Source organism: Physeter macrocephalus, unplaced genomic scaffold (assembly GCF_002837175.3).
Source record: "Physeter macrocephalus isolate SW-GA unplaced genomic scaffold, ASM283717v5 random_191, whole genome shotgun sequence".
Taxonomy (NCBI): Eukaryota; Metazoa; Chordata; class Mammalia; order Artiodactyla; family Physeteridae; genus Physeter; species Physeter macrocephalus.
This window is the reverse complement of record NW_021145469.1, coordinates 15,818-71,048: the sequence shown is the minus strand read 5'-3', so window position 1 is coordinate 71,048 and position 55,231 is coordinate 15,818. Positions and strand designations below refer to the sequence as shown.

Genomic DNA, 55,231 nt, shown 5'->3' with positions numbered 1-55,231 from the left:
TAGTTTTTTACGGAACCTCCATACTGTTCTCCATAGTGACTGTATCAATTTACTTCCCACCAACAGTGCAAGAGGGTTCCCTCTTCCTTTTTCTTGATTGTCTCCCTCATTTTGACGGAGTGTATTTTCTAGCAGTTTTCTGAGAAGGGTACATGGAAGATAAAGTTTTTTGGACTTTGCATGTCTGAAAATACCTTTATTCTTTCCTCATACTTGATTGATGGTTTGGCTGGGTACCAAACTCTAGTTTTAAATAATTTTCTTTCCAATTTTTGGGGAAATTGCTCCATTGCCTTTTAGCTTCTGGTGTGATGTTTAGAAGTTCGATGTCATTTTGATTCCTGGTGTTTATATATAAATTTTCCCTCCCCTCTGAAGCATTAATCTCAATATTCTGAAATTTAATTCTGTTGTTGCTTGATGTGAATCTACCTTCTTTCACTATTCTGAGAATTCCATGGATCCATCAATATGGCAACTCGTGTTCTTTGGTTTTGAACTTTTTCTTTCATGATTTCACTGATGATTTCCTTTTTATTTTTATTTTATTTTATTTTTAAGAAGGAATTTACATCTTCAGGAAACAACTTTATTTATTTATTTATTTATAAATTTATTTATTTATTCATTTATTGTTGGCTGTGTTGGGTCTTTGTTGCTGCATGCCGGCTTTCTCTAGTTGTGGTGAGCGGGGGCTACTCTTCGTTGCGGTGCACGGGCTTCTCATTGTGGTGGCTTCTCTTGTTGTGAAGCACGGGCTCTAGGCGCGTGGGCTTCAGCAGCTGTGGCACGTGGGCTCAGTAGTTGTGGCTCGCGGGCTCTAGAGCGCAGGCTCAGTAGTTGTGGTGCACGGGCTTAGTTGCTCCAAGGCATGTGGGATCTTCCCAGACCAGGGCTTGAACCCGCGTCCCCTGCATTGGCAGGCGGATTCTTAACCACTGCGCCACCAGGGAAGTCCTCTTTTTTCTCTTTTTTTCCTCAGTTTTCTCTTTCTGGGACTCCCATTATTTTGATGTTGGGTTTCTTGGACTGGTACCATGATTGTCTCATTTTTGTCCCTAATATCTTCTTTCTGGGAGATTTTCTCAACTTTATCTTCCAACTCTTCCATGAATTTTTCATTTCCAATGTCACACTTTTAAATTTCATATACTCTGTTTAGTTCTGTCTGAATTCTTTTTTAAATTTTGGTAGTATATTATTTCATGCTTATGATATATTCCCTTATCTCTCTGAGGAAAATAACGAGTTTTTCTGAAGTTTTATTCTCCATGAATAGTCTTTGCTTTCTCTGTGTTTTCCCATTTTTCATATTCTACATATTTCATGTTAGAGGCTCTCCTCAAGTGCTCATAATTGGTCCTTCAATTAAACTCGTAATAAATACTTCCAATGAAAAGACAGAAAGATTTAACCTAATTGTAGGGGGAGGGTCATGGAAATGTCTTTAGGAAAAGAAATGTTGGAAATGAGCACTGAGAGGTGAGAATGTATAAGATAAAGGGGGTACAATAGGAGGAGGGGAGCCAGGAAGATGGAAACAGGGGAGAATGGATAGCCTACCAGGCATTGGGCATTGTTTGTGCAAGGTCCTGAGAAAGGAAGGAGCATGGCAGATTTCATTTTATTTATTTATTTATTTATTTTGGCTGCATTGGGTCTTCGTTGCTGTGCGCGGGGCTTTCTCTAGTTGCGGCGAGCGGGGGCTACGCTTCATTGCGGTGCGTGGGCTTCTCATTGCGGTGGCTTCTCTTGTTGCAGAGCACGGGCTCTAGGCGTGCGGGCTCAGTAGTTGTGGCTCACGGGCTCTAGAGCGCAGTCTCAGTAGTTGTGGCGCACGGGCTTAGTTGCTCTGCGGCATGTGGGATCTTCCCGGACCAGGGCTCGAACCCGTGTCCCCTGCATTGGCAGGCGGATTCTTATCCACTGCGCCACCAGGAAGCCCCCATGGCATATTTTATAAACTGAATAAAGTCACACAAAGAGTGAAACAGGGAATTCCCTGGCAGTCCTGTGGTTAGGACTCAGTGCTTTCACTGCCGTGGCCGGGGTTCAAACCGTGGTTGGGGAACTAAGATCCTGCAAGCCACGTGGCGTAGCACAAAAAAAAAGAAAAAAAAAAAGGAATGAAACGGAAAGTACCATGAAATGAATCTGGAGAGTAGACAAGGGGAGACCATGAAGAAGCCTGCAGGTCATATCATGACTTATGCCCCTACCTAATAAAGGAGGAGCCACTGGATGGTTTAAAAAGGGGAATGACATAATCCAATTTGTATTTTAACAATCACAGGGGCTTCCCTGGTGGCGCAGTGGTTAAGAATCCACCTGCCAGTGCAGGGGACACGGGTTTGAGCCCTGGTCCGGGAAGATCCCACATGTCGTGGAGCAACTAAGCCCGTGCGCCACAACAACTGAGCCTGCACTCTAGAGCCTGCGAGCCACAACTACTGAGCCCGCGTGCCACAGCTACTGAAGCCCACACGTGTAGAGCCAGTGCTCTGCAACAAGAGAAGCCACCGCAATGAGAAGCCCGTGCACCGTGAACCCAACCCGTGTAGAGCCAGTGCTCTCGAACAAGAGAAGCCACCGCAATGAGAAGCCCGTGCACCGCAACGAAGAGCAGCCCCCGCTCACCACAACTAGAGAAAGCCCGCGCGCAGCAACAAAGACCCAATGCAGCCAAAAATAAATAAATAAATTTATTTTTTAAAAAAAATCACAGACTGACTACTAAGTGGAAAATAGTCATGAGGCTATCATCATGTCACCCAGGGTAGAGATGATGGTGACTCCAACCAGGGTGGGATAAAAGAAATGGAAAGGAATGAATGAATGTGAAAGCCATTCTGAACTCGGTGATTAATTGGACTTGTTGGGGGGTGGGAGAGGTGGAGTGGCATGGCTTGAGGATGATTCTTAAGTTCCTGTTTTATACAGTGCGTTTAGGGCAGTGCTGTGCACAGACCAGGAGCATACAGGAAAGGGTGCAGGTCTGGGAGGAAATATGCTGGGCATCCCTTGGATGTCAGGATGCAACAATCCCCTCCTCTCCAGGTTGTCAGTTCATTCTTAGTCTGTGGGTCATTGGCTGACCCATTTCTACATCCCTTACCTCTGGTTTCCCTCCTTTGGATAACTCCAATTTTTCCAGTTTTCCACTTTAACAAAATCCTCATTGCAGGCTCCCTGTAGCCTGGTCTCTGACTTGTTTACTCACTATTATATCTCCTATGTTCGAGCACATAGTAGGATGTTCATAAATACTTGCTGAAAAGAGAAATAAAGTGGAGTGTGCCAGTAAGAGTTACAGCCACAAAATAGAATGGCACATCTTCCTGGATCGTAAAACTGACAGTTTCACTTGACATTTTGTAAAATTAAAAAAAAAAATTCAAGTATTATACTTTTAAGTTATTTCAAATGTTATTTTATATTAAAAGAGATAGCTAGGAAAAGATTTTGAAGCAGAATGCAAAGTTCACATGAATTTTTAAAATTCAATATATGTCAAGGAAATGCTGCTGCAGCTGCCCTAGGCTAGGCTCCCCCCACCCATTTCCTCCATCCCCCCAGTCCCCCACCCTTGCTTGCTGCCAGGGTGGAAATATTTGGATTCTAGGAAGAGCGGGGGTTAGGGAAGGAAGGGCAGGAGCTTGAGGAAAATGATGGTTGGACAAGCTGCCGAGGAGACAGAGAGATGGGCTGACTGGCAGTGCTGCTCTGGGCCAGTGCAGCAGCAGTAATTTGTGGCATCCCTGTTCCTGGGCTTCTCTGTGCTCTAGCAGTGCCCTGACCTGGGATCCGGGACAGAGAGAGCCTCTGTGCCAGTCTCTCAGCCTCTGGGATTAGCAGCGCCAACCGGTGAAGTTCAAGGAGGTGAAGGAATCCTTCCAAAGGCACAGGCAGGCAGGCCAGAGTGAGGGGGCAAAATGTAACCCAAAGGAATCATTTACCATCCCTGGAATGTCAGTTACTACCCCAGAGCCTGTTCTGGGGGGGTTTGGGTGGTGGTAGGTGGGGAAGAACCCCTGCAGGGCCCATCATTTCCACTACAAGAATGAACTCCCTTTCTTCTACTTCTAAATGCAGCCCACATGGCCTGCATTCTTACCTTAGTTGAAAGAGCTCACTCAGTCTGAGAATCACTTCCTTGTCTACTTCCTGTGGAAGGTGTGGCCAGGGAAGTTTTGTCCCCCACCTGGTTAGAGGCAGGGAACGAATGTGCTCTCAACACTGAGTTCACACTGTTCACGTCTGCAGGGGAATGCTGAAACGGACCTCTGCCCTGCACAGTTACCGCATGCCTGAAAAGTGCAGAAATCGATACGATACTTGGTGAATAGAAGTCTGGCTTTCCAACCGAAGAAGCATCCTGACTTATAAATACCACCTCAGACACAATTTATCTGATTTGACTGATCTTCAGTTGTCAACTTTCTACCCTGAAGTTTCTCCATTCCTCAGCCTTCCTATAAAGAAAGGGGCAAAATAGTGTATAAGAAGGATCCCTGGATTCTACTTCTGGCTGTGCCACAGACTAGCTTGGGTGTAACTGAATAAGTCACTTAACATTTCTAGGCTTTAATTTTCTGTAAGGGAATTCCGTGGCGGTCCAGTGGTTAGGACTCGGCGCTTTCACTGCTGGGGCCTGGGTTCGATTCCTGGTCAGGGAACTAAGATACCGCAAGCTGAGCAGCACAACCCCCACCAAAAAAAAAAAAAGATTAAAAAAAATGAAATGGTAAGATAATCTTGAAGGTGATGTATTAATAAAGACTCACTGTTACAAGCGAAAAAAATTAACTCATACTCAAGCAAATCTGGGAGTTATTTATTTATTTATTTATTTATTTATTTATGGCTGCGTTGGGTCTTCGTTGCTGCGCGCGGGCTTTTCTCTAGTTGCGGCGAGAGGGGGGTACTCTTTGTTGCGGTGCGCGGGCTTCTCACTGCGGTGGCTTCTCTTGTTGTGGCGCACGGGCTCTACGCGCACGGGCTTCAGTAGTTGTGGCTCTTGGGCTCCAGAGCACAGGCTAGAGCTTAGTTGTGGCACACGGGCTTAGTTGTTCCACGGCATGTGGGATCTTCCCGGACCAGGGCTCGAACGCATGCCCTCTGCATTGGCAGGCGGATTCTTAACCACTGTGCCACCAGGGAAGTCCGAATCTGGGAGTTGTTTGAATTGTGTAACTGAATGGTCCAGGGGAAGTTCTCGCTTCAGGCAGAGTTTGATCCAGATATTTAAATGATGCTAGAAATCTCTCTCCATATTTGAATCCTCTTTTTCTGTCTTGGCTTCATGCCCAGGGAAGCTGTCTTACATCAACCTACTGGCTTAGCGATGTTAGCACACGGTGCAACTCAGCCAAAAGTTGTAGCAGAAGGCAAGGTGCTGAAACTCATAGCTTTGCTTAAGTCATGAGCTCATCTCAGGGAAAGAGGATATGGTGCTCTGATTGGCTGCGCCTGAGTCACATGCCCTTTGAAGGGGGAGTGATAGAGGAGCTAGGCCGGTAAAAATAGCAGATGTTGGACACAGGTGCTATCATAGAAAATAAACATACATATAGTCTTAAGTCCAGGCCCTGTCACTAACTAGCTAGGTAATCCTGAGGAAATTACCTTGGTTTCCTCATCTGAAAAATAGGATGCGTCTCTATTGTGTGGGATTAAATGAGAGAAGGTATCCAGAAGTACCTCATGAGGTAGGAGCACAACACATGTTCAGCCTAGGATGCTATGACTTTAAGTTAAAGATTCTAAACAAATACTTTCCTTCAATAAAGGAACAGTTCTTTAAAGAATAACTTTCCTTGTGTAATCTCTTGTAGAGTGAGGGCTCCTAATCTTCAGCTGAACAAACACAGATTTGATATACAACAATGCTTTGACAATTCAGTTATGGAGATTTCTGTTTAGAACAGAAAAAAGACTTTCTTTTTTTTCTGGCCACACCGCTTGGCTTGCGGGAATCTTAGTTCCCTGACCAGGGATCCAGCCCTCGCCCTCGGCATTGAAAGCGCGGGAGTCCTAACCACTGGACCGCCAGGGAATTCCCTAATTTTCTTGTTAGCTCAAGATAAATGTAGCTAAAAGCTTCTTTTGGGTTCAACTCTTGGCATTTGAGAATCACTCTAATGTCTGAATCCATTCTCTTGCTCTAAATCCATTCTACTGAATACATTTGATTTGTTTTTTCATAGCAGAGGATCTTAGAACACTTCAGGGCTTTTTAAAAAAATACATTTATTTATTTATTTATTTATTTATTTTTTGCCGCATTGGGTCTTCGTTGCTGCGTGCGGCCTTTCTCTTTAGTTGCGGCGAGCGGGGGCCATTCTTTGTTGTGGTGCGCGGGCTTCTCATTGCGGTGGCTTCTCTTTGTTGCAGAGCTTGGGCTCTAGGCGCACGGGCTTCAGTAGCTGTGGCGCATGGGCTCAGTAGCTGTGGCTCATGGGCTCTAGAGCGCAGGCTCAGTAGTTGTGGCTCACAGGCTTAGCTGCTCTGCAGCATGTGTGATCTTCCCGGACCAGGGCTTGAACCCCTGCCTCCTGCATTGGCAGGCAGATTCTTAACCACTGTGCCACGAGGGAAGTCCCCACTTTAGGGCTTTGTAGGTCAAAGAGTTAGTGCCAAGAGATCTTCTCACAGCAAATGCTGGATCTTCCATGATCCAGCATGCATTATAAACTAGGGTGCCACTGGAGCCAAAAAAGTGACTCAAAGAACCGTACTCACAAAAGACTGATGTTACTATTTGTATAGCAATTTATTAATTTTTGATCAGGATAGTGTTCTGAGACCATAAAATACCAACGTCTCCCATCCAGGAAAGCCCCTCCCCTGTGCCAGAAGACAGAATTCATTAGCCAGTAGCTCAGTAGGCATGGATGGAATCAGTCTTGAGGACCACTTCACTGGTCCATGGTGAGGTCTGACAGAGCACCACCGTGGTGACCCAACTCATTGTACCAAATACAGCATCTGCCAACCTCTGCAGTTTTGAGCTTCTCTTTTCCAGGCTCCCAGTTGACTATTGCTCTTTGATTCCCATCATCTCATCTCTGAGATCTGGTCCACCCTCTATAACTGGTCCAGTTGATGAGATGTCCACTTAATTATAATCACGATCCCAGTCCTGCCTTCCTGAAGTTTCACTGGGTCTCCATGATGGAAATTTGTGTGTGATCCCCAATTCTTCAAGTGTCCACTTATGTCCTACCTGCACAGGTAGCTAATCCCTTCCTGTATGGGTTTTACCAGTTAACCCATAGAAATAGTCATATTTCCCTAATGGTCAAGTTCTTGGGCACCCTTCGTAGGTACTACCAAGTTTTCCCAAGAAGGGAACTCACTTGGACCATGAATTCATGGCAGTGGCAAAAGAAAAGGTGTAGGGCTGGGAATGAATCAATATTGACATGAACACATAGGGAACAGATTCCTCCCATGGGTTTGTCACATTTCTTTTTCTTCGAAAGCTGCAAACAATGTTTTCATCAATCAAGGCGTTTGGTTAAAATAGCAAATTGAGGTTTGAAGATACTTCTTCTGTTAAGGACAAACTCTGACAGAATTCTGCTTTGTTCCTCTACCTCAACTTCCACACCTTTGCATCTCTGGTTTTCGCCTGATTACTTTCAAACCCTCTGCTCTTGTTTTCTGCCTGCGTTCACTTCCAACTGTCGCAGTTTCTCCTCAGTCTCTGTTCATCATTTTCGCCCTTTGTGCTTTGGTTTTAATGACTCTCTGATGGGGATATCTCACAATCCCTCTCTCTCTTTTATCCCGTCTCTACGATGGTTTTTCCCCTCTCCATCTCTGTGCGCCCTCCTTTTCCTTGTTCCTTCCTCTGGATGTTTATTTCATCATTCTGCCCTCCCCCGCCCCCGTTTTCTGTGCTTCTCTTCAGTCCCTTTGCTTATTCTTCTGTCATTTCACATCCCCGATTCTTACTTCTCATCGTCCTACCAGTCTCTGCCTCTCAGTTCCTGTCAACCCCTGTCTCTGTGTTGTGCACTGTAGCTGTTTGTCCTTTGTCTTTCTGCCCGTCTCCAACTCAACATATTGCCTGCTTTTTCTGTCAATGAATCTGTCCATTGACTGCCTCCTCCACCTTCTGTTCCTCTGCTTCTCAGCTCCCCTGACTCATCCCCCTCATCTCTATTTCCACCTCTCTCTCGTCTCCCTCTGTTAATCTATCAGCCACTATTACCTCTGTCTCCCGGGAGTCTGGTGGTTCCTCCTTGCCACTCACTCTCCCTGTTTCACTGTCTAGACTATCTGTACCTTCCACCTTTGGGATCCCTTCCTGTCAGCCTTTATTTCCATTTTGCTTGTCCTCTTTATGACCATTTAACCAATTCTATGATTTTCGTTCTTCTCCGCATCTATAACAGACTTTCTCTATTTCTGCCAAGGATTCTGTCTTGCCCTCCATCTCTCTTCGTCTCTGTGTCTTCTCTGCAGCAAATCTTTTTCTTTCTATCTGTCCTTCAATCTGTATATGTGTTTCTTTCATTCCCTTTGTCTCTCTCCAGCTCCGCTTTAGGCGTTCATCTTCCTGTCTCTTGGCTTTTGCTCATGTATCTTTTCTGTGGATAATTAAGGGTTATCTATTTCTGTCCATTGTTTAGTAGAATAGCAAGTTTAATCTGCTTACACTTCCCATAACCTGGATGTTCTGCCTGAAGAAGGGAGGGGTCTTGCGCAACAGAAAAAAATGCAGTAAAGCAGCAGGGGAGAAAGGGGAGCTTGCAAATGAATCCCAGAAGAGAGTCAGATATTCCTTAATTCCTCTGCAGCCGAGTGGAAGCCGTACCTCATCTGCTTCTGCCTCTGCCCTCGTTCTTCCATGAAAGCCTGGCCCTGGGAAGACCCTACACTGGGCACCCAGAATGGGTGGTTGAGTTCCTGCTATGGCTCTGGACTTCAGTACAGTCCTGAGAAGACAGACCTAGCCCTGTGCTCTTTCCTTTAAGAATCTGCATTTTCTTTGAAAAGGTCAGAAGACACTTAAAAAAAGCAAAAGGAACATGCTGGACACGGTAGGACTAGGGTGAAGTACAAACAGAATAGTGGTGTGACTCTGAGAACCAGAAATATCACCAGCCATTGTTGTGGTCCAATTTCTTCGGTCTCTTGGCAACCGTTATGTCCGTCCCTACTGGCTACGCATAGCACCTGTTCACCTGTTGTGCCCTCCTCCCTCTGCCATAATTTGGTCATAGGTGAGGTCTCTCTTCTCTCCGATCCCACCCCTTTGGTACTAGATCTCTCTCTGATCCTAGTAGGAGTTCATCTTTCGTCATCCGTTCCTGTGCTAAAGCGAAGGGTCTCTGTTCCCGTTGGCAGTTTCATCCAGCTTCACGCCTCCTGCCACCCTTTATTGGTAACACAGGCTATACCTCTGGAGTTAGTTTGCTGGAAAGGGCGGTCATCTGATGATGGGATTCAGTGAACAACAGCCCAGGTTCCCACCCACCCATGAATATTAGCATTTCTTCTCAGATCCTAGGAATGCAGGAGTAAGCTGGAAGAGGAACTGACATACTGAAAACCCAGTCCAGGCCTTACCCCTGGGCGACAGTGCTTTGAAGACCACCATCTCCTTGTCCTGGTCCTACCTCTCCCAGGACTGGCAGAGGAGGAGCCTGAGGCTTCTCTTTAGTCTTTCAGGCTGAGAGTAAAATCATCCCTGGTGACAGGCTCACCATCGCAACATGTCCTGGTGCCCAGGGTTTCCTTGTGCTCAGGGATGGATGGGCGGGGCCGAGACCGCAGGACATCACTGACCAAAATGCGGACACCCAGTGTGATGCTCGTAGCACCTACAGTGACCAGTCCAGTTCCACCAAGGATGACCAGAGCAATAGGTACCTGGTGGTGTTGCCGGATCAGCCACAGACTCATCCATCCCAGCGGAACCAGGCGGAAGAGGGCCAGGGTAACCAGGGTGGCCCAGCTGGTCACACTGAAGGCCAGGGATGGGGCCTGGCGAGAAAGCAGCAGCAGCTTTCGTAGGTGCAGGCAGGTGGAGTTCAGCTCCAGGAGCAGAGACACCACAGAGAAGCCCACATAGTGGCCAGAGAGAATGGCGGTGCTGAGGCAGCTCACTACCTGGGGAGCCAAGGTCAGAGGTCAGAGGACCTTCCATGACCTACCACCCATCATGTTCCAATATCCCAGTCCTTGAGAGGGGCTCCCAAGCATTTTGTGGCACCCCTCCCCGAAACCCAACCTTATGCTTACCCTTATGGTAGGGGCCTGAATGGGCTTGAAACAACCCTTCCATAGAATTGAAGCAGCTTTGGTGCCTACGCTCTCTGCCCCGGAGCTGCAGCATCTGCACGGAACCCCACCCCCTTCATTTGCATTCCTGTGCTTTCACACCCTATCCCCACGCCCTATACTGGGGCTCCCTCTTCTCGGAAAAGCTCCACAGTCAACGTTTCCCACACCTGTGGGAATACAATCTCCATAGACAGTGCTCAGACTCCCAGCAGTAGCCAGCAGTCAATCCCCGCCCCCCCAATTCAGCCTAAGGTTGGGAGGATCAAGCCCCAGCAGGGCTCAGGCTCTCTGGGAAGTCATAGGACAGAAAATTGGTGAGAGATTGGGGACCCCAGGCTAGGCATCCCTCCTTTCCTGTCTTGCCTCTCCCCAAGTCTCACCACCAAATGGTGACAAAGAAGTTCCCGGGCCTGGTCCAACGTCTGGTTCCACAGCATGTCCGCTCCATCGGCCAGGAAATAACCTGGGGGCAAGGAGGGGAGGGTGGTGTTAGGCTTCCCCCAAGCCAGTGTACAGTCTGGAGAGGAATATCCACTCCCTCCTTTTCCCAGCTCTTGAGTTTCTCCCAGTAAAGCCGCCAGAAACATTTAACCCCATCGCGGGCCGGGCCGGGGAAGGAGACCCGGAATTACCATTGGAAGGTTGCCCCCCACCCCAAACTGGTCGGGCCTTCCCTGCAGACTCACCCACAGATATAGCCACCAGCACCAGGGCCCAGGGTGGGTGGCCATGAATCGGGTCGGCGGCCATCTGAGGGTACAGCGACAGCCTGGAGGAGACGGGGGAGCCATGGTCAGCGTCTGTGCAGACCCAGATCTTATTCTCCCGCCGTGGACGTATCCACACCGCCCACCCGTCCACATCCCCACCCCAGTCTCAGACCCTCGAGGCCTCACATTGATTCTAAAGGTGCCGCCGGGTCTTCTAATCTCAGCCTTCCACCCCTCTCTCTCACCCTCACCACGGTGCCTCCCAAACCTCTAAGCCCCGCACCCGAGCAGCGCCCCGGCCCCCGTAAGCAGGCTGTGAACCAGGGAGACACAGATGTTCCGCCACTTCCAACGGTCCTGGGCAGCAGATCCCGGCGTGGGCAGAAGCTGCAGCCCCCAGTGCAGCCCCCGGAAGGCGGCGAAGGAGGCGCCGGTCACGAGGAGCCCAGAGGGCGCCATGGCCTGGCGGGCCGGCTAGGTCCGGATCCGTCCCTTGGACTCCTGAGCTCTCAGCCCCGACACATCCAACGCCTCCTGCGCGGACTGCGAACCAGCTTCCCGGCAAGGCTGCGCCCCTGGACTCCCCCGCCCGCCCCGCCTACGGAATCCGCCTTAACTTTTCCAGGGCTCGTCCACGCCCCCAACCCCCGGCTTGGTGGTGATTGGAGCAGCCGTGGGGCCACCGCCCCTGGAGCCACAGCAACCGGTCTTGTCCCGCCCCAGCGGGGGATGTCTGGTAGGGGGCTTCCCGGGACCAAATCCTGAAACGGAGCTCAGGGAGGCTTTCCGGGATGTCGATAGGGGTCTTCCCAAGCCCCATGTGTCCCGAAGTCCTCGCAAATCCAGAAATGGGTGACTAATCTCACCTGACACTCCCAGAGGCCCAGCCCCATTAACTTTCACCCCCTTTCCCCTCTCTGCCCTCTTACCTACTGCTCCTCCTGCCCCCCTCCCCCCACGCAGCCCTGAAGTCAGAGGCCAGAGCAAACCCACTCCCACGTGCTCAAACCTCGCCGCCAATCTGCCCCGCGCCGCCCCCCGGTCTCGGTTGTGGGGAAGGGGGCAGCTCACTTCCTTAGAGCCACCACTTCCCGAGGTTTCCAGATCTTTAACACATCCCAGCAACCCCGTAACTCCAGGAGTCCTGTCCCCTTACACAGTACCTCTCATAGGGAACAACAGCTCCCATTTTGGAGAAGCGACCCACCGGGGCTCCTCCCCTAAGCTCTTTTGGGGGCCCTCCAGAGGAGCCTTATTATTAGGAAGGGGAGGCAAAAGGGAACCACTCAGCCCTATAGCCTTGAAAAGCACCCCTCCCCCAGGGCTTGGTAGCTGTGAGGGGGGAAAGTGAGTATCTCTTCCAATCTGAGGAGGCAAGGAGAGGTCACACAGGGTCACCTCAAGATTGGGGCAGAATCAAAGAGAAAAACAAAGACCCATCTTGCTTTTAGAGACAGGACTGTTAGGATTCTAGAACCTTTCGGCCTTGGGGGCGGGGAGATTTCCCTCTCCTGAAGAGTGACAGGTTTTTACTTGTTTTCCTTCTGTCTTACTCCACTCCACACCTATTTAGATGGCTGTCACCAATTCAGAGAGCTGTTCCCTGTACAGGAGAGGGTGGATTCCAGCCACTCCCAAAGAATAAAATTCATAAACGAATAGGTGCTCCCCCAAACGTTCTCACAACCCTCCTCCTCCACCAAAACCCCACTAAACCAATGGGGCTGGGGGCATCCCTTCATTTCTTCCACACCCACCTCTCCAAAAGTTTTAAAAATTACACTGATTCTTTTAAATTTTATTATATGAAAGTCATACACAATTAAAGTAGAAAATTTGGCAACTACAGAAAACCAAACAGGAAAATTACAACTACTTTATTCCATCATTCAAAGATAACTACTATGATTAACAATTTGGAGTATGTCTTCAGTCTTTTTCAAACTGTTTTACGTATAAAAACAAAATTGAGATCACATAATATACACCATTTTTATAACCTTTTTAATGTTCAAGGAGCATTTTTCTTTCCAGTCAAATGTTCTTCTACGTGACTTTTAATGGCTGCGCAGCACTCCACCCCACCGTCCGGATGGATATACAATAATTTACTTAAGCAACCCCCTCTTGCAAATTTCAAGTATAGCAGAAAAGAAATCAATTCCCAACCAGATAGTTGCTTCTCATTCTTCTCTACTGAAATGCTGGGATGAACATTGTTTAAACTAATCTTTAATTATTTCCTTAGGATAAATTCCCAAATGTAGAATTACTAGGTCAAAGGCCATGGAAACTTTTAGGATGTTTGATACATAGTACCAAACTGACATCAGTAAGGCTGTACCAATTTGTACGCCCATATGCAATGTAGAGAGTGTTATTTTAGTACTCCTTTGCCAATAACTGGGTCTTATTTTTTTCTGTTATAGTTTGCTACGGGAAAAATGCTTTCAGCTATATTTGCCTCTCTTTAATTACTAATGAAGCACACATTTTTTCCTACACATTCAAAACCATTTGAATTTCTTTTAAGAATTTTCTGCATATGTCCTTTCACAGCTAAATTACATGGTGGGGAGAAGTGGAAGCAGCATGATGAAGCCAAGGACGCTTTAACATGGTCCCACATCTCTGAGGGAGGCAGAACGGCTGGAGAGCAACGGAGAATGAAGTAGATGGCTGGAAGCTTTTCCTCGATGGAGGCTGGCCGTCCTCCCTCCTCCTGGGGCTCTCCTGGCCTCTACAGGCCCCCCTCTGCAGATGTCCAGACAGGGCCCTGTGCTCTCCAGGCCTGGTCCTTCACTAGTCTTCTGCCTGCCTCTGTGTTCCCAGGCTGCTCTTCCTCATTTCTGCTCCATGATGGGTGAGGATGGCAGAACCACATACCCAAGGCTGGAGGGAGACACCGTGGCCAGTGAAGCGAGGAGGGGAAGAAAGGACGGAAGCAATGTCCAGGGACAGAGCGACCCTTGTGGCAGCCTATGAGTGGACTCAGTCTACCCACCCCCGTCTACCGCAGTCCCACACACATCCAGCTTAGGCTGCAGAAGGGTGGGTTCAGTGATCTACTCTGCCCTAAATCTGTTTCTCATAAATGGAGAATAGGACCCAGATCCCTGCACAACTTCTGCCCCCAAACGGAACAAACAGCTTCCTGTAACCCCTGAACTTGGTCACCGTCAGACAGGGAGACTGGGCCAAGGCTGAACCACACCTGAGCCTGAGAGTGACATTAGATCAGGAGCTGGGGGTGGCAGGTTTACTCTGCCTGATGCCCCTAAAGGGATTACATCCCATAACCTATCTCTTCTGGTTGCTGGAGGGGAGAATTTCCAGCCTGCACAGGCCTGAGCTAAATCTCACACACTGTCCTGGAAAAGTGAGTGGGGGAAGAGAGCAGTGGCAGCTGGAACCCCATTAGGGGCTGCAGCCCTGCTTTGCGAGGCAGGGGAAGCCTGGGCCACCTTTGCTTGGTGGGAAGTCAATGAAGAGACTGATTTCCCAGCAGCCCCTTGCATTGGTCTAACCCTAGTCCCTCCCTCCAACCTCCACCCCCCAGCTCCTGGGGTTCTGGTCAGGGATGGGGGAAGGGCAATAGCTTATGTGAAAAGCTGTTTTGTTCCCACCCACTGCAGAGGAGAGCCCAGGCTCTGCGTCCACACAAGTGGGCTTCTGATTCCCTCACGCATGCTCAACTGTGCGATTCCCCACCTCACAGGTGGAGAAGATGAGACAGGAGGTCTAAGGGTCTCACATAGAGGTAAGTATCCCTGAATCTAGAGTCTGGGCCAGACTAAGGAAATACGGGGAAAAATTAAGAGCAGGGGGATGACTACTCAGATGGGAGTCTCAGTATGACCTTTTCCCTAAAGAGGAAACTTACTTTTGAACTTGGAAAGGCCAGTAGGAAAGAAGGGGGGACGAGGAAGGAAGGAGGGTCAGTAAAGACATCTAGGTAAAGGGGTAGGCAGGGTTTTCTTTGCTCCACTTCTTCCCATTGTCACACAGAAACCAACTAACCTTGGGTGTAGTCAGAGCCATCTATTCCCCAATTCAGCCAAGGTCTCTAATCTGAAATTTTCTCTCCTGCTGGCTCAATCTGGGTGAAGCTTCTCCAGCTGAATAGGGTTCCCTTTCCCAAAGGTATCATCACGCTCGCTGTTCAGACCTTCCCAGCCCCAGTTCTGTCACCTTCCAGATGAGGGGAAGGCAGCTCCTTCTCCTCTTCTTCCTCCTCCTCCTCGAAGCCAGGGGCAGAGGGCAACAGTTCTTCAACTGGCAGCTTTAGCTGGGTCAGGACATAAAGCTTGCCACTGAAGAACTACTGCGGCTCAGCCAGGTGAGGATGTGGGAGGTACAGGTTCCTAAAGGGAAAGGAAAGAAAAATGGGAAAGATCTGAGCAGGGCCATGTCACAGGGACACTGTCGCCCTGGCCATCAAAGTGCAGCCCCAGAAGATGGTCAACCTTCTAATGAAGGGCTCTTGGCTCTGACCTGAGCCCCTCAGTGAAAGACAAAGGCAGCTCTAAACCTATTTCCTTGCTCCTCTTTCCAGAACTGAAGGCTGTAGAAACCCATATCTGCTCTCACCGCCCCCCCACCTTGCCCCAGCTACCCACAGGGGCCCCCAGCCTCCTCAGCACTGAGAGGGCAGGACTTGGGAGCCTGGGCACACCTCACCAGTCACCCAGGTATTAGGTGAGAAGTTGTACCTCAGATCCAGAAATGCGAGTTCAGGGATCAGCCCAACTGACTTGGTCCCAGGGAGTTCAGCTGTCGGAAGAGTTTTGGGGGTCTTACATCTGGGGAAGAGTGAGGAAGGGAGGAGGTCTAGAGTTTGGAAGAAGGTCAGCAGAGGCTCCTTGGGACTGTGAGGAGAGGACAGGGGACCAGAGGCTGGAGGGGAGGGAGGTAGGGCAGGGTGGTTGGGCAGCTTCCCCAGGACTCTTAAATGCCAGGCATTCCGCTTGCACATTCCGGGTACATCTGGTATGAATTCCAGGCTGTCTGCCGTCCCCTCCATGTCTGAACTTTGTTCCAAGTTCCAAGCCCCGCCCCCACAGTTCCAACGCATGAATCAGCAGGAAAAGCCGGGCCCTGCAGCATGGCCCAGGGAGGGGGCTGGGGGTGTGGCAGGCTTGAGGGCTGTGAGCTGGGGAGGGTGGGTCTGTGCTGACACATAGTCCAAGGGCATGGCCCATGCCAGTTTAAGGAGCCAAGGCGGTCCTGCCTTGAGATTTCTATACTCCGAGGGTAAGAAAGATTAGAGTGGGAGGTTTTCAAATTACAAAACCCTCTTGGGAGGCATGAACTTTGTGGTATCTTCCTTCTCCCAGGTGACCAGTCCAACTCCTTTCCACTCCTCTCTGTCTGAGCAGGCTCTGTTCAGCCCATAGGACTCAGCTGCTGCTGAGAGTCTGTGCCAAGCAGGTGCCCTTGGCTGCAGGGCGGGGTGGGCCCAGGGCACTGACCCTCTGCCCAGCTGCTCCATCAGCCCTTTGGCATCCTGACAGCTCCTAGCCCAGTCTGACAGCCAGGATGACAGGCCAAATGAGTTGGAGGCTGGAACTACAGCCGAAGGGAGGTGGGGGCAATAGCCTAGCCAGAGGCCACGGGGAGGGGCCAAGAGTTGGCCGAGAGGTGGGGAGAGAGGGAGCCCAGTGATGACTAACCCAGGCGCCCCACCCAGCCAGCCGGCTTCCCAGGCGGTCAGGGCCAGGCCTGGGCTAGGGGCCCCACAACCGGACAGGCTGGGGGGAGGTGCAGAGGTGACCTTCTCTCGGTTCAAGACGGCCCGTTAGGCTGGGGAGGGGGGGGAGGTTAGAGTTTCCAGTCTCTCCTCCTGCCTTCTCCCCCCACCAACCCGCGGTGAAACCCTAACCTTTGCGTTGCATAAGGCCCCCCCCGCACCGCCGCCCCCTACTCCTCTCCCCTCCCCCCTTACATAACATCCCCTGGAGGGAACGAGAGGAGGGGCCGGCCCGCCCAGAGACCCCTTCCCTGCCAGGGCGCTCAACTGGCCCTGACCCAATGAGTGCCGGTAGAGGCAAAGCACCTCCCCGCTACCCGCCCAGTCCAAATCCTCCCCAAGCTGGGAGGCCGGCTCCCGTATCCTCGACCAGAGGGCGCCGAGGTTAGCCGCCCCCAGCCCTCCGGCCCCTCGTCTTTCTCCCAGCTACTCCGCAAGACTACTATTCCGGACTCCTTCTTTAAACCTCCTGACACACTACTCCAGCCAGTCCAGGCCCCTCTCCCCCGGAGCGCCCGAGCCTCCGCCGCCCCCTCTCCCCTCCCCCGGAAGGGCAGGGTGTGGCCGTCAGGACCCTACTTTCCCCCATTACCCCGTTAGCATGGTTCCCTCCTGTGCGGCCGGGACCCCATCTCACACCCACCTGGTGCTGGGTGGGGGGGGGTGCTGTGGGTAGGGGAGCAAATCAGTACGTCCGATCCCCACGGCCGGCGGCGCTGTCTCTTCCCAGCGCCCAGCACACACCGGCTACAGTCTGCGATCAGCTGGCGGCGTCGTGACGCACAAGCTGCGATTGCACCGCCCAGGGCCAATCACCGCCCACTGCTGGGCAGCGTGACCACACCCACTCGAGGGCGCCATCGCTTAGCCCTGGTCCCGCCTCCCCGACCGTCTTAGCTCTGACTGGCAAGGAAGCCACCCCTTTGCCTAGTGGAGTAGCGCTAGGCCTCGCCCACCAAGTCGCGAGCTGGCCAATAGGTGAAAAGGTGTGGCTCAGCCCTCCGCCTAGGCTAACATGCTTAGAGGGGCGCTACGTCAAACCCGAGTCCTAAAAAGCAGAAGGAAGTAAAGGCGTGTGTGTTTGCAGTGCATACTGGTCAATGTAGTTCTCGGTCTGACACCTCGTTCCCAGAATCCAGCGCGCTCTGTGAGTTGGCATTTTTAAACTCATCTCTGAATCCATCCCGGCGAAGTCCTTAAAGGGCTACAGCCCCTCCTTTTTGGAGCCGTGAGTGGTTCTTTTAGACAGCCCCCAAACGGATTCACTGAACTCTTGCAGGAGGCGATAGATCTCTCAGGGAAGGTGGAGGAGGAGAGGCAGCAGGAGTGAGGAGAACTGAAGGTGGAAATCAGCCCCCAGGGCAGCCAGACTCTTCCTTTGGAATGAGGACTCCTGGGGACTTTTGGGGGAGGGAGGACTGCCCACCTCAGCTGGCCCCAGCTTTCAATGGAGAGATCTACTCCACATCTCCTGGAGCCTTCCTAATCAGAGGAGACTTCTGCTAGAAGATGTCTCGCCCCAGTCACAGAGAGACAAAGCCTCTCAAGCAGCAGCTTCCTAACGAAAGATTTATAGCAGAGTCTTCACCTGAGGGTAGAAGGAAGACTTGTGGTCAGCAACTAGGGGACGGGCCGGGCCAAAGTGCAACTGGCCAGCAGCCCCGTCCTCTGCCCAATACCCCCATTCTGTCCCGCCCCCCAGAAGCTTTTAACCGACTCAGGCCTACTTAGGGAAGAGATTTCAAAGGTGGAGACCAATGAGGAGGCTGCTCCTTCCCCAGAGGCCAATCAGAGCATAGAGGGGCGGGAGGATGGGCCAAAGGGGGAAAAAAAAAAAAAACGGAAAGGAACCCAATGACTTGGCAAAAGCTGCAGAACGTTTAGTTAAAGGGGCAAGTCTGAGACCCACCCCACCGCAATCACTCGCATCTCTCCACCACCACCAAAGAGGAACGTGTGGAGAGGGATCCATGACTTTATAAGCTCCCAATTGGTGGGGTGAAGATAACAGCCTGGAGCGTGAGATAGTTCCTTCCGTATTAAAGAGGGGCTCCACCAAGTGATTGCTATGGCTCCTAGGAGCTCCAGAATGCCGAACCTGTGTTCAGAACATTGTGCCTTTAAGGAAACTTCCTGCCTTCCACCCCAGTAACAGCTGATTGTTGGGAAGTGTGACCTCAGGGGACGAATCAGCTGTTACCACATCCTCCTCCAGTTCTGCCCTCCTTTATCCCTTTATCCCCACCCCCCCATGGGTGGTGAGGGAAGGAAGGAGATGAAACCCCAAATACGGGGGACCTGCTTGGGTGTTCTTTCCTCTTCCCTCTCACTCCAAGACTGTCTCCCTCCCCTGCTCCCCCTTCTCCTCCCTCCCTCCCCCCTCTCCCTCCCCCAATCTGCTGGTTAGTTCTTCAGTGGCTCTGAGCCTGGAACGAGAGGTATTTCCTGTCGGCACTGTCTGCTCAGACCCGCCCTCCCCTGGTCTAGTTGGGAGGCCAGTACTGGGGAGGCCCAGAATGGTGGCTGCCTGGCTGTGTGGGTGCTCTAGGAATGGGTACTGGGGAAGGTCCGGTGAAGCTGAGGACCAAACCTAGAGAAGAGGAATGGCTGTGGAAACAAGCCTCCTCGGGGTCAGAACCCTGCTTCTCAGGCCAGCTGCCCCCTACTTCCTGCTCAAGAGAGAGGGTCCTGCTAAGGGAATCCTCCTGGTTTTGCCCATTACGCCACTTCTAACTGTTCATAGACACCTCCTGGCCCTCCACAGGCTCCATGTTTTACACTTTCACCCCCCACTGCAAAGGTGTTAATGTTGAGCGTCCCAGGGGCTACAGGTGGAGCACAAGGGCCCCAGGAACCAGGGGCTTTGGCTGGGAAGTCCTGTGCCAGAAGACCCAGGTAAATATTTTGCCCCAGCCCTGAGCTGGGAGTTGGGGTCACTCCAGGACAAGCTTAGTGTGAAGTCCCAGGACTGACTTGGCAAGGTTGGGAGAAACTGAGCAGGGTCTTGGCCAAGCTTGGAAGAAAGAGAAATCTCACCAGCTGCCCCCATTCTCCATTATCCTTAGCATAAAAGTCCCATTTCCTTCTCACCCAAGGCCCTTGGGTTAGGCCCTTTCCCATTTTGTTCTAACTTTCCATGTCCCCACCCTCCCACCCTATAGGGCAAAAGCACAGGGTTTCTCAATCACAGCACTATTGAGATTTTGGGCTGGCTAATTTCTTGTGGCGGCTGTCCTGTACATAGTAGCTTGTTTAGCGGTAGCCCTGGGCCACTAGATGCCTTTAGCACCCCCTCATGACAATCAAAATTGTTACCAGACATGACCAAATGTCCCCTGGGGGCCAAAATGGCCCCCAGTTGAGAACCACTGAGTTAGACAAACTTGGATTCAAATTCCAACTCTTACCAGCTGCGAGCTTGATGAAGATACTTAACATCTCTGAGCCTCAATTTCCTCATCTACAAAATTGAATGAATAATAAACTCATGGCTTATTGTAGGGTTTTAGAAAGGAGTATGTTTGAAAACACCTAGCACAGTACCTGGCCCACGGTTGGTGCACTAAACACTACCTTCCTTCACTTTTCTCCTTGCCAGATCAGCAAGAGCTAACCTCACTCAGCATGGGCTGACTGCTGGGGCTGCTGCAGCTTCCCTCCCTGACCCTCCAAGCCATGACTTCCCAGAAACTCAATACCGAGTTTGGCGAAGGAGAGGACTAATTTGGTACCAGATTGCCTAAAGCCCAAGTGTGCTTGGGTTGGGATTCTGGGAGCACTTGGGAATAGAGCTGTTACAGAACATTATACCTCAAGATGTGGACTGCAGATTGCCTGCATCAGAATTATCTAGAGCTTGTTAAAAATTCAGATTCCCAAAAAAAAAAAAAATTCAGATTCCAGCGTCTCAATCAGAAGTACATAATAAAGTTTGAAAAACCATGGTTTTAGGGCTCAGACTGGGGAAGGTGTCAGTACCCCAGAAATCTTAGGGCACCAGTGCCCAGTATTGCAAGGACATCCCTGTTTAAGGGATGGAAAGAACTGTAAGAGATAAGGTTAGTTACACTCAAGGTCATTGCTGCGTTGCAAGTCAAAACCACTAGAGGGCAGGGCACACACAAACTTGCAGAAAGAAAAAGAAACTCCTGTTCAGTCTAGGTAAACTGAGAGAAGAGCAAAGATCATGCGGACCAAAATTTTATTGGTACTAAGAAGCACGCACAAAGGAACTTCCCTGGTGGTCCAGTGGTTAAGACTCCGTGCTCCCAATTCAGGGGGCCCGGGTTCGATCCCTGCTCAGGGAACTACATCCGCATGCCGCAACTAAAAGATCCTGCATGCTGCAACTAAAGATCCTGCATGCCACAACTAAAAAAAAAAAAAAAAAAAATTCCACATGCCAAAACGAAGATCCTACATGCTGCAACTAAGACCCGGTGCAGCCAAATAAATAAATAAGTATAAAAAAAAAAAAAAGAAGAAGCAGGCACTACCTCCAGACCATCCTTTGGTCTCAGGTACTCAGACCAATGTTGGGGATACAAGATTGTCAAGGAACACCTAATTTCCCTGGTGAAAAAACAATAGTGCATGATGGTTACCAAAGGGGAAATGTCGGGGAGGGGAGGGATAAATTAGGAACTTGGGATTAAATATATATTTTACATACATAAAATAGATAACCAACAAAGACCTACTGTATAGCACATGGAACTCTACTCAGTATTCTGTAATTACCTATACGGGAAAAGAATCTGAAAGAGAATGAATATATGTATGTGTATAACCGAACCACTTTACTGTACACCTGAAACTAAAACAACATTGTAAATCAACTGTACTGCAATAAAATTTTAAAAACAAAACAAATACTGCATGGCCAAGGAGTACGAAGAACATTGGTTTTAGAATGAGATAGGCCTTGAGATAGGTTTGAATCCTGGTCCACCACTTCTTAGCTGTGTGACCTAAGCAAGTTAGCTAAGGAAGTCAGCTTCCTCATCCGAAAAGGGATCTAAAGGTATCTTCTTAAAAGGGGTCGTGGTGAGAGCTAAACAAATCAAAGTATGCAAAGTGCTTAGCACGATGCCTGGCTCCTAATCAGCGCTCATAAGTGGTGGTTGTGGGACTTCCCTGGTGGCTCAGTGGTTGGGAATCTGCCTGCCAATGCAGGGGACACGGGTTCGATCCCTGGCCCGGGAAGATCCCACGTGCTGCAGAGCAACTAAGCCCGTGCGCCACGACTACTGAGCCTGTGCTCTAGAGCCTGCATGCCACAACTACTGAAGCCTGTGCGCCTAGAGCCCCGTGCTCTGTAACAAGAGAAGCCACAGCAACGAGAAGCCCACACACCGCAACGAAGAGTAGCCCCCCGCTCGCCGCAACTAGAAAAAGCCCATGTGCAGCAAGGAAGACCCAATGCAGCCAAAAATGAAAAATAAGTAAATTTTTTTAAAAAACGGTGGTTCTAAGTTATTACTGCCCAAGGTCATGTGACCAAGTACATCAGGGGCTCCGGCTGCCCCTTCAAGAAAGATAGATGGAATTAGATCATGACTGAGCCATTCCTGTCTCCTCTCGAAATAGGACTTTATTTTTTTCTTAAGTGCCTTTATGGAGCTCCCACATCTCCACACCAGACTCCTACATGAGGCAAACTCTCCTAGGAGTGGGACTCAAAAAACAGACAGTGGGTTCGCCGCAGACAACGGCCTATCTATCCTGCAAATGAGTCAGAACTGAGACCCCTTGAAGGAGTCCTGTAGTTTTGGTGCCAGCTCACTGGTTTCCGCTCCCTGTCCGTGCTGCACCCTCCCCCCAGCCACCGTGGCATCTGCAAGGCTCTGACCACAGCAGGCAGGCTCTGCAGCAAAGCAGAGGCAGATCTTCAACAGGAAGTCTTGGGGGAACATTTCCTCCCACGAACTCCAGGCCTTTGTCCTGGGCCTCTTCTCTCCCCCAGATTGCCCAGAATTAAAAAAAAAAAAAAAAAAAAAAAAGGCGTTAAGAGGTCTGTCAGTGGGGAGGACTCCAGGGAAAAGGATCTGTGCACCACCTTCTAAGTCTCCATTCTGCCTGGAGGCTCTTGGTTTTCACCTGTAAAATATAAATAGTAACCGTCCCTCCTACCTCACTGAGTGTTGTGAGGGCCAAATGGAATGTTACTGATGAAATATTTTGGCAAAAGTCCCATCTCGGCTTCGGGTTTCTTCTCGGTAAAAACCAGAGGGAGGTGGGGTGGTGGCAGGGATGGTCAGCCACTTAAAGTCTGCCATCTCTAGGGAAAGCCTCCCTAGGTCCGCGACCCAGCACAGGAAGGAGGAAATAAGGAGGGGAGGGGAAATCCCGTGGGTCGCTCAGTATCCCTCTCCCCTGCCCCTTTCACCCCGAGGAAGCGAAGCCGCCACCGGGCCCAGCAGAGCGCTGGGAGGGAGGGCGCCGAGGCCGGCCGGGCGGTGGCGCGGGCGGGAGGCGGGGTCCCCCGGACCAGTCGAGCCACGTGCGGTTGTTTCCGTGCTGGGGCGATCACGTGAGCAGCGTCAGCTGACCCGTCACGGTGGAGCCCGGCGGTGGCGCCCCGCATCCCCCGCCCTGCCGCTCCCGGAGTGCGGGACCTTGCTGAGGGGTAAGTGCGCCCCCGCGCCCCCTCTGTCTCCGGCCCACCCCCGCCTCCTCCGCCCCAGCCCCTGTCCCTCTCCCATCCCCACCCACCCGGCTTGGCACTCCGGAAGCTGTGGCGAGGAGGGCCGTGGCCGGGCTCAGCCCCGCGCCACCCCCCAGGCGGCCAGGAGGGGATGGCCCTGGGGAGCAGGAGGAGGGAAGTCGCTCTTACCACCGAGGCCGACGGCTGGTCACCGCCCCCGAGCCCCGACATGGAGGAGCTGCTCCGGAGCGTGGAGAGAGACCTGAACATCGATGCCCGGCAGCTGGCTCCAGCCCCGGGGGGCACCCACGTGGTGGCCCTAGTGCCTGCGCGCTGGCTGGCCAGCCTCCGCGAGCGCCGGCTGCCCCCGGGACCGTGTCCCCGCGCTGAAGGCCTGGGCGAAGCGGAAGTCAGAACTCTCCTGCAACGCTCCGTGCAGAGGCTGCCCCCCGGTTGGACGCGAGTGGAGGTCCACGGGCTGCGGAAACGGAGGCTCTCTTACCCGCTGGGCTCCCTGCCTTTTGAGGAGGGGTCCGGCAGCCCGGAAACCCTCACTCGCTTCATGCAGGATGTGGCTGCCCAGAATTATCGCAACCTGTGGCGCCACGCATATCACACTTACGGGCAGCCCTATAGTCACAGCCCGGCCCCTGCAGGTGTCCCTGCCCTGGACTCAGTACGACAAGCTCTGCAGAGGGTCTATGGTTGCCCCTTCCTGCCAGTGGGCGAAGCTACCCAGTGCCCATCACATGGCAGAGATGGCCCCTGTCCTCCTCGGGGCAACCCTGCCTCTCCCAGTCTTCTGAGAGCTGAGGCTCTGTTGGAGTCACCAGAGATGTTGTATGTGGTGCACCCCTATGTGCAGTTCTCCCTGCATGATGTGGTCACCTTCAGCCCTGCCAAGCTGACCAACAGCCAAGCCAAGGTGCTCTTCATTCTCTTCCGCGTGCTGAGGGCCATGGATGCCTGTCACCGCCAGGGACTGGCCTGTGGGGCCCTATCTTTGCACCACATCGCTGTGGATGAGAAGCTTTGCAGTGAGCTACGGCTGGACCTCAGTGCTTACGAGAAGCTCAGAGAGGATGAGAATGAGGAGATCTCTGTAGCAAGAAATGGGGCAGGCATTGAGCCTGGAGAGGAGGGAGGAGGGGGACCTGGCTGTCCCACCTGCCAGGAGGAACTTAGGGACCTCGTGCTGGACTGGGTCCATGGCCGCATCAGCAACTTCCACTACCTCATGCAGCTGAATCGGTTGGCAGGTCGGCGGCAGGGGGACCCCAACTACCACCCAGTGCTGCCCTGGGTGGTGGACTTCACCACGCCCCGGGGGCGCTTCCGAGACCTGCGCAAGTCCAAGTTCCGCCTCAACAAGGGGGATAAACAGCTGGACTTCACGTATGAGATGACGCGGCAGGCGTTTGTGGCAGGTGGCGCCGGGGGCGGGGAGCCGCCGCACGTTCCTCACCACATCTCTGACGTGCTTTCTGACATCACGTACTATGTGTACAAGGCTCGGCGCACCCCCCGGTCGGTGCTCTGTGGACACGTGCGGGCGCAGTGGGAGCCCCACGAGTATCCTGCAAGCATGGAGCGTATGCAGAGCTGGACACCTGATGAGTGCATCCCCGAGTTCTACACCGATCCCGCCATCTTCTGCTCCATCCACCCTGACATGCCTGACCTGGACGTGCCGGCCTGGTGCAGCTCCAGCCAGGAGTTCGTGGCTGCCCACCGGGCGCTGCTGGAGAGCCGAGAGGTGTCCCAGGACCTACACCACTGGATTGACCTCACCTTTGGCTACAAACTCCAGGGCAAGGAGGCCGTGAAGGAGAAGAATGTGTGTCTGCACCTGGTGGACGCCCACACGCACCTGACCAGCTACGGCGTGGTGCAGCTCTTTGATCAGCCGCACCCCCGGCGCCTGGCCGGGGCCCCTGCCCTTGCCCCTGAACCTCCACTCATCCCCAGGCTGTTGTTCCAGCCCATCCAGGAGAGCACAGGCCGGGAGGACTTCCCAGCACAGCTTACGAATGGAACGGGCAGGCCAGTTTTGGAGGCCACTCCCCGTGAGGCTGCCTGGGCCAGGGACAGGCCCGTGGTGGGGGACGATGACTTGGAGCAGGCCACAGAGGCTCTGGATTCCATCTCCCTCACTGGGAAGGCAGGTGACCAGCTGGGCCCCTCTTCCTCCTGCTCCTCCTCCTCCTCCTCCTCCTCTTCTAGTCAAGCCCCTCCAGGCCTCCTGCCTTTCTCGGGGGCCTCAGCCTCTCGACCAGGCCGCCGGAACAAAGCTGCTGGGGTAGACCCCGGGGAAGGTGAGGAGGGCAAGATTCTTCTTCCGGAGGGCTTCGGTCCTCTGCAGGCTCTGGAAGAGTTGGAGAAACTGGGCAACTTCTTGACCAAAGGCCTGGGGGGCCGCTTGGAGGTGCCTCAGCAGCCCCAGGTCCAGCGAGCCGTGCAGCTACGGGACCTCTTCCATCGGGACATGCAGGCGCTGGGTGTCCTGTTGGCTGAGATGGTGTTTGCCACCAGGGTCCGAACACTGCAGCCTGATGCGCCTTTGTGGGTACGCTTCGAGTCTGTTCGGGGGCTCTGCACACGCCATCCCAAGGAGGTCCCTGTGTCTCTGCAGCCCGTGCTGGACACGCTCCTGCAGCTCAGTGGCCGTCAAGGCCCCGTGGTTGCAGGGAGGGGCAGGCTGGACCCGCTGTTCGAGTACAGGCCCGTCTCCCAGGGATTGCCCCCGCCCTGCCCGGCCCAGCTCCTCAGCCCCTTCAGCTCCGTGGTTCCCTTCCCTCCGTACTTCCCTGCGCTGCACAAGTTCATCCTCTTGTACCAGGCAAGGCGCGTGGAGGACGAGGCCCAGGGGCGGGAGCTGGTCTTTGCTCTCTGGCAGCAACTGGGTGCAGTTTTGGGTGACATCACCCCCGAGGGCCTGGAGATCTTGCTGCCTTTTGTGCTGTCACTCATGTCTGAGGAGCACACCGCCGTGTATACGGCCTGGTACCTATTTGAACCTGTCGCCAAGGCACTGGGCCCCAAAAATGCTAACAAGTACCTACTGAAGCCTCTCATTGGTGCCTACGAGAGCCCCTGCCGGCTGCACGGGCGCTTCTACCTGTACACCGACTGCTTTGTGGCCCAGCTAATGGTGCGGCTGGGCCTGCAGGCCTTTCTCGTCCACCTGCTGCCCCACGTCCTGCAGGTGCTGGCGGGTGTGGAGGCCTCCCAGGAGGAAAGCAAGGGCCTGGCGGGGGCTGCAGAGGATGAGGAAAGTGGGCTCCCGGGGGCCAGGCCTAGCTCCTGTGCCTTTGGGGAGGAGATCCAGATGGATGGGGAGCCCGCTGCCTCCTCGGGCCTGGGGCTGCTGGACTACACGTCTGGCGTCAGCTTCCACGACCAGGCCGACCTCCCTGAGACAGAGGACTTCCAGGCCGGGCTCTACGTGGCCGAGTCCCCTCAGCCCCAGGAGGCTGAGGCTGTGAGCCTGGGCCGGCTGAGTGACAAGAGCAGCACCAGCGAGACCTCCCTGGGCGAGGAGCGGGTGGCAGACGACGGGGGCGCCCCGGTGGACAAGAGCAGCCTCAGGTCAGGTGACAGCAGCCAGGACTTGAAGCAAAGCGAGGGCTCGGAGGAGGAAGAGGAGGAGGAGGAAGGCTGTGTGGTGTTGGAGGAGGGGGAGGGGGAGCAAGATGAGGTCCCCGAGGCGTCTGAGCTCACGCTGTCCAACACGGTGCTGTCCATGGACACGGTTGTGGCCGGTGACGGCGGGGCTGACGGGGAGGAAGAAGAGGAACCACTGAGCGAGCAGTCGGAGGGCAAAGAGCAGAAGATCCTTCTTGGTGAGTTCTCAGGCCTGGAGGTGTTGGTCTAAGAGTCATCATGTGCGGAGCCCCTGCCCTGTGCCAAGCAGCGGGTCGACCAGATCCACACGCAGCAGAGCCGTGGGCCTGCCCTCCTGGAGCTCACATCCATGCTGTAGGCAGTCTTCCGTAAGCACGAGTTCTGTTAGTGCTACAAACAACATGGCTGGCTACCACGAGGGAATATAACATGGGCTTAGATCTCATTTTCAGGGGTCAGAGAGGGCTTCCGTGGAAGTAGGGCCTGCTGAGGTTCAATGAGGAGGAGGTAGCTGGGCAAAAATGGTAGGCTCTGCGGTGGGAAAAGAGCATTCCAGGCAGAGGGAACAGCATGTGCGAGGCTCTGAGGCTGTCACGGTTCCACTGAAGAATCTGTGAAAGGCCAGCCTGGTTAGACCGAGAGAGTGAAGAGAAGCGGAAGGGGAAGAGGCCAGAGGGGGTGGTAGCCAGGGCCTCATTTCAGAGCTGGGGGAGGTTCACTGAAAGGGTCACCTTCCTGCAGGGTATTCCCGAGTAGAGGTGCCTGGAGCAGCCCCAAAGCCAGACTCCCACAGGCCAGCTCTGCCGCTGCTCAAGGGAGGGTGGTGGCCAGGCGCTGGCTGGGCTCCTGGGCAGAGTTGGAGTCCGCGTCGGCTAGGCGGGCTCCGTGGGGTGGGGTGGGGGAGTAGTGAGCCGCCGTTATCTGATGAGCTCAGGGCCCGCTCCCGCCCTGCAGATACGGCCTGCAAGATGGTCCGCTGGCTGTCCGCCAAGCTCGGCCCCACCGTGGCCTCTCGCCACGTGGCCCGGAACCTGCTCCGCCTGCTGACGTCGTGTTATGTGGGTAAGGCCGGGGATGGGGCTTCCCCCAGCCCTTTGCCCATCTTCGGCCCCCTGTAGCGGATCCTTCCCACTTTCACCTCGGACCACCTCCTGGCCCGGTCCTGGGTCCCAGTGGGTAAGCTCCTTCCTTCCTTGGGTGAGGCACGGGGAGACCCCGAGCTAGAGTGAGCAGGAGCGGCCACCGCAGTCCCTGAAGGCCCACCTCCCTCCTGCCCTCCACTAGCTACTCAAGGCTGCTGGCCCTTCCTTGGCAGGGCCCACGCGGCAGCAGTTCACCGTGAGCAGTGGCGAGAGCCCCCCGCTGTGTGTGGGCAACGTCTACCAGAAGAGGCCAATCCTGGGCGATGTGGTATCGGGACCCGTGCTCAGCTGCCTCCTCCACGTCGCCCACCTGTACGGGGAGCCCGTCCTCACCTACCAGTACCTGCCCTACATCAGCTACCTGGTCAGTCACCGTTTGGCAGCCGGGGTCTGGGCGGCTGAGGGCCCACCCAGGACCTCTTTGGGTTCACGGAAGTCTGTGAGGCAACCTGGCCCTCATCTGCTCTGTGGCCCTAGGTGGCCCCGGGTAGTACCTCAGGCCCCAGTCGACTGAACAGCCGCAAGGAGGCGGGGCTGCTGGCAGCGGTGACTCTGGCCCAGAAGATCATCGTGTACCTCTCAGACACCACCCTCATGGACATCCTGCCCCGTATCAGCCACGAGGTCCTGCTGCCTGTGCTCAGCTTCCTCACTTCCCTCGTCACGGGGTAGGGCCCCGCGCCACCCCACAGGGGAGCAGCCCAGCTGAGGGGGCGACCTGGGGTGCGGGGCGTCAGGAGTCCTGGTTCTCATCCCAGCTGGGTGACCCTGAGCAAGCTACACCTGTCTGTGCCTTCGTTTCCTCGTCTGGTCTGGACCAGCTGGTCTTATAGCTCCTTTCGTTTACAGCTTTGGATAGATCTGGGAAAGCCCCGCAGAGTCAGTGGGGGCTGGAGCTCGAATAAGCTCTGTTTCCAGGTTCCCAAGCGGAGCCCAGGCCCGGACTGTCCTGTGTATGAAAACCATTAGCCTCATCGCCCTCATCTGCCTGCGCATCGGACAGGAGATGGTCCAGCAGCACCTGAGCGAGCCCGTGGCCACCTTCTTTCAAATCTTCTCTCAGCTGCATGAGCTTCGGCACCAGGTGGGCAGACCTACCTGGCTGGGGTGGGCTGGCCAGGGGCCGTGGCCTCCGCTGACTCCCCGGGCTTCCTGCCCACAGGATCTGAAGCTGGAGTCCGTGGGCCGCAGTGAGGGCCAGCTGCCGAAGGTGGCCTTCTCCGACGGGCAGCTGCGGCTGGTGGACCCCACCCTGCTGGACGAGCTGCAGAAGGTGTTCACCTTGGAGATGGCGTATACAATCTACGTGCCCTTCTCCTGCCTGTTGGGTACTGGCCCATCACGTTCCCCTCCCAGCCTCTGTGGCTACAACTCTTCCCCTGGGAGGGCCCCATGCTCCCCCAGCCCCTAGAGTCAGGAGTGGGCGTTAAGCACAGTTCTCTGGGTCAGAGCAAAGGGATTTGGCCCTAGGCCCCTGAGTCCCAGTGACACATAAACAGGGATTGAGCTTTGGCCAGCAAGGAGGCACGGGAGCAGCCTGGCCTGTCCCTGGGGCGGGCAGGGGAGCCAGGCTGCCGGACTGACGTCTTAGCAGCTGTCTGAGAGGAACGAGCAGCCCACTGTTCACGTAGCTTCCCGTATAGGCCGGGCCCTGTGCCAAGCGTCTACGTGTGTCATCGCCCTGAATAGGATGAACAGCCCCGGTCAGATATGCTGTCATCCCACCACTGCAATCTAGGCTGTGGGAGGGAGAGCGTGACCTGTCTTGTTCACCGTTCTGTTTCTGATGCCCAGCGTGGCACGCAGCACGCGTGGAAGATGCTCACGTGTCCATACTGAAGGAAGGAAGCCACGTTTTCCTGGGGAGGAAACAGGCTCAGAGATGAAGAGTTACTTGCTTAGAGTTGCACAGACAGTACCTGCCCTGCCTTCTGTGGTTCCCAAGCCCTTGGGTGGGTGGTGGCAATCGCTTGCCATCTCCCCTAATCTCAGGACCTCTCCCGCTCCCATCCAGGTGACATCATCCGGAAGATCGTCCCCAACCACGAGCTGGTGGGGGAGCTGGCGGGGCTGTATCTGGAGAGCATGAGCCCAAGCAATTGCAGCCCTGCCAGCGTGGAGCCCGCCGCGCCCAGCACCGGCCCTGAGTGGGACCCCCAGGGTGGGGGCTGCCCCCAGGACGACGGCCACTCGGGGACCTTTGGGAGCGTCCTGGTCGGGAACCGCATCCAGATCCCCGATGACTCCCAGCCTGAGAGCCCCGGCCCGCTGGGCCCCATCTCCGGGGTGGGTGGCGGGGACCTCGGCAGCCAGAGCGAGGACAACGTGCTGAAGCGAGAGCTGCCGCGGAGCGCGCACGGGCTGAGTGGGAACTGGCTGGCGTACTGGCAGTACGAGATCGGCGTGAACCAGCAGGATGCCCACTTTCACTTCCACCAGATCCGCCTGCAGAGCTTCCCCGGCCACTCAGGGGCCGTCAAGTGTGTGGTGCCCCTGAGCAGCGAGGACTTCTTCCTGAGTGGCAGCAAGGACCGCACCGTGCGCCTCTGGCCCCTCTACAACTCTGGGGACGGCACCAGTGAGACAGCCTCACGCCTCGTCTATGCCCAGCACCGCAAGAGTGTCTTCTTTGTGGGCCAGCTTGAGGCCCCGCAGTGTGTGGTGAGCTGTGACGGGGCTGTGCACGTCTGGGACCCCTTCACAGGTGAGCGGGCCCAGGTGAGGCCTGTTCTGTTGCGGCTGTCCTGTATTGCACCAAGGGTGGTGGGTTGGGGTATAATGGTATGTGGTTGAGGGTGACCCGGTGAGGCCACAGAGGGGAGCATCTCAGACTCGGAATCTGTCATACCCAAGTTTGGATCGGCTCTGCCAACTTACTTGCCGAGTGACCTTGAGCAAGTCACTCTGCTGCTGGAAGTATCAGTCTTCCTATCTGCAAAATGGGAATCAGAACAGCTGCTTTAGAAGATAACGCACAGGGGTTTGGCTTAACGTGGAGCACATAGTACCTGGTTGGTAAACAGTTGCTCACTTATTTTTTGTCATCATTGTAGGCAGAAATAAGGTTAAAAAGCAGGGGTGAGGAGGTAGAGTAGCAGTGGGGTAGGTGGTGGGGAGGTAGCTTTCGGCGGGGGTGCTGTGTGAAGAGAGGGGCCTGGCTTGGCCGTGGAAGTAGGAAGGTGGGAGGGTCAAGAAACATCTTTAGCAGCATTTATTGAGGTTTCCTGGGATGTGGGAGGCAGGTACAGGGTCGGTTGGGGAGATAGGAGGAGTCGGGGCTCTTCCATCAGTGGCCGGGACACAGATCCACCGTGCCGTTTCCTTCCCAGGGAAGACCCTTCGCATGGTGGAGCCGTCGGACAGCCGGGTGCCCCTGACTGCTGTGGCTGTCATGCCCGCCCCCCACACCAGCATCACCATGGCCAGCTCTGACTCGACCCTGCGCTTTGTAGACTGCCGGAAGCCTGGCCTGCAGGTCAGGGGCATCCTGTTCCCTGAGCCCTGGCCTGGGTGCCTGGCAGGGAGGAGAGACCCCTGAAGAGAGGAGGCCAGGACAGAGTTTCTCCTCGGTGACAGATCATCCGCAGCAGCAAACCCTGGGGGGTGGGGGGTGGGACTCTGGCTCTGGGATTTGGGGAGCCCCCCCCTTGATGGGGGACGAGGCTCAGGCCTTCCAGCTGTGTGGGTTGGGGGATGAACTGGACCTCGGGGAGACGCGGGTTGGAGCAGGCGGTGGCGCCTCAGCTTGCCTTCCTCTGCCCGCAGCATGAGTTCCGCCTGAGCAGCGGGCTGAACCCTGGGCTTGTCCGCTCCCTGGCTGTCAGCCCCAGCGGCCGGAGTGTGGTGGCCGGCTTCTCCTCGGGCTTCATGGTGCTCCTGGACACCCGTACGGGCCTGGTTCTGCGTGGCTGGCCTGCCCATGAAGGGGACATCCTGCAGATCAAGGTGACAGACCAGGTTCCCTTCCCCTCCAGGCTGACGGCTCCAGCCCTCACCTCTGCTTAGAGCCCACCCAGGACAGGCTCCAGCTGACCTCCCTTATACCTGCCCGAGGACTGATGGGCAGGGAGGGTCAGGCGCCAGCTGCACCACGGGGGCCTCGGCAGGAGGCTGGCCGCCGGGTGGAACCGGGGGGCCGAGCTGAGCCTGCTGCTTCCTGGTGATGTTCTAATGAGTAACCCTTGTCCATATTTGTCTTGCTTGGAGGATCAGGGGTCGGGCCCTGTCCATGACCCAGTCAGGTTAAATAAAGCTCAGCTGGGAGGCTGTTTACTGCCCCCAGACCACTGAGCAGAGTCCATGCCCCCAGCTGGGCTGTCCCGGTGCGGGCAGGGGCGGATCGGGCATGGGAATCCTGCCCCCACCTCCACCCCCAGCCCATTTTCAATCACAGACCTCAGGGAGCTGCTCAGGGAGGTGCAGGAGGGGAGGAACAGGGGTCTTTGTGGGAGGGTTTTTCCAGGCAACTGGGACTCCCTCCCCATCCTAAGTGGCAGCCAGGGGACAGGCACTGCCACTGCTGGGGGCAGGCCGCCCCTGGTTCCCTCCAGGGCCCCCCAGGGGATCCCGGGTTCTGGGTGCCTCTAAATTCTGACTTTCCAAGAAAGCATCAGGAGGTCTCTGGGGTCAGCCTGGGTGTTAATCCTGGCTCTGCCACTTATTGGTTCTGTGACCTTGTATGATTACTTAACTTTGCTGAGCCTTAGTGTTTTCCTCTGTAAAATGGGAACAATGACAACACCTTCCTCGTAGAGTTGTTGTGAAGATTAACCACGGTAAGACGTTTAATGTACCTAATCCAATGCTTGACGTAGTGAGTGCCCAAATTATAACGATGACTAGGTTGGTGACACTTAACATATTCCTGTTAACTAACGTTAATATAACGTGGGAGGGTGGCAGCCTGTCCCCGGCTCAGGGCGCCCTGTCTTCCTGGGAGACACTGGGGGAGGAAACAGGAAGACCCAGGGCCTTGCTGAGGCCCTGCTCTCCCCGGGCAGGCGGTGGAGGGCAGTGTCCTGGTCAGCTCCTCCTCTGACCACTCCTTGACTGTCTGGAGGGAGCTGGAGCAGAAGCCCACACATCACTACAAGTCAGCATCCGACCCTATCCACACCTTCGACTTGTACGGCAGCGAGGTGGTAACCGGCACCGTGGCCAACAAGATCGGCGTCTGCTCCCTGCTTGAGCCGCCTTCCCAGGCCACCACCAAGCTCAGCTCCGAGAACTTCCGCGGCACGCTCGCCAGCCTGGCCTTGCTGCCCACCAAACGCCACCTCCTGCTGGGCTCAGACAACGGGGTCATCCGCCTCCTGGCATAGTCCGAGGCGAGAGCTGGCCAGGGGGAGGTGGACACACGTCCTCCGGGAGTCCATCCCTCACCTTTGTTTCCCCAGCAGCATCCCTCCTGGCAAGCCTCAGGCCCCCTGCCCTGGGTACCCACGTGGCCTGCCAGCTTAGGTGGCGTGGAGGTCTGGGCTCCTGAACCCCCAGAGCCCCTGAGGCTGCCAGAAGGGATCTCGTTCATGGCTTGGGGCGACGCTGCTCCACCGAGCCAGCAGGAAGCAAGAGGGAGAGGCTGGGGACAGCATCGCTGCCCTCTCCTCTCCCCAGCTCCACCCTCTGCATCCACATGGGGACAGGAAGCTCTGGGAAGGGAAAGGGAGACTCTCCCTGCCTAGCCAGTCTCCAGCCACAGCACCCCTTGCTGGGCTCTCTCTGCCCCTGTCCTGCAAGGACCGGGATGCCACCCCAGTCCAGGACACTGATGGTGCTTGGACTCCAGCCTCTAAGGGCTGGCCATGGTCCAGGAGTTAGGGGCCTTGGGCGGGGGTTTAAGTGTCCTCCCAGGCAGGCCCTGCCCAGTGTGGGACCAGTAGGGGAAGAAAGAGGGCAGGACCGAAGGAGAGAAGATGGACTGGGCCCGGTGGTGCCTGCCAGGAGCGACCCCATGCCTTGCCTGCCCACCTGTCACCACAGTGTTTGTGCCTTGAGCTGATGAGACAGCCCCTGGGTCCAGAGCCCCTGGGGGAGCGGGTCCAAGACCCTGAAAGAAGGGGCAAGAAGGATCACCTCTGCATCTCAGGTCTCCCTCCCCCAGGGGACAGGAAGACCCAGGCATCCCCGGGTCCTCACATTCTGGAGCAGAGATGAGGTCTGAGGCTGGGCCTTTGCTGCCTTCTCACTCTTTGCAATAGATGTAAATATGATCAATAAATTCTTTGGAAGAGCCTTGGAACCGAGTGAGGCTTCTCTTTTTTTTCGGCCTTGCAGTGGAAGCACGGAGCCTCAACCCCTGGACCGCCAGGGAGGTCCCTGAGTGAGGCTTTTCCTGACGGTGCCAGGGTGGGGAAAAGTTGAAACCCTGCAGCTTCCGGGACAGCGAGGAGAGGGTGAGGAGGCGGGGAGGCAGCCCGATCGCTGTTCTTCAGGCGGTACAGGGTACAGGGCTTCTGGTTCGTGCAGCCTCAGGCCAGTTTCCAGAACCCTCACCCTTGAGGAGGGTAAGGAGGTATTGCTCCCGATGAAGTAGGGTGCTGGGAGAGGCTGTGTCCCTCCACATCTTTTCTCTCCCCACCCCTGCCTTCTGGACCAGGCTGGAGGCATCCAACCAGGAGCCTGGGCATGTGAGGGTTGAGGGTGGGCATCCTATCCTGGCTTCCCTGCGTAGTCTCTTGCAGCTTCCGCTTCCCTCCTCTTGGGAGGGGGAGGCAGTTATGGGGGAGAGGAAAGGACGTTTGAAGTAGGAACCTGGATGTAACTCTGAGCCCAGCTCTGTGTCCTTGGGCAGGTCACACAGCTTCTCTGAGCCTAAGACAGGGATAACCTCTCACTTCACGGGGTCACTGGAAGGCCCCTGTCCTTCCTGGATCTGCCCTCCAGCTGAGGACAGCCTCATCGACCGTCTCTTGAACCTCCTTTCTCCAGGCTCAAGTGGGACCCACATCTACGGGGGTTCCAGGTAGCTGTCGCAGTATTAGATGCCTTGGTGGGAAAGGGGTTTTTGGTCCCGATATCAATGTTTAACCGGATGTGCAGGTCAATATTTACCAGAAGAGAAAGCAATTGGAGCAGGGGTTGGCTGAGAGCAAAGGTCCTGGTGGGAGGGGAGGGCTCAGCTGGGCTGGCTGGAACCCGGGCAGAGCGTGGGGAGCACCCAGGTGGGGCCGGAGGGACGTCGTGTGCAGCAGCAAGGAGCCTGCCGAGGTAAGATGGGTGGCTTGGCCTGGAGCTGCCCACCTTGCCGAGGGGGTCTGGGCTGAGTTTATTCGGGAGACCTGTCACTTCTCCGCCTCCTGGGGTGATGAGGAACCAAGGTGGAGGTTCTGGGGCGGGGTCTCTCTGGGAAGTGAAAGACTGGAAGCCTTTTCTTGCCAGGAAGATTCAAAAGCCCAGGTTGGAGATCAGGGCCCTGGCCAAGGGTCCTTGTGTGGGATGGGGATGGGGCCAGGGGTGACAGAAGGATGCTTGAGATGGGGGCGGGGTGGGTGTGTGTGAGACCTGCTCCGAGGCCGGACCAAGACCTGCCCATCCCCACCTGCCAGCCTGGCTTCCCGGAGCCAGCCTGGGGCAGAGAGGGGGACAGGTCCTGTGTTTTCCATAAGTCCAAAGGTGGCTCTGGCCAGAGTCATTCTTTGGGCTCTGCTGTTGGGTCAACAAGGCCAGTCTCTGGCCCAGCCCGCCACCCCTGCTGAGACCACAGTCCCGTCCACCCTTGTGGGCAAGAGCAGACCAGCCAGAAAAGGTGGGCCGATGGACAGCCGGTTGGATAGGAGCTCCGGGGTGGGAGCCCCGGTACGGTGGAGGCTTCAGGGCAGGCCTCCCAGAAGAGGGCCCTTGGGCTAGGCTGACAACAGCCATTGCTGAGTGCCAGGCCGTGTAGTCAGGGCTCACGAAGACTGACTTAGGTGGGTCCCCGCAATACACACGGGTAGAGGTAGGGACTTTGGCCACCATTTTACAAGACGAGGCAAAGCCCAGAGGGGTTAAGGGAGATGTCCTACGTCCTCTGCCAAGAGGCTCAGCCTGGATTCAAACCCAGGTCTGACTCACAACACCAGGCCTTGAAGAATGGGGACATTTTTTTGTTTGGGTAATATGTCCCTCCTATGAACAAAAACATTTTCAGTGCATGAAAAGTGAACAACCAGAAAACACAAAGCGGAAAAAGCAATTCAGGGAGGAGTTCAAGCAATTCACCGCTCAGAGCGCTGTGCTTTGGGCGTGTGTGCTGCCCCTGTCGCTGTCCCCCTCCTTGGTGATGGCTCAGGACTTTGGCTGAGCCATGAGGGTGAGCGTGAGGGTGGGATTCCACGGCGGGGTGGGCGCGAGGAAGGAACGGAGGCTTCCCATCCCGCACAGGAACATGGCGCTGCTCTGGGGGCTCCTGGCGCTCAGCTTGTCCTGCCTGCAAAGCCCCTGCTCAGCGGTGAGCCTGGGCCGCGGTCTGGGTGGGGCGGGGAGGCGGCTGCGGGAGAGGCCAGGGGTCTCGGGGAAAGAGGAGGGGGGCAGGGTCGAGGGAGGTCTTGGCTTTAGGGGTTCCCTCGCCTCTCCTCGTTCCTTTCTCAGCAGTTCTCTCCTGTGAGCACCATGGAGCCCTTGGGCCTGCAGGTACTGGGGAGAGAGAGGCACGGCAGGGAGGAAGGCCCCAGGGGGCCTCGCCTGTGGCCGGTGCAGGGTGGGGAGACCTGCGGGAAGGGTTGTTCTCCATCTGCTTCCTCCTTTCTTCAGCTGATGAGCGGGCAGACCCAGCAGAAGCTACCCCCACTTTCCCTCCTCAAGTTGGGCAACCAGGTACAACCAGGTGGGGCTGGGGAAGAGTGGGCGGGGCCTGAGGGAGGAGGGCCATCAGCAGGCGCAAGGAAATGGGGGGAGGGTGGCAGTGAGGCAGTTGGGCAACCAGGTACAACCAGGTGGGGCTGGGGAAGAGTGGGCGGGGCCTGAGGGAGGAGGGCCATCAGCAGGCGCAAGGAAATGGGGGGAGGGTGGCAGTGAGGCTGAGGCCTGAAGGGGGGGGGGGGGGGGGACCGGGGGAAGGGACCTAGTCCCCTGAATGCCATTGCCCATGTCTGGACTGGGACAAGGCCCTGCTGTCCCCAGCACAGGGGCTTTGCAGGAGATCTTTAACACAGAGCCTGGAGCTGACCCCTTGACCCCACTGACCCCTAATCTGTCCCCGCAGGAGCCTGGTGGCCAGACTGCCCCAAAGAAGGCCCCAGGAGACTGCAAGTGGTCCCCAAACCCGGAGCAGACCCGCAGGCTGGCCCAGGCCATGATGGCCTTCACCACAGACCTCTTCTCCCTGGTGGCCCAAAGCTCCACCAGGCCCAACCTGATCCTGTCGCCTCTGAGTGTGGCCCTGGCACTGTCTCACCTGGCACTAGGTACTGTGGGAGCACCTGTCCAGACCGGCAGGGCTGGGAAGCCAGTAGGAACTCACTACCTACCCCAGAGTTTACGAGCAGCTGCTTCCTCCATCAAGGTCACTTGGATGTTTGGTAAAAATGCAGACTCCAGTCTCTGTGAATGAGAATCCCAGGGGTTGGGCCCAGGGTGTGCTTCTGGTGATTTTTGTGCGAGAATACGATAGGTACAATGTCTCCGTTGGACTGGAGGGTCTCACTGTGGGACCTTCCCCAGAGAGAGAAAGCAATAGGATGAGGTTGCCCAGATTGGCAGCAACAGAGATGAAAGTAAACTTGGGAGTCCTGTCCCTCGGACCAGTTCAGGATATGGGAGGAGAAAGTGCGGTCTCGTGGGCGTGCTCGCTGTAGGTATTCAAGAGGGGTGGGAGAGGGCAGTGGGGGCGGGAAGGACCACAGCTGCTGCGTCCCCTCCAGGTGCTCAGAACCAAACGCTGCAGAGGCTGCAGCAGGTGCTGCACGTGGACTCAGGGCCCTGCCTACCCCACCTGCTCAGCCGCCTCTGCCAGGACCTGGGCCCAGGGGCTTTCCGATTGGCTGCCAGAATGTACCTGCAGAAAGGTAGGTGCTGGTGGCAGACACTCCCTAGGTTGTGCCCCGGGGTGGACAGGGGCGAGGGAGACGGGTGTGGGCAGCCAGTCGGAGCACAGGTGGTTGTGGGGCCCAAGTCCTGACAACAGCCTGTGGGCCCTTCCGTGTAGGATTTCCCATCAAAGAGGACTTCTTGGAACAATCAGAACAGCTCTTTGGTGCAAAGCCCATGAGCCTGACGGGAAGGAAGAGGGATGACCTGGCAAACATCAACCAGTGGGTGAAGGAGGCCACAGAGGGGAAGATTGAGGATTTCCTCTCGGATCTGCCGGATGACACGGTGTTGCTTCTGCTCAATGCCATCCACTTCCAGGGTGCGCTCCCCCCCTTCTCGGGTCCCCGCCCTCAGACCCCACCCCTGCCCCGTAGGCACGCTTTCTTCTGAGGGTCCCTTTTCCTCCCCAGGCCTGGGCCGGGAGGGTGGGAGACAGGTAATGGTGTGGCAGGGCGGAGGCCCAGGAACTGGATGGGGCTGCTGTGGAGAGAGTTCCCTAGGAGGAAACCGAGTCTTACCAAGACCCAGGGGAGGTTCCTGGGAACATGGCAGGGCAGGGGAGAACGCAAGCCCCGGTTCTGCAATCGCTCCAGGGGACAGACCTCAGACTACCTGGGTATCACCTGGCACAGCAGCCCCTGGCGGCTCAGCCTCCACCTTTCATCCCTTAAATGGGTTCTGGGTGGGATGGGGAAGAGACCGGCGGGGTAGAATCTACCTTGGTCCCGGTCTGTATGGCCCCTGCCCTCTGCTGGATTCAGGCTTCTGGAGGAGGAAGTTCGACCCGAATCTCACGCAGAGAGACACTTTCCACCTGGACGAGCAGTTCACGGTGCCGGTGGACATGATGCAAGCCCACACGTACCCGCTGCGCTGGTTTCTGCTGGAGCAGCCTGAGATCCAGGTCACCCTTGACTCCCCAGCCTGGGCTCGGGTGCTGGGAGGTGGAGAAGGGAGTGGGCACCTGTGGAGCAGACACAGGGGTCAGGGGGGTGCCCCACCTTCCTCGCAGTCACGTCTCCGGGGCAGGTGGCTCTGAAAGGTCTCGCTGTGCCCCCTTCCCGGGAAACTGAGGCTCCAGGCACTGCGGGATTAGTGGAGCACAAGGAAACCAGATCCTTGCTCTGGGGAGGGAAGACACACAGTGCACGAGCAAACATAAATCAACAGGATAATTTCAGATAGTGGGGGGAAAGGTATTTTAGCTAGAGTGGTCAGGGAACCTTCTTTGAGGAAGGGACACTGGGTTGAGTCCCAGGTGATCTTAGGGTGTGGGGGTTTATTGCAAGGACCCATGGGTCGTGGGGCAGCACAGGGCCTCAGCACCCTGAAGCCTGGGAGATGCGACCTGAGCTCTCACACGGCGCTCCTTGGAAGGGAGGATCTGATTGGGATGGATTTGTCAGCATCCTGATGGAACATTCTGATTAGAGGGAGTGCTATGTCAAGCCATCTCAGGTGCAGCCTCCCTTGCTTCCAGCCTAAACATGGTCCTCTTGGCCTAAGCGGCTGACCCCTGGGCCAGTCGGCTGTGGCTGAGACGGCAGTGTTCGCTAGTTTCCCAAGGCCGCTTCTGAGAGGGGCTGTGGGCCAGGCAGGCCCTTGGAGCAGTGTCCCAGCTTCTCTCCGGTTCCCCCTGACACGTGGTCCATCTGGTTCACCTGCGGCTCCTTCCTGCCAGGCTGTGTCCTGCCCACCCTTCCTTCACCCTTCCGTCTCCATCCTTGGCCCTCCTTGGTCTTCCTCTTGTCTCGCCCGCCCTCTGCCGGGCTGGCCCGTGTAGCCAGACACTGGCACTCCCCCTCCCGCCGCAGGGGTCCCGCCCCCTGGTGCTCTGCCTGGAGCCCGAGGAGTGACATCCACCAGGGCCCATGGAGCCCAGTGGTTTTCACACTTCTTTAGCTGCGGAAACTGTGTTCACATGAACTCTTACCCCAAATCACAGTATAAATACACAGCCAGGCAAAGTCACTGTTGGAGGAGAGAGGAGTGGATAGGGTACCAGCCTTGGCAGCGGCTCCTCCGCTAGGGCAACCTGGTCCATCGTACGCATGGAAGTGAGAGGCGGACACAGGGGGCTCCTCACCCTGAGTCACGGGCTAGCTGGTAGCAGAGGAGGAGAGAGAAAACTACCAGTTACTGAGTGAGCGCCGCCTATGTGCAGACACTCGGCCAGAAGCTTTAAAAGCTTATCTCTTTCCGTCACATGTCAGCCTGCAGTGTGTGCAGGTAGTGTTACTCCACAGGTGAGGAAGTGGAGGCTCAGCGAGACCCCCCACGCACCTGTGAAGGATGGACTGTCTCATGAGCGGTGCTGGCCCAGTCCCCACCTCGGCCTGGGTGCTTTCTGGTCCTCATGCTGTCTCCTTGCCTTGTCTGTAGGTGGCTCATTTCCCCTTTAAGAACAACATGAGCTTTGTGGTCGTCGTGCCCACCCATTTTGAGTGGAACGTGTCCCAGGTGCTGGCTAACCTGAGCTGGGGCATCCTGCACCAGCCCTTGCTGCGGGAGAGGCCCACCAAGGTCCAGCTGCCTAAGCTGCATCTGAAATACCAAACGGACCTGGTGGCCATCCTCAGCCAGCTGGGTAAGGAGGCCCGGCATGGGACAGCTCCCGGCTCAGCTGGACGGGGTGGGTCAGGAGGAAGGCCCCAGCCGGCAGGTCTGAGTCAGAGCTAGACTTGTGTCCTGGCCTTTTCCGGGGCTTAGGGAGGTGAGAGGTTTTGACAGGCACCCTCGGACTCTCTGTCCTGGGCAGGGGGTGGGGCAAGGGAATGCGGACCGGCTCTGCCCAAGACTGAGCATGGCAAAGAATCCTGGGTGGAGAGCCGGGGTGGCATGTGAGCCTCGCTGGCTCTCCCGCAAGAGGCACGAGGAGCCCGCCACGTACAGAGAGCTCAGTCTCAGGGGGTCGGCAGAGGAGGAATCAGGTACTTACGATTCAGCGTTAAGTGATAAGACAGAGGGCTTCTCTCTAGTCCACCCAGGGAAATATTGAAAAGGCATCTATCTGTCTGGACTTCGGGGCAGGGGCTCAGGGAAGGCTTCCCGGAGGAAGGAGCCTTTAAGGCTGATACATGGAGGTTAAATAGGAGTTAACCAGCAGTCTGTGGGTTCAAGGTGTTCCCTGGCCGGGATGCCAGACACCCTCCCAGGCAGGTCCATGCAGCGTATGGGGCAGAAGGCAGCTCTGACCAGCCATCTCCTGGCCTGGGCAGGCCTGCAGGAACTGTTCCAGGCCCCGGACCTGCGTGGGATCTCAGACCAGAGCCTGGTGGTGTCCAGCGTGCAGCATCAGTCCATGCTGGAGCTCAGAGAGGCCGGCGTGGAGGCGGCCGCGACCACCAGCACGGCCATGTCCCGCATGTCCCTCTCCTCCTTCAGCGTGAACCGCCCCTTCCTCTTCTTCATCCTCGAGGGCAGCACGAGCCTGCCCCTCTTTGTGGGCAGCGTGCGGAACCCCAACCCTGGTGCGCAGCCGGAACGCAAGGAGCAGCGGGATTCCCCTGACAACGGGGACCTTGTCCAGCGCCACAAAGCCTTCCCCCGCGGAGACAAGCCCTTCGGCCCCGACTTAAAACTTGCGCCCCCCTCGGAGGAGGATTACCCCCAACCTAGCAGCCCCAAGTGAGGGGCTGTGGCCGCCAGCATCCCGAGTCCCTGCTTGGACCAGCCTCTCAACTCATGTGACTCTTTCCAAACAGCTTTGTGGGATTGCGGGCGGGGGCCTGGGGGGCAGCCTGGGAGAGGGGAGGAGGGGAGCCATCCTCTCGTCTCCTCTTGGGGAGTCTGGGGAGGGGCGGCGCTGGGAGGAGGGCAGGCATCGGGCAACCATGGGCCTTGATCCCGCGTCATTTCTTCCAAAGGGGCTCAGGGGGTGTCCTCGTCTGGGGCTTGGGCGGAAGGGCAGCTGTGGATTCATTTTTTTGTCAGGAAGGTAGGTAGGTTATTCCCTAAGTTGGCTGGGTCGCCTCCACGCCTGTTCACCAGAGAGGGAGGGACAGGGAGGAGTGGACACCCTGGCTGGGGAGACGGGGTGGCCCGGGGGTGCCGAGGACTGTCGTGGGGTTAAACACGCGGGTGGAGGTCGAGCACCCCGCGCAGCTGCCTCTGCCCCGAGCTGCCCAGGGCCCACCAGCCTCCAGCTCACCCTGTCGCCTCAGTCTCCCCGCTGGTCCTCGGAGGTACCAACACTGCCAGGACTCCCCTTTTTTCCTCTCCCCTCTGTCCCCTCTGCCTGGTGTCTCAGTGGCTGAGGGGTGGGGGGCATTAGCTCCCGAAGGCTCTTTTGTAAAGTTTTTGTAGTGATTTTTATGCCACCTGAATAAAGAATGAATGGGCCTGTCTGCTTTGATGTCACCGTTTGGGCCGTGGGTGGGGAGCAGGGGGGCTGGAGGAAGGCGGGAGGAGGCCACAGGCTGGGCCCCCAGGAGCAGCAGCCCTCTCTGTGCCACGTTTGGCCTCTGGCCACTCGCCAGCCCTTCTCCACCGTGCCGTCCCTCTGACTTCACCAGCCCTGCCCAGGGCCACCCCCTTGCCAGCCTGGCTCTGCTCTCAGCCTGTTCCTCTCTACAGACCTCAGGCAGCCGGCAACAAAGGCGGCTCAGAATAGCACCAGCCTCCTGGTCTGGGCGAAGAACTGGCAATTAGGGAGCCTGAGGGGTTTCTAATTACACGCCAGCCCTTCTGCCTGGAGCTGGCGCCCGCCAGACGGGGGCGGGCAGGCTGCCAGTAGCACCAGCTCCAGCTGGAGGCTGTCAGCGCCTGAGGATTTGGGGGGAGCAATTGGGGGCACCTTGGCACAGGGCTGGGGTCAGCCCTTGTCTGTGAGTGCAGGGTGTCCATGTGGCAGCAGCCACCTGCGGCCCTGTAGTGCGGTGGTTAAGAGCGAGTCCCTAGGATGGGATCTCGCTTCTTACAAACCAGCAGTGTATGGAGATGGGAAATAAATCAACAGTGAAATACATGGTTTGTCAGAGGGTGGTGAGAGCTCTGGTGAGAAATAAAGCAAGGAAGGCCTCCCTGAGGAGGTGACTTTTGGAGCAGAGACTAGAAGGAGGCAAGGGTTGGTACCATGGGGACAAGAGTGTCCTGGGCAGAGGAGTGGGAGCTGCTCAAAAGGTTCAGGATGAGCAGGAGATCCGTGGGGCTGGAGTGGAGGGGGTGAGAGGGGAGATGTAGGAAGAAATCAGAGAGTAGCTGAGGACAGACCACTGAGGGATTTAGGGCCACTGTAAAGACTGTTGTTGTTATCTTCGGAGAGGTAAGAGATAACTGGAAAGTTAAATCAGCAAGTCCACCAGCTTAATTTTACCTCTTGAGTTTTTCTCAGCTCTCTCTTCCTCTCCATTTGGGCTCTAGGCGCGGTTTGGATCTAGTCATCACTCCCAAGGGTCACTGCTGTTGCCTCCCGGGTTCTCTGTGCTGCCGGTCTGGCTGCCTTAACTGCATCCTCTGCCCTGTAAATACTAGTCAAGTGCTTTCTGTGTGCCTAGCAGCTCCCCAGGCTCTGGGGCTGCAGCAATGAAAAAGCCAACAAGACCTCTACCACTCCCCCCAGAGCCTAAATCTGGTGGTAGAGTGGTCTAGACAATAAACAAGTTAAAATTTTAGGTTGAAGTATAGTATGCCAAGTACAAAAGTCATAATGTACCTAAGCAGAATGAATTTGTTTCACGAACCAAGTACCCCTGTGAAACCAGTACTCGGATCAACAAACAGTACTCACTCTCCTGGCTTCTGATAACAGACTAGTTTTTTCTGGTTTTGAACTTTATGTAAAGGACTCGTGCAGTCTGTTCTCCCTTGTGCCTGGCTTCTTCCATTCAACCTCCTGTTGGTGAGATTCATCCGTGTCGTTGGGGATGGCAATTATTCATTCACTGTGGAAGGCTTTTTTTTTTTTAAATTAATTTATTTCGTTGCACGGGGTCTTAGTCGCGGCAGGCGGGCTCCTTAGTTGCAGCAGGTGAACTCTTAGTTGCGGCATGCATGTGGGATCTAGTTCCCTGACCAGGGATCGAACCCTGGCCCCCTGCATTGGGAGCATGAAGTCTTAACCACTGTGTCACCAGGGAAGTCCCTGTGGCAGGCTTTAACTGAGGGGCACCATGGTCTGAGGTAAGCTCTGGAAGGCTCATTTGGCTTCTGTGAGGAGAACAGACTTAGAGGCACAAAAGCAGGAGGAGGGAGGCTGGTTAGCAGGCAAGAGGCATGGGTGGCTTGGCCGAGGCTGCTGGCTCTGGAAATGCAGGAAAGTGGTCAGACTTCAGGTATATTTTGCAGGTAGACGTTATAGAATTTGTGCATAAACTGTATGGCAGATGAGGGAGGGGAAAGAGTGCAAGGATGGTGGGGCTCATCATTCAAACCCCCGGATTTCTGTGTTGAGAAAAATGGGTTTTACTGAGATGGGAATCAGAGTGAGGGACAGATTTTAGGACTGATTGGAGATTTCCATTTTGAACATGACTGAAATGCCACACTAATATAGGGCGACCATATGTCCCAGTCTTCCCTGGGACTGTTCGAGTTATGTCTGTGGTTCCAGCTTATTTCACAGCACCCGCTTTTGTGCTTAGAAGTGTTTGGATGATGAATTTTATGTTCCTCTTCCAGGCTGGGCATCCATGTGGCTATGTCAAATTGGGCTGGAAGTGTATATTTGGGAGCTCACAGATGCATTGAAAGTTATGGAACTGGCAGAAGTCACCAAAGAGGAGATGGAGATGGAGAGAGAAGAAAAGGTGTCCCAGAATCAAGCCAGCAAGGAAGATGGAAAAGATGGGGCTTTTGAGGTGCGAGAAAAATGAGAGGGTATGGAGAGTCAGGGTTTCAAGGAGGGACAGTTTGCCGTCTGCTGGCGAGGGCAGAGATGTCCATCTGGTGGTCAACGCAGACGTCACCCGTGAACTTGGCGACAGCAATTTCAAAGGAGAACTGGGCACAGAAGCAAGCTGGAGAGTGAGGAAGGAAAGGCGCTAAGAGTAAATAGCTCTTTCCCGCATGTCTGGGAGGGAGGATGGAGAAATGGACGTTAGCTTTAGGGGATGCGGCAATAAAAGAAGAGTCTTTAAAGAAGGGAGTAGCAGATGCTGTTTAAAGGCTGTGGAATGGTCCTTCAGAGGAGTACATTGATTAGGCAGGAGAGGGGCTACCTGCAGGAGCCTAGTCCTCGAAGAGCACCAGTACGGGCCCTCCCCTTTGGCAGGCGTGGGGCACACTGCTTTCACGCTACTCGGAAGAAAGAGAAATCTTCTTTCTTTATAAGTTATTGTAAATAATTAGGACATACAAAGGGGTATCATAAATCATATAAGGCCACTGTCCAGCTTAAAAAATATTCTCAATATAGTGATAGTCCTACATTCCCTTCCTCAATCCTTCCCCTGCCCGCAAAACCATCATCCTGAATTTGGTTTTTATTATTTTCATGCATTTCTTTTACTTTCACCACGTGAGTTTTAATCCCTGAGTGGTATATATTAATAGTGTCATTCCGTGTGCGTTTTTGTTTGTTTGTTTTTTGCAGTACGCGGGCCTCTCACTGTTGTGGCCTCTCCCTTTGCGGAGCACAGGCTCCGGACGCGCAGGCTCAGCGGCCATGGCTCACGGGCCCAGCCGCTCCGCGGCATGTGGGATCCTCCCAGACCGGGGCACAAACCGGTGTCCCCTGCATCGGCAGGCAGACTCTCAACCACTGCGGCAGCAGGGAAGCCCCATTCTGTGTGTTTTTAAACCTTCCACAAATGTATCATCCTGCAACTTGGCATCACTCCATATTGTGAGATGAATCTGTGTTAAGTGGCTTCCCTTTAGTATTTCTCATAGCTGTAGGCTTTTTTTTTTTTTTTTTTTTTTTTTTACCCTTTATCTAATCTCCCTTTGCTGGACATCGAGGGAGCTTCCTTTTTTTTTTTTTTTTTTTTTTTGCCACTACACAGTGCTGCTGTAACATTCTTGCTACATCCTTGTGCACGTGTGCAGAGTCTTTTCGGCTCACATGTTTAGGAGGGGAATTGCCGAGTTGTGGGTTTGGGTTTTTCATCTTTCACTGCCAGGGCTGCCATATAAGGTTATGCACAACCTTGCCATTTGTTGCCAGATTGTTCTTCAAAGGGGTTGTATCGATTTATGTTCTCATAAGGAGGGCCTAAGAGATCCTGGCCCTCCACATGCTCACCAATACTTGGTATTGTCAGATGTTTCAATTTTACCCATCTGATCAGTGTGAAATACACTTATCAAAGTATTTAATCTGCATTCCCCTGATTACGGGTGAAAAACATCTTTTCATAAATTTATTGGCCACTCGGGAGTCTTCATCTGTGAATTACCTGGGCCTGTTTTTCTGTTGCATTGTTTTCTTCTTTCTTTTTTTTTAAAAAAAATTGATTTGTAGTTCTTTCTATATTACAGTTAGTAATCTTTTTTTGTCAGTTATCTGTGTTACAAATATTTTCTCTTAGTGTGAGGCTTGTCTTTTCATTTTGTTTTATGGTATCTGTTCATGAAAACAAGTTTTTGATTTTAGTGCCAAATTTATCAATCTTTTATAATTTGTGCTTTTTTTGGTGTCTTGTCTAAAAAAACTTTCCTACTGAGAGATCACAGAGAAATCCATCTATACATTTTTCTAAAATATTTACATTTTTGCCTGTTGTGTATCTGTGTTTTCGTTTGTTTTTTAAGCCATTAAAATTATCTCTGAAAGGATACATATGAAAGAGATTAACATCAGCTGTCTCCAGGGAGTGGAATCAGGTGACTGGAGATCAGAGTGAAAAGGAGTCATTCACTGTATATCTTCAGTTGCTTTTGAGTTTTGAACCATGTTTAAAAAATACCTATTCAAAAATAAGTGAATAATTTAAATAAAAAGTCATTAAAAAGGTTCTGCAGGGAACCCTCCTACACTGTTGGTGGGAATGTAAACTGGTACAGCTACTATGGAGAACAGTATGGAGGTTCCTTAAAAAACTAAAAATAGAGCTACTGTATGATCCAGCAACCCCACTCCTGGGCATAAGAAGATGTGATACATATATGCAATGGAATATTACTCAGCCATAAAAAAGAATGAAATAATGCCATTTGCAGCAACATGGATGGACCTAGAGATTGTCATACTGAGTGAAGTAAGTCAGACAAAGACAAATATCATGATATCGCTTATATGTGGAATCTAAAAAAGTGGTACAAATGAACTTATTTATAAAACAGAAATAGAGTCACAGATGTAGAAAACAATCTTTTGGTTACCAGAGGGGAAAGGGGGCGAGGGATAAATTGGGAGATTGGGATTGACATATACACACTACCATATATAAAATAGATAACAAATAAGGACCTACTGTATAGCACAGGGAACTCTATTCAGTACTCTGTAATGACCTATATGGGAAAAGAATCTAAAAAAGTGGATGTATGTATATGTATAACTGATTTACTTTGCTGTACAGCAGAAACTAACACAACATTGTAAATCAACTATACTCCAATAAAAAAAATTTAAAAATAAAAATGTTTAAAAAAAGGTTCTGCAAAAACAGAAATTGTTTTTCAGAAACATTTAAACCTCTAATGCACCTACAGTTAATCTTTGTGCATGATAAGAGACAGGGATCCAGTTTTAAATTGTCCACAGGCAGGGCTTCCCCGGTGGCGCAGTGGTTGAGAGTCCGCCTGCCGATGCAGGGGACGTGGGTTCGTGCCCCGGTCCGGGAAGATCCCACATGCCGTGGAGCGGCTAGGCCCGTGAGCCATGGCCGCTGAGCCTGTGCGTCCGGAGCCTGTGCTCCACAACGGGAGATGCCACAACAGCGAGAGGCCCGCGTACCGCAAAAAAAAAAAAAAAAAAAAAAAAATTGTCCACAGGGTAGTCACGCCTTTCCACCTTTCTATGCTTAGCTCATTCTTATTCAAGACTCAGCTTAGATTCATATATTACAGCTGTGCTGCCATGATACCCTATAGAGCAGTGCTGTCCAGTAGAAATACAATGCAAACCGCATATGTAATTTAAGATTTCCTAGCAGCCACATTAAAAAAGAAATAGATGAAATTAATTTTAACAATATATTTATTTAACCTAATATATGTAATCAGGGTCAAAATTATTGAGATAGTTCACATTCTTTTTCATACTAAATATTCAAAATCTAGTGTGTACTTTTTACTTAGATCACAACTCAGACTGGCCACATTTCAATTGTTCCATGGCCACATGTGGTTAGTGGCTATCATATTGGATGGCATGGCTGTAGAGACTGCTATCACAGAATGTGCCGAATTATACTGGAAGGATCTATCCTCACATCCTCCTCTGTTATTAGCCAGTGAGCTTCTGAAGGGTGGGCACTGAGTCTTAGTCATCTATGTACTCCTTCTCTGTGTACCTAGTGAGTGCTTTGAGTAGAGTTCCTCAATTTTTGGTTGAATGGATTGAACTCTGGAGACTTCCCTGGTGGTCCAGTGGCTAAGACTCTGAGCTCCCAATGTAGGGGGCCTGGGTTCGATCCCTGGCCAGGGAACTAGATCCCACATACTTCAACTAAGAGCCTGCATGCTGTAACTAAAGATCTCACAGGCAGCAACTAAGATCCCTCATGTCACAACTAAGACCTGGTGCAGCCAAATAAACAAATAATTAATTAATTAAATTTAAAAAAAAGAAATGATTGAACTCTTTTTTTTTTTGGCTGTGCCACGCAGCCTGTGGGATCCTAGTTTCCTGACCAGGGATCGAACCCGGACCCCGTGCAGTGGAAACGTAGAGTTCTAATCACTGGACCGCCAGGGATGAACTCTTGACTGTTGATACACTCTTCCTTATAATAAAGCTGAATCTGGTTCACTGGAGATTTCCAGGGGCCCTAGCTCTGCTCCCTGGAGCCTCACAGGAGGTGAAGTTCCCCTAAATTTTCTCTTCCTCTAAATATCCCAGAGGCTCTCCCTTCCTTTTCTGATCCCTCCTTCTCTGAATGACCACTGGGCTTCTGACCAGGATCCACACGTGCCTAGAAAATGTTTTGGTACGTTCTCCAGTTATTTCTCATGACAGTATTTTAGTTTCACAACTGCACTGCAGGTGAGCAAGGCCTGGTGGTTTCCTCCCAGGTGATCTCCGCGGTGCCCAGGTGGGTGGCAGGCACACACGCTCAGCCTCCTCTCAGGACTAATGTTTACAGTTCATCTCACTCTTCCTCTGGTCAGATACTTCCCCACTGCATTTTCTGATCTTCAGAAATCAGAGCATTTTAGGGCTAAAAAAGCACACAGACATCCCAGTACCAACCCCTCGTTTTCCAGCTGAGGAAAGGTAGGAGCCATGAGTGATGTCTGGCCCCAAATCCGAGTACCAGAACCAAGGACCAGGGAAAACCCAGAGTCTCAGTTCTGGGCCACTGTTTCCTCTGTTCCGGCCTCCTCCTGGGCCTCCTCCTGCCAGACTCTTCCTCAGTCCTGGCTCCCACCCAGACCGGCCAGGCTGCCCTGTCGGGTGGGAAGGCCAGGACCCCAAAGAAGGTCTGGTGGAGCAGTAGGGTGTGTGAATGTGTCTGTCTTGGGGGTGTGTGGTGGAAGGGCAGCAGTGGGTTAAAGTTAACACCGGACAATGATGCAATCACAGACTCCAAATTGAGTGCAGGTCGCTTTAAGAAAGGAGTAGCTGTAATCTGAAACCTGCTGGACGCTGATTAGGAGGCAGCAGAAAAAGCTCTGGTGCTTACAGAAGCCCCCTCAGTGTGCACTAGGCTGGGCACGGAGCTGCAGCGCACTCACAGGTAAAGAGCTCCCTGTCTGGTCTGCATGTGTGTCGAGGGAAGACGGGAGGCTCCTCTGGGCTGGGGGGATGGGGGTGAAGCAGGGGTACTTCAGGGAGCAGAAAAGAGGGGCGTAAGGGAGAGGTGGGGAGACAGTAGTTCCTGCAGTTTGGGCACCGGGGTGAGTAGGTTAGAGAGGGTAGAGGGAGTTGGGGGTCAGAACCCCCTCATCCCCCAACCCTACTGCACTGCTAGGAGAAGAGGCTGGAAAGACTCCTGAATGAAATGGGTGGGAAACAATGGAGGGGGGTCGTGGCGGGAAGAAGCAGAGAGCTTGGCTGCTGGGTCAGGTCTGAGCATCACTTCAGGGGGCTCTGCAGCCTTGGGGGATCCTTCCAAAGGCTGTCGGGGAGCTGTAGCTCCACTGGGGCAGTCAGGGAAGCAGCCCATCCTGCAGCCCGGCCATGGCTTGAGCTCAGCTCCCCGCTGCCTTTTCAAAATCAACTGGTGCTGACTTCAAAGGTAACTTCCCGACGCTGCCAAGCAGCTGGCCTGTGGGGAGGCTTCCGGGCAGGCCTGGGATGCAGGACAGCTGGGTCCTTCTATCCAGTGCCCACCCTTTTTCTTTGGCCAAATCAGCTGCCAGTAAAAGCTGGGCGACCAGCGGGGGTTTGGCCTCTCACCAACAATGACCGCTATTTAGCCCAGCCGGTGTATGGGATTTGGGGGCTCAGCTGCCGGAGCTGGAGAGAAGGGCTGCCCGCAGCCTTGGTGCTCCCTGGGACAAGCCACAGCAAGGAGCGGGTCTGGGCCAAAGAACAACTTCAGGCTTCCCAGAAACCCCATCATCGTCTGGCCCAGGCGGGTCCACCAAGAGTTCAGCCCTCACGCTGAGGGGAGGGAGGGGAAGCGGGCCAGGCAATTCTGTCCCTAAGGCTGGTCCTTCTGGGGTGTGGGGAGGTGAAACTCATGGGTGCCCTGGCCCCGCTCATTCAGGTTCCAAAACTTCAGAAAAGAAGTCGCCTGTGCACTGATGGGGAGCACGGTGGGGTGGGCCTGGAGGGACCCCTCGGAATCTCCCTCCCAGAGCCAGGGCAGAGGGTGGTGCCCTTCCCTGCCCATGAGGTCCGCTGCCATTTGGCTTTGGAGGCTGTGCGGTCCTGGGAGGAGGAGGAGGGATGGTGTTCGTCTCACAACTGGGTTTAATCTGAAACACATGTACTGGCTCAAATTTATCCTCCCAGCTTGAAGGCAAGATCACAAAATCATTTCCTTGTGTTTCTTGATTTGGGCAATGTGGCAGGAAGGCGGGCCTGAGTTTGGCCCAACTGGGAGGATATCTACCTCCTCCCCCGCCTGGTAGGACAGGGATCTGGCTTGGACACTGCCCTTTGGACAGGATGGCCCCATTGTCCCTGTGTCCCTGGCCAGGCGATGGAGGCCTGGACAAGCCCACGGGAACAGTCATCTTGGACAGGGCACCGAGTGTGCTCAGAGGGGCCCCCGTGCAGACCCTCACTCTCTACCCTCTCACTGGCCTTGCGGGGGGTTTTCCATCATCTCTCCACTTCCCTCATCCCCAGGGCTTGAGGTAGAGGAGTCAAAGAGGGGCCATTAATACTATGCATTCTGGAGACTGGCTCTGGGCCAGCTGTGGACCCAGGTGCCTTTCCCTGCCAGGGTGGCTCACCTCATCTTTAGTCCTCAGTCCACTCACGTGGTGACAGTGATCACATGACCCGAGGTTTGGGCTCAAACTCTGTAGGGACTGCTACAGAGAAGATCCATCTTCAAGTGCATTTGAACTTGGTTTCCTTAAACACCATGCCAGGATGACATCTCCCACTTCCTCCCTCCTATCTCAGTTCCCTACCCTGGCCCAGGAACTAGAGCTAACAGCTTTCCCTCTAGCCCTGCATCTCACTGAATTTCCAGTCTCCGCTAAGCCAGTCTGCTGAGGCTCGGGCAGGGAAGGCCCCTGCCAGCTCTGGGTGGGGCTGGCCGGGTGGAGAGAGCAGCTGTGAGCCTGGATGGCCTTAAGGGCTCTAGCTTGCACTGCAGAAAGCTTTTCCCATTGTCTCAATGGAAGATTTCTCCCTGAGTGGCAGGGCCAGCTGCGGGGAAGAGCAGCTGGCTGAGAACACAAGGGTCTGTGGAACTCACTGCGAGACACGTGCTCGAGATCAGTGTTTAGAGAGAAAGCCGGGCTGGGGCCCACTGGCCGTCCGGCCATAAGCCGAGCAAACTCAGAGGCCATCTTTTCTTTTTCAGCCTTTCATGCTCTACAATGTTGTCCAGTGGCTTATTAGACTTAATTTTAAGGACTTTGACCAAAAATCACACACTGCACTCTTAATTTTCCTATTTGTTCTGAGAAGTCAGGAAAGCGCACGCGCGCGTGTGTGTGTGTGTGTGTGTGTGTGTGTGTTTATGGGTATATGAAAGGAAGAAAGAGCTTGAGACCCTTGGCCTGTGTGTGTTTGTGCACACACGGGTGTATTTGTGCTGCAGGGGAGGGGAGGGGCAGGGAAGACAGATGATAAGTTCTTTTTTTTAAATAAATTTGTTTATTTTATTTATTTATTTATTTATTTTTGGCTGTGCTGGGTCTTCGTTGCTGCGCGCGGGCTTTCTCTAGTTGTGGCGAGCGGGGGCTGCTCTTCCTTGCTGTGCGCAGGCTTCTCATTGCGGTGGCTTCTCTTGTCGCGGAGCACGGGTTCTAGGCGCACGGGTTTCAGTAGTTGTGGCTCACGGGCTTAGTTGCTCCGCAGCATGTGGGATCTTCCTGGACCAGGGCTCGAACCTGTGTCCCCTGCATCGGCAGATGGATTCTCAACCACTGCGCCACCAGGGAAGCCCAGATGATAAGTTCTTGACATGGCAGTATGGATGGAGAGAGAGCAGAGGTCCTGGTTGCTGAGACCTTGTCCCACTTTCTAATCAGAAGGCCTCTCAGAAGATCTTATTTATGAACATCCCCAGCTGCCTTCATCCCCTCCCACCTCCACGTCCTGATTCCAGGGGTGAGCTCATAGAGGCAATGAATGTAGGAGGGCAAGGAATGGGGGAACCCTAGACCCAGAGTTCTCTTTTCCCTTGTGGTCCAGGGGTCAGACCAGAGTCCTGTCCAAAGAGGCTACTGCTCAGGAGGTAAAGGGACTTGGGTGGTCTTACTAAGAAGTGGGGTTACTTAACCTGAAGGAAAGAATTCTTGGAGGTTTCAGAGCTAGATCCGAGCTAGTGGGGGGAAGAGGACATGGCTACCCCCAGGGAGAAGGGGGGCCATGGGGTTCCAGGATTAGGGAGACACATTTTGACTCAGGGATCATTGGAGAACTCACCTGTCTCTGGTGTTGCTCGCTAAGTGCTATGAAGGCATCATCTAATTTAATTCTCATCACAGTAGGTAAGTACTATTTGATTTCCATTTTACAAGAGAAGACACTGGGATTTAGAGGTATTAAGACACAGAATTGAGGGGAATTCCCTGGCGGTCCAGTGGTTAGGACTCAGCACTTTCACTGCTGGGGACCGGGCTGTCTGGTGCTAGACCCAGCACTCCCAACCATGAGAGTAAGAGCTTTTGACACAGAACTGTCCAAGAAGGGAACGAGTTGCTTATGAGGCCACAGGTTCCAGGGCAGAGGAATTTAAGGAGAGAGTTTGAGAACTTGGGGGTAGCAGGGGCTGGACCGGATGCCCCCATTCTCTATATTCTGTGATTCTACATCTGAGACCTAGGTTCTGCCCCCATGCTTTTACTAGACATTGACCCAAATGTCTATGTCCCACAGAGGAGCCCACTGCTGGGTCTTCACTACCCTGGAGGTTTAGGCTCAAAGGTGGGTCTCCTGGCACAGACAATGGATGAAAGCACAAGCTCGCCATAGGACCGTGGGCTGTGAGGCACGGGGAGGGCTGGGGAGGTGCTGAGAGGGAGGGATCAGCAAGCTGAGGGTCCACTTCCAGTCCGGGGAGGCTGGAGGGAAGGTGCCGAGCCCTGCCGAGGCCCTGCTACCTGCCCAGGATGGCCGGGTGTTGCAGGGTGGTGGGTGAGGGAAGCAGCCTGCCACCTCTTTTGCTTTTTTGCAGGCCCCAGGATGCAGGCCTTTGTGCTACTCCTCTGGACTGGAGCCCTCCTCGGGTATGGCAGCTGCCAGAACACCGGCCTGGAGGAGGTCAGAGGCGGGGTGTGTGTGGTGGGGGCCTGGGGGGGCATCAGCAATTCCAGCCGCTCCTCAGTAGGCAGCATGGGAGACAGGACAACACTCAGGTTGCAGGCCAGACTCTGGCCTTTCTGTCTAGACAGGGCCTTGGTTTTTCCATCAGCAAAACATAAAGTGTCTCACCCTGCCTTTCACAGAACAGAGTGAGGACAAACCTAAGATCGAACAAGGTGAAAGGCAGAAGCGCTCTAACAAGTCCAGGGCTGTCCCTTCAGTGAAGACCTTTTCTCATTACCTTGCATTACTTGTGGGTCTCACTGAGTGGGTGGTGGCCTTGGATATTTGTTCCAGTCCTGACCAGGGTGCAGCAGAGGTGTGAGAGTGTGGAAAGGCCTCTTTCCTGTCCAGAGAGAGCACAGTCGGGTTGCAAAGGCAGATGCTGAGAAGCCTATGCTATGTGACAGTGGGGGTGGGGGAGTGACTGTCACACAAGGGACCAGGGCACTTCTGGACCAGTCCCTTGTCTTTTTAAAAAAAATTAATTAATTAATTAATTTTTGGTTGTGTTGGGTTTTCATTGCTGTGTGCAGGCTTTCTCTAGTTGGGGCGAGAGGGGGCTACTCTTTGCTGCGGTGCGCGGGCTTCTCATTCGGTGGCTTCTCTTGTTGTGGAGCACGGGCTCTAGGCACGTGGGCTTCAGTAGTTGTGGCATGTGGGCTCAGTAGTTGTAGCTTGTGGGCTCTACAGAGCAGGCTCAGTAGTTGTGGTGCACGTGCTTAGTTGCTCCACGGCATGTGGGATCGTCCCGGACCAGGGTTCGAACCTGTGTCCCCTGCATCGGCAGGTGGATTCTCAACCACTGCGCCACCAGGGAAGTCCCTGGACTTTGTCTTGAGTTCCAAGTTTGAATTCTGGTTCAACCTCTCACTAGCTTTATCATCTTAGACAAGTCACTGTTACTTGAGTCTGTTTTCTTATCTATAAAATGGGATTAAAAATATCCTTACAGGGCTTCCCTGGTGGCGCAGTGGTTGCGCGTCCGCCTGCCGATGCAGGGGAACCGGGTTCGCGCCCCGGTCTGGGAGGATCCCACATGCCGCGGAGCGGCTGGGCCCGTGAGCCATGGCC

The 55,231-nt window shown here is 54.4% G+C and overlaps 5 protein-coding genes and 1 long non-coding RNA gene across 15 annotated transcripts in view; 3 read left to right on the top strand and 3 right to left on the bottom strand.

The window, feature by feature from the left end:
- Positions 1-6,580: 6,580 nt before the first annotated feature.
- On the bottom strand, positions 6,581-11,518 carry TLCD2 (TLC domain containing 2). The gene is made up of 4 exons (XM_007123541.3): positions 11,290-11,518; positions 10,983-11,065; positions 10,677-10,759; positions 6,581-10,122 (listed from the first exon to the last, which is right to left on the bottom strand). Exons 1-4 carry the CDS (start codon positions 11,463-11,465, stop codon positions 9,670-9,672), a joined length of 795 nt encoding a protein of 264 aa, XP_007123603.1. The 5' UTR covers positions 11,466-11,518; the 3' UTR covers positions 6,581-9,669.
- Positions 11,519-12,858: 1,340 nt separating this feature from the next.
- Positions 12,859-17,484, bottom strand: LOC114484934 (uncharacterized). 4 transcript variants are annotated; one of them, XR_008616593.1, is made up of 4 exons: positions 17,399-17,469; positions 15,719-15,808; positions 15,027-15,370; positions 12,859-13,898 (listed from the first exon to the last, which is right to left on the bottom strand). It is a non-coding gene; the product is annotated as an uncharacterized lncRNA (long non-coding RNA). The 4 variants fall into 4 exon arrangements; XR_008616591.1 differs by having other exon boundaries at positions 17,348-17,461; XR_008616592.1 differs by lacking the exon at positions 15,719-15,808 and having other exon boundaries at positions 17,348-17,461.
- Positions 17,485-23,314: 5,830 nt separating this feature from the next.
- On the top strand, positions 23,315-34,416 carry WDR81 (WD repeat domain 81). Of its 3 annotated transcripts, none has more exons than XM_024127810.2 (10): positions 23,315-27,243; positions 27,980-28,087; positions 28,341-28,531; positions 28,645-28,835; positions 29,086-29,251; positions 29,330-29,495; positions 30,182-30,871; positions 31,497-31,642; positions 31,933-32,112; positions 33,168-34,416. In XM_024127810.2, the coding sequence occupies exons 1-10, from the start codon at positions 23,553-23,555 to the stop codon at positions 33,486-33,488; spliced, it is 5,850 nt and encodes a 1,949-aa protein (XP_023983578.1). In that variant the 5' UTR covers positions 23,315-23,552; the 3' UTR covers positions 33,489-34,416. The 3 variants fall into 3 exon arrangements, with proteins under 3 accessions (XP_023983578.1, XP_054938576.1, XP_028340320.1); XM_028484519.2 differs by lacking the exon at positions 23,315-27,243 and adding an exon at positions 27,275-27,393 and having other exon boundaries at positions 33,168-34,407; XM_055082601.1 differs by lacking the exons at positions 31,933-32,112; positions 33,168-34,416 and having other exon boundaries at positions 30,182-30,885; positions 31,497-31,690.
- Positions 34,417-34,458: 42 nt separating this feature from the next.
- On the top strand, positions 34,459-42,525 carry SERPINF2 (serpin family F member 2). Of its 5 annotated transcripts, none has more exons than XM_028484520.2 (11): positions 34,459-34,559; positions 34,958-35,128; positions 36,529-36,595; positions 36,736-36,777; positions 36,898-36,960; positions 37,349-37,550; positions 38,007-38,150; positions 38,291-38,494; positions 38,937-39,079; positions 40,558-40,762; positions 41,394-42,525. In XM_028484520.2, the coding sequence occupies exons 3-11, from the start codon at positions 36,533-36,535 to the stop codon at positions 41,804-41,806; spliced, it is 1,479 nt and encodes a 492-aa protein (XP_028340321.1). In that variant the 5' UTR covers positions 34,459-34,559; positions 34,958-35,128; positions 36,529-36,532; the 3' UTR covers positions 41,807-42,525. The 5 variants fall into 5 exon arrangements, with proteins under 5 accessions (XP_028340321.1, XP_007123600.2, XP_028340322.1 ...); XM_007123538.4 differs by having other exon boundaries at positions 36,739-36,777; positions 41,394-41,889; XM_028484521.2 differs by lacking the exon at positions 36,736-36,777 and having other exon boundaries at positions 41,394-41,889.
- Positions 42,526-49,856: 7,331 nt separating this feature from the next.
- SERPINF1 (serpin family F member 1) overlaps positions 49,857-55,231 on the top strand; it is a 12,188-nt gene continuing 6,813 nt past the window's right edge. Inside the window, exons 1-2 of the mRNA XM_007123529.3 lie at positions 49,857-49,958; positions 54,030-54,115. Coding sequence (XP_007123591.1) covers positions 54,038-54,115 — 78 coding nt within the window. The 5' untranslated portion in view covers positions 49,857-49,958; positions 54,030-54,037. The remainder of the gene's footprint in view (positions 49,959-54,029; positions 54,116-55,231) is intronic.
- LOC102977420 (SET and MYND domain-containing protein 4) overlaps positions 52,447-55,231 on the bottom strand; it is an 18,074-nt gene continuing 15,289 nt past the window's right edge. The window contains exon 7 of the transcript XR_008616590.1: positions 52,447-52,749. The gene's annotated coding sequence lies outside the window, so the exon portion shown is untranslated. The remainder of the gene's footprint in view (positions 52,750-55,231) is intronic.

Excerpts from the sequence above, each read along its gene's own strand:
- TLCD2 (XM_007123541.3), bottom strand. The coding sequence starts at position 11,465 with ATGGCGCCCTCTGGGCTCCTCGTGACCGGCGCCTCCTTCGCCGCCTTC. Across the intron at positions 10,760-10,982 it reads GCTGGTGGCTATATCTGTGG|GTTATTTCCTGGCCGATGGA; the intron begins GTGAGTCTGCAG and ends CCTTGCCCCCAG. Across the intron at positions 10,123-10,676 it reads TTCTTTGTCACCATTTGGTG|GTAGTGAGCTGCCTCAGCAC; the intron begins GTGAGACTTGGG and ends TTGGCTCCCCAG.
- SERPINF2 (XM_028484520.2), top strand. The coding sequence starts at position 36,533 with ATGGCGCTGCTCTGGGGGCTCCTGGCGCTCAGCTTGTCCTGCCTGCAA. Across the intron at positions 36,596-36,735 it reads TGCAAAGCCCCTGCTCAGCG|CAGTTCTCTCCTGTGAGCAC; the intron begins GTGAGCCTGGGC and ends TTCCTTTCTCAG. Across the intron at positions 39,080-40,557 it reads TGGAGCAGCCTGAGATCCAG|GTGGCTCATTTCCCCTTTAA; the intron begins GTCACCCTTGAC and ends CCTTGTCTGTAG.
- WDR81 (XM_024127810.2), top strand. The coding sequence starts at position 23,553 with ATGGCCCTGGGGAGCAGGAGGAGGGAAGTCGCTCTTACCACCGAGGCC. Across the intron at positions 28,088-28,340 it reads GCTGACGTCGTGTTATGTGG|GGCCCACGCGGCAGCAGTTC; the intron begins GTAAGGCCGGGG and ends CTTCCTTGGCAG. Across the intron at positions 28,836-29,085 it reads CTCACTTCCCTCGTCACGGG|GTTCCCAAGCGGAGCCCAGG; the intron begins GTAGGGCCCCGC and ends CTCTGTTTCCAG.